The sequence below is a fragment of the Ovis canadensis genome, chromosome 16, assembly GCF_042477335.2.
Source record: "Ovis canadensis isolate MfBH-ARS-UI-01 breed Bighorn chromosome 16, ARS-UI_OviCan_v2, whole genome shotgun sequence".
NCBI lineage: Eukaryota > Metazoa > Chordata > Mammalia > Artiodactyla > Bovidae > Ovis > Ovis canadensis.
The window spans coordinates 1,424,330-1,495,360 of record NC_091260.1 but is presented as its reverse complement, the minus strand read 5'-3'; positions in this window follow the sequence as shown (position 1 = coordinate 1,495,360).

Genomic DNA, 71,031 nt, shown 5'->3' with positions numbered 1-71,031 from the left:
CATGGACCCGCTCTGTTGGCCTCAGGAAAGGTCATTCCCCATGCGAGTTGCTCGGTGGCCTCTCAGGATTCCTCGCCCGTCGATGCCGGCGCCTAAGACCTTGTGTGGAGTCGGACCAGAACCTGAGGATTCCTCTCCCGTGCTCACATGGATCTTGGCGTACTTCTGGAGTCTCCCAAGGGGCGTCAGTCCTCGTCTCGAGTGGGGTCATGCAGGTGTGCTTTCCTCCTGAGCAGTAGCAGCAGTGTCTCGCTTCCCGTCTTGTGGATCAAGGGATCTGTGTCTTTCCCTCGAGGCTTTTCCATGGGCTTTCCCACAGGGCTATTCCACGTGCCACCATGCAGTGCTGGGAAAACAGGAACCTCCTTCCCCACATAGGGGGTACACTGTCCCCTTGGGCGTGTATCTCCGGGGCATTCGCGCTTGGGGGTTGCCACGGATGTTGGCCTCAGGCTCCACATGAGAAAAGCCCCTAATGGCATTAGCTGCCGGTCCAGACGCTGGCCCCTCAGGTCTCTGGCCGGAGCCTTGGGCTCCAGGCAACTCAAAGCCCTCGGGGCTGGTGCTCTGGGACTGCTGTAGGGAAAGGACGCCAGGAGCCCACGGAGGAGTTGGGGAGGCGCAGGTGGCATATGGAGGCGAGGACAGCGTGGGATCTAGGTGGAGGCGCTGGAGAGAGCGTCCGTTGTCCCGGAATGCCTCGGAGGAGCCAGCGGGGGACAGTCCAGGCCCAGGGACCTGTGGTATGTGAAAAGGTGGGAAACCCCAGAACAAGGCAGGCTGGGAAAGGGGGCGTGGGCGGCCAATTCAAAGGGACCTAGGGGGCGTTTCCTGGGCGGTGAGCTCCCTTGGCACTGCTGAGGGCCCCTGATTGATCCACCCGGGGTTGATCCCACCATCCGCTGCGAGGGAGGGCCACAAACCAAAGCCCCCGAACTGCCCACCCACCCCAACGGGGATCTTGGCGGTCCGGGGCACAGCTGTGCCCGGGAAAAGCCCACTCACTCCACGGGACTCCGTCCAGGGTCTCTGCTTGGAAAGAGGCCAGGGGCGGCCCCCTCCATCTACGCACCCAAACCCTATTGACGTCAATGGGGGCGGAGACGCCTCCCGCTCTCCAGAGTCCTGGGCTGCTGGGTCCCCGCCCACTCGGCCAGCAGTCTGCAGCGCTCCTGTGTGCCTCTCCCACCATGGCTTCGTCCAGCTCCTCCAGCACCTCAAGCGGTACGTTTGCCCTCGGTCCCTGGGGTCGGATCACGTCTCAGGGGATTTGCGGGTGGCCCGGGCAAGGGCTCTCGGCCCACGTGTCGACCCCCGCTCCCGCCCGAGAACGGCGGGGACCCATCGGCCGGGCCCGGGGTTCCCAGGCGTCAGGTGTGCCCAAAGTTGGAGGGCGTTGCATCGTTCGTTCATCTTGCTCCTTTGGCACACACATGGCTTCTCCGTTCTCTTTTCTGGGAAGACAGTGTTGTTTTAGGGGGCGTGCTGCGGGAGTCAGGGGCCGGTGGGAGCGGGTGCTGTGCTGGGATGAGGCCCTTTATCCTCACATCTTCCTGTGGGCATTGACTTTGACCTTGAACTTGAACTTGAACTTGAACTTGAACTTGACCTTGACTTTGACCTTGAACTTGAACTTGAACTTGAACTTGAACTTGACCTTGACCTTGAACTTGAACTTGACCTTGACCTTGACCTTGACCTTGAACTTGAACTTGACCTTGACTTTGACCTTGAACTTGAACTTGAACTTGAACTTGACCTTGACTTTGACCTTGAACTTGAACTTGAACTTGAACTTGAACTTGACCTTGACTTTGACCTTGAACTTGAACTTGACCTTGACCTTGAACTTGAACTTGACCTTGACCTTGACCTTGAACTTGAACTTGACCTTGACCTTGAACTTGAACTTGAACTTGAACTTGACCTTGACTTTGACCTTGAACTTGAAATTGAACTTGAACTTGAACTTGACCTTGACTTTGACCTTGAACTTGAACTTGAACTTGAACTTGACCTTGACTTTGACCTTGAACTTGAACTTGAACTTGAACTTGACCTTGACTTTGACCTTGAACTTGAACTTGAACTTGAACTTGACCTTGACTTTGACCTTGAACTTGAACTTGAACTTGATCTTGACTTTGACCTTGAACTTGAACTTGAACTTGACCTTGACTTTGACCTTGAACTTGAACTTGAACTTGATCTTGAACTTGAACTTGATCTTGACTTTGAACTTGAACTTGAACTTGACCTTGACCTTGAACTTGAACTTGAACTTGAACTTGAACTTGAACTTGACCTTGACTTTGACCTTGAACTTGAACTTGAACTTGAACTTGACCTTGACTTTGACCTTGAACTTGAACTTGAACTTGAACTTGACCTTGACTTTGACCTTGAACTTGAACTTGAACTTGACCTTGAACTTGAACTTGAACTTGAACTTGACCTTGACTTTGACCTTGAACTTGAACTTGAACTTGACCTTGACTTTGACCTTGAACTTGAACTTGAACTTGAACTTGAACTTGACCTTGAACTTGAACTTGAACTTGACCTTGACTTTGACCTTGAACTTGAACTTGAACTTGAGCTTGACCTTGACTTTGACCTTGAACTTGAACTTGACCTTGACCTTGAAGTTAAACTTGACCAACAACGGGAGACCAGATTTGCTCAGAGCACCGGAGGTCCAGAGGCAGGGCCGTGTATCTCCCCTTCCCTTTGTGATCATTGCAAAGACATTCCTAGCTGATAGCGGGAGTGCCCATGAAGAAGCAAGCAGTGGGAGTGTGTTTGACACGACTGTGTGCCTCAACTCCACAAGGGGCCTTTCCTCTCGAAGTAGGCCCCATGTCCCCTTGGGGAGGGTGTCATGCCTCTTTTCTCCACACTGCCAAAGGGTGGAGCAAAGCTCGCTCTGTCAGAGGTACAAAAACAGCAATTGAATGGATTTTCAAGCTCTTGCTAGGCTGCACCCTTTCAGGGCCCACTTTCCTGAAACAGGTGCTCTGTGGCCCCCGGTTGGGTATGCAGGTTCACAAACAGGGTGAGATCCTGTCCAAGCCAACAATTTTCCTGAAAGACCTAGGCTCACTAAAGCTCTCCTCCAGAGCAAAGGGGATAGAGGAGATGTATGGAGGAGTCTTTGCCTTTCCCTGTGAGTGTGGGGCTACTCCCTACGGCCCCAAGCTCAGGGATAACTGCCTCTAAGAAAGGAATGGCAAGAAGCGCTAATCTTGGAGGTTGGGACAGGGAGTTCGCAGCATGTGGGGAAAGAAAGACTTCTTCGGGGAAGAAGAGGCAACCACCGGGGGTGTGTTCGCAAGCCTCTATTTGGAAGGAACACGTTTGCTTATACAACTCAAGACCTCCAGATCTGCTCAGAGGACTGAAGTTCCAGAGACAGGGCCATGTATCTCCCCTTCCCTTTGAGATCCTTGCCAAGACATTCCTAGCAGATTGTCGGAGTGCCCATGAAGAAGCAAGCAGCGGGAGTGTGCTTGACATCACTGGCTGCCTACCTGGGCTCAGCTCCTCAAGGGGCCTTTCTCTCCTGGTAGGCCCTATGTCCCCTTTGGGAGAGGGTTGTGCCCTCTTCCCTCCACACTGCCAAAGGGTGGAGGTGGAGCAAACTCGTTCTCTCCGAGGTAAAAGAAAGACAAATTGGATGGATCTTTAAGCTCTTGCTATGCTGCACCCCTCCAGGACCCACTCGAGCAAAACAGGTGCCCTGTGGCCCCTAGGTCGGGTATGCAGGTTCACACACCGGGTGTGATCCCGTCAAAGCCAAGAATTTTCCTGACAGACCTAGGCTCACTAGAGCTCTCCTCCAGAGGAAAGGGGACAGAAAAGATGTGTGTGTGGAGGTGGCTCTGCCTTTCCAGGTCCCAATCTCAGGGATAACTGCCCCTAAGAAAGGAACTGCTGCTGCTGCTGCTGCTGCTGCTGCTGCTGCTGCTGCTGCTGCTGCTGCTAAGTTGGTTCAGTCGTGTTCGACTCTGTGCGACGCCATAGACGGTAGCCCACTAGGCTCCCCCGTCCCTGGGATTCTCCAGGCAAGAACAGTAAGTGGGTTGCCATTGCCTTCTCCAATGCATGAAAGTGAAAATGAAAGTGCAGTCGCTCAGTCGTGTCCGACCCTCAGCGACCCCATGGACTGCAGCCTACCAGGCTTCTCTGTCCATAGGATTTTCTGAAAGGAACTGCAAGAAGCACTTTTCCAGGAGGCTGGGAAAGGGAGTTTGCAGGATGTGGGGAAAGAGAGCCTCCTTCGGGGAAGAATAGGCGGCCACTTGTTTTGTGTTGCAAACCTCTATTTGGAAGGAACAGGTTAGCTTATACAAAGGGAGACCTCCAGATCTGCTCAGAGGACCGAAGTTGCAGAGGCAGGTCGGTGTATCTTCCCTTCACTTTGCGATCCTTGCAAAGACATTCCTTGCTGCTAGATGACTCAGCAAGGGCCTTTGAGACTGTTGTTTTCTTTCCTAGGTTCAAAGATTCCTTCAGTTCCTAATATAGATATCCTAGAAATGATATGACATCCGTGAAAATCTGATATGTCCTGGTCAAATGCTGTCAGTTATCATTCTAGTTATCATATTAAAGCATTTCAAGTCGCAGCAGTGACCAGATGACATTGTCAATTTCTATTTCATCAGGTTTTAACCATGTCCTCTGTGGTTTCACACTGATGCCTTTGCAGAAATACTGCTACTTCAAGATACATGGAAAATACTTTTTTTAAGCTTACTGATAATTTGTTTGTTTGTTTGCTTGTCTTCTGGTAAGCTGCTACCAGATGGAATTTAGTCTCCTCTCTAGGTTAAGAGAACTAAGTTTTCTTAGAATGCAATTTTTGATCACAGACTATGAGTTTCTCTACCTTTCATTGATTTATAATTGTTTTCATCATCTGTTTTTTTACTTCGGTAAAGTAAATAAGCCTTATTTAAGATTTTGGTACATGTAGGATGGACTAAGCTTTCCCCACTCTTGCAAGTTCCCTTAACCCTTCAGATTCTTCTCGTGGGACCAAGATCTCACTTTCCTCCAGAGGGACAATCCAAGCTTTTTATCAGTTGATCTGCCCCTGACATCAGAGTCAAGTTGAGCACGAGTTGGCCTATAATTTAGGCATGAAACTATGACTACATAAAGAAAAGGTGACTTTATGATTCAGGGATGGCCATGATATGCCTTGCACTTCAGAGAAAATGGGTTAAAATGATTTTTTTTTCCTTTAAAACTGCACACCCAGTTCTTTCAGCATATGCAATTGAAAACATCTAGTCATTAGGTCAGTTTTCATTCCAATCCCAAAGAAAGGCAATGACAAACACTATTCAAGCTGCTGCACAATTGCACTCATCTCACACACTAGTAAAGTAATGCTCAAAATTCTCCAAGTTCACATGAACTGTGAACTTCCAGATGTTCAAGAGGGATTTAAAAAATGCAGAGAAACCAGAGATCAAATTGCCAACATCCACTGGATCATTGAAAAAGCAAGAGAGTTCCGGAAAAAAAAAAACCCATCTATTTCTGCTTTATTGACAATGCCAAAGCCTTTGACTGTGTGGATCACAAGAAACTGGGAAAAATTCTGAAAGAGATGGGAATACCAGACCACCTGACCTGTCTCTTGAGAAACCTGTATGCAGGTCAGGAAGAAACAGTTCGAACTGGACATGGAACAACAGACTGGTTCTACATAGGAAAAGGAACATGTCAAGGCTGTATATTGTCACCCTGCTTATTTAACTTATATGCAGAGTACAGCATGAGAAACACTGGGCTGGAGGAAGCACACGCTGGAATCAAGGTTGCTGGGAGAAATATCAATAATCTCAGATATTCAGATGACACCACCCTTATGGCAGAAAGTGAAGAAGAGCTAAAGAGTCTCCTGATGAAAGTGAAAGAGGAGAGTGAAAAAGTTAGCTTAAAGCTCAGCATTCAGAAAACTACAATCATTGCATCCAGTCTCATCACTTCATGGCAAATAGATGGGAAAACATTGGAAACAGCAGCAGACTATTTGGGGGGGCTTGGAAATCACTGCAGGTGATGGCTGCCTCCATGAACTTAAAACATATTTATGACTTGGAAGAAAAGTGATGACCAAACTAGACAGCATATTAAAAAGCCGAGACGTTGCTTTGCCAACAAAGACCCATCCGGTCAAGGCTATGGTTTTTCCATATGTCATGGATGGATATGAAAGATGTACTATAAAGAAAGTGACAGCTGAAAATTTGATGCTTTTGAACAGTGGTGTTGGAGAAGATGCTTGTAGGTCGCTTAGACTACAAGGAGACGCAACCACTCCATCCTAAAGGAAATCAGGTCTGAATATCCATTGGAAGGACTAATACTGAACCTGAAACTCCAATACTTTGGCCACTTGATGTGAAGAGCTGACTCACTTGGAAGTTGCTTTGATTTGCCTATGAGTGTGGGAGCCCTCCCTGGGCAAAGGGCCTCAGGGGTCATTGCCACTGAATCATGACATCCAAGCAAGCGCATTCCAGCTGTGTGACATGCAGGAAGCAGGAGACTGGGAAAACTGTCTTCCTTAGAGGAAGGAAAGTCATCCACAGAGAGTGTGTTTTCAGGCCTCTCTTTGCAGCAAGTGTTTTGCTTCTCAGACATCAGAGCTGCAGGCTTGCTCTGAGGGCCTCAATTCCAGAGTCAGGGCTGTGTGTCTCACTGCACTTTCCAAGCATTGCAGACACATTCCTAGGTTGGAGCAGTGCTTCCCATGAGAAAGAAGCCTCGGGAGTGTGTCTGAGCGGGCTGAGTGCCATGCTAGGGTCACCTAGTCCAGGGCACCTTGCACATCCAATGGGCCCCAGGCGAGTAGCTATGGACCGGCCCCTCGGTTGAGATATCCCAAAGCAGGGAACAAAGCTAGCTCTGTCTGTCAGAAGGAGGAAAACAGCAATGGGATGGATTTTCAAGCAGTTGCTCAGTCACACCACGTGAGGGCTCCGCGGGAAAGAAATGCGAATTTTGGCCTCTAGGCCCAGTATCCAGATGTGTGCACAGGATATTTTCCCCACAGGATCCAAGAATGTTCCAGACAGACCTAAGCTCACTAGCTCTCTCCTGCAGAGGAAATGAAATATTGTTGCTGAACCACGAAAAGATGCTGGGATTCTTGGCTTATGGAGGAGAAGAATTCAATCCAGGGCCCAAGACGAGGCTTGATTGCTCAGAGCTTTTGTGCAATCGAGTCTTATTCAAGTAGAAAGGAGATAGAGAAAGCTTCTGACAGAGACATCACAAGGGGCAGAAAGTGTACCCCCTTGCTAGTGTTAGTAATGGAGTTATATACTCTCCAATAAGTTATTACAACGAACAAAAGAATGTCTGGAGGTTGTAAAGACTCACTAGACCTACTCCCATCATTTACATTTTAAGATAACAGGATTAGCCAGAAGGTTTTTCCAGAGACCGTCCTCAAGAAGGATGCATGATTGTTATGTAATCCGAAGGAATGTAGAGGGAAAAAAGTGTGCCCTTTCTTCCTCCTTGAGAATTCTAGACCCCTCTCTCCTTGGGGACCCTCGAACTTCTTATAAACCTGCCTTGGCAATGACTCTCTCCGAAACATGATTGAACAGCCGTTTGGAGCTTCCTTTGACTTTCCCTGGGAGGGAGGGAGCCCTCCCTGAGCACAGGGCCTCAGGGGCCATGGCCAATGAAAACTAATCTCCCAGTAAGTGCTTTTCAGCCCTGTGTGACTCTCAGCCCACAGGAGGCTGAGAAAACTCTCTTCCTTGGAGGAAGGAAAGGCAGCCCAAGAGTGTGTTTTCAGGCCTGTATCTTGCAGCAAGTGTTTGGCTTGTTAGACATAAGACCTGCAGGCCTGCTCCAACAGACTCCATTCCAGAATCAGGGCCTTGTGTCTCCCTGCAGTTTCCTGGCCTCGCAAACACATTCCTAGGGGAGAGCAGTCCTGCCCATGGGGAAGCAGGCTGCGGGAGTGTGTCTGAGGGGGCCAGGTGCCATGCTGGGGTCACCTGGTCGAGGGCACCTTGCACCTCCAATGGACCCCAGGCAAGGAGTTGCAGGCCACCACCTTGCTTCTGAAATCCCAAAGTGGGGAGCAAAGCTCGCTCTGTCAGAGGGAAGAAAACAGCAACAGGATGGATTTTCAAGCAGTTGCTAGGCTGTACTGCGTTAGGGCTCCAAGGAAGAAAAATGCAGATGTTAGCCCCTACGACTGGTATCCAGGTGGGCTCCCAGGATGATTTCCCCGCAGGATCCAAGAACGTTCCAGACAGACCTGGGCTCACTAGCTCCCTCCTGCAGAGGAAACATGATAGAACAGCTGTTTGGAGGTTGCTTTGACTTCCCCTGGGAGGGTAGGATCCCTCCCTGGGTGCAGGGCCTCAGGGGCCATTGCCGCTGAGAAATGCCCTCTAAGCCAGACCTTTCCAGCCTTGTATGACTCAGCACGGAGGAGACTGGAAAAGCTATCTTCCTTGGAGGAAGGAAAGGCAGCCCCAGAGAGTGTGTTTTCACACCTGTATCTCGCAGCAAGCGTTTGCCGTCTCAGACGTCAGACCTCCAGGCCTGCTCCAACGGCCTCAGTTCCAGAGTCAGGGCCGTGTGTCTCCCTGCATTTTCTGAGCCTTGGGAACACATTCCTAGGTCAGAACAGTCCTGCCCATGGGGAAGGAGGCTGCGGGAGTGTGTCTGAGGGGGTCGGGTGCCATGCTGGGGTCCAGTAGACCTGGTACCTCCAATAGACCCCAGGACAACAGCGGTGGGGCTCCCCCTGGCTTCCGAAATGCCAAAGCGAGAAGCAAAGCTAGCTCTATCAGAAGGAAGAAAAGAGCAATTAGATGGATGTTCAGGCTGTTGCTGGGCCGCACCACTTCAGGTTACCCCCCGAGAGGAGCAGGCGCCCTGTGGCCCCTCGGTCCCATATGCAGGTTAACACACAGGATGTGTCCCCATAGGAGCCAAGAATTTTCCTGACAGACCTAGGCTCACTAGAGCTCTCCTACAGGGCAAAAGGGATAGAACAGACTGTGGATGTGACTCTGCCTTTCCCAGCGAGCATGGGGCCCTCCCTACGGCCCCGGGCTCCAGGGAAAATTGTCCCTGAAAAATGACCTCCAAGAAGCGCTTTTCCAGCAGGCTGGGATGCAGAGTTCACAGGATGTGGGGAAAGTGATCGTCCTTCAGGGAAGAAGAGGCAGCCACCCAGTGTGTGTTTGCAAGCCTGTATTTGGAAGAAACTGGTTTGCTTCTTCAAGGGGAGACCTCCAGGTCTGCTCAGAGGACCGAAATTCCAGAGGCAGCACCATGCATCTCCCCTGTCCTTTCTGAGCCTTGGAAAGACATTCCTAGCTTATAGCGGTATTGCTCATGAAGAAGCAGGATGCAGGAATGTGTCAGACATGACTGGGTGCCTTCCTGGGTTCAGCTCCGTGAGGGGCCTTTCCACTCAAAGTAGGTCCCATGCCTCCTTGGGGAGGAAGTGGGGCCCGCTTGCCTCCAAATTGCCAAAGGCTGGAACAAAGCTAGTTCTATCAGAGGTAAGAAAAGAGCAATTGGATGGATGTGGAAGCTGTTGCTGGGCCGCACTGCTTCAGGCCCCCCACCCCTCCGGCCCCGAGAGAAACAGGCGCCCTGTGGCCCCTCGGTCCTGTATGCAGTTTCACACATAGAATGTGTCCCCATAGGAGCCAAGAATTTTCCTGACAGACCTAGGCTCACTAGAGCTCTCCTACAGAGCAAAGGGGATGGGACAGATGTGTGGCTGTGGCTCTGCCTTTCCCTGGGAGTGTGGAGCCACTCCCTATGGCCCCGGGCTCCAGGGGAAATTGCCCCTGAATAATGACCTCCAAGAAGCGCTTTTCCAACTGGCTGAGACGTGGAGTTCTCAGGATGCAGGGAAAGCGAGTGTCCCTTCGGGGAAGCAAAGGCAGTCACCTGTTATCATTACTTACTAGAATAGTAGGTACCTTCTCTGGTTGGGCAGAGGCCTTCCCTACCTGATCTGAAAAAGAAAATGAAGTAGCTCGCTGATTTGAGAAATAATTCCCAGACTTGGGTTTCCAACCAGTATAGAATCCGACAATGGCCCTGTCTTTGTAGCCGCGTTAATTAACAGGTATGTGAAGCTCTAAATATCAGTGGAAATTACATACAGCATATAGGCCCCAGTGTTCTGGAATGGTGGAAAGAAACAACCAAACTCTTGAAGAGACTCTTTCAAAATGGATCATAGAGACTGACTGTACATGGATGGGCTTACTTCTGGCAGACTTACTCATATTACGGGTAACTGCACGTTCCCATTGTTGTTGTCCTTATGAAATTTTCTATGGGAGAACCCCCCACCCCAAATGAGGCAGGTGTTAGCAGATTTGCCACAAGTAAGGAGGTGGGATTTCACAGCAGCTGGAACAATTAGGTAAGGTAATAAATCAGGTAACTAAGTTTGTGTAAAAAAAAATATCATTCCCCCTTGAGGAACAGATTCATGAATTTGTGCTCAGTGATCAGGTGTGGCTCAATGACTGGAAACACAATTCCTTGGCCTGACATCGGAAAGGTCCTTATACTGTTGTTTTAGCCACAATTCTGAAAGAGAAGGGAATACTAGACCACCTAACCTGCCTCTTGAGAAATCTGTATGAAGGTCAGGAAGCAACAGTTAGAGCAGGACATGGAACAACATACTGGTTCCAAAAAGGAAAAGGAGTATGTCAAGGCTGTATATTGTCACCCTGTTTATTTAGCTTATATGCAGACTACATCATGAAAAATGCTGCGATGGAAGATACCTGAGCTGGAATCAAGATTGCCGGAAGAAATAGCAATAAACTTAGATATGCAGATGTCACCACCATTATGGCAGAATGGGAAGAGGAACGCGTATGTCGGGGAACTTCTTGAGTTGCAGCAAAGGTGTGAAGGACCCTTTCGAAGTTCCAGAGGTTAGGTGTGGTTAGTCTCGAGATGCCTCAGCAGAAATGGGCCTCATGGCGCCTGGAATGGAGAGGCTTCTAGATATTCCCCAGTTTCAGCAGGTGCTCTCAAGTTACCACGGGGACTTCAGGGACCCGCTCTGGCGGCCTCAGGAAAGGCCAGTCATCATGCGTGTTGCTAGGGGGCCTCTCGTGATTCCTCTCCCGTCGGTGCCGGGGCCTAAGACGTTGTGTGGAGTCGGGGCCGGAACCTGAGGATTCCTCACCAATGCCGACATGGATCTTGGGGTAATTATGGAGTCTCCCCAGGGGAGTCAGTCCTCGTCTCGAGAGGGGGCATGCAGGTGCGCTTTCCTCCTGATCTGTAGCAGCAGTGTCACGCTTCCCATCTCGTGAGTCATGGGATCTGTGGCTTTCCCTCCAGGATTTTCCACGAGTCTTTCCCACGAGGCTTTCCCACAGGGCTGTCCCACGAGGCTTTCGCACAGGGCTGTCTCACGTGCCACCTTGGTGGCAGTCGATCCTTGGCGTGAAAGTCGAGGCAGTGCAGGGAAAACAGGTTCCTCTGGAATGGACTGAGACATCTGGGGGACTCTTGGAATGGTGGAACGACGCTGGCGTACCTCTCGCCTTTCCTGTGGAGAGCGCCTCCTCTTGAGATGCGACGGGAACGCCCAGAATTCTTTCCCGGCCACCAGCGAAAGGATCCCTCATCACGAGCTACGAGCGGAAATGGGGCTCTTCTGGATGTGGGCCGGACCCTCGTGCTTCCTCTCGAGTGGAGACGGGTATGTCAGGCAACTTCTTGAGTTGCAGCAAGGGTGTGAAGGGCCTTTTGGAAGTTACAGACTGTAGGTTTGATTAGCTTCGAGAAGCCTCAACGGAAATGGGCCTCATCTCGCCTGGAGGGCAAAAGCTCCTGGATTTTCTCGAGTTGCGGCAGGTGCTCTCGACTTACGACGGGGACCTCAGGGACCCTCTCTGGTGGCCTCAGGAAAGGCCAATCCCCATGCGAGTTGCTCGGGGGCCTCTAGGCATTCCTCTCCTTTCGATGCCGGGGCCTAAGACCTTGTGTGGAGTCGGGGCCAGAACCTGAGGATTCCTCTCCAGGGCTGACATGGATCTTGGGGTACTTCTGGAGTCTCCCCAGGGGAGTAAGTCCTCGTCTCGAATGGGGGCATGCACGTGCGCTTTCCTCCAGAGCAGTAGCAGCAGTGTCACCCTTCCTGTCGCGTGGATCAAGGAATCTGTGGCTTTCCCACGAGGCTTTCCCACAGGGCTGTCCCACGTGCCACCGTGGTGGGAGTCGATCCTCGGCGTGAAACTCGAGGCAGTGCAGGGAAAACAGGTTCCGCTGGAATGGACTGAGACATCTGGGGGACTCTGGGAATGGCGCAAAGACCCTGGAGTTCCTCTCGCCTTTCCTGTGGCGAGCGCCTCCTCTTGACATGCGCCAGGAACGCCCAGAAATCTTTCCCGGGCAAGCAGCGAAAGGATCCCTCATCTCGAGCTACGAGGCGGAAACGGGACTCCTCTGGATGTGTGCAGGACCCGCGTGCTTCCTCTCGAGTGGAGACGGGTATGTCGGGGAGCTTCTTGAGTTGCAGCAAGGGTGTGAAGGACCTTTTGGAAGTTCCAGAGGTTAGGTGTGACTAGCCTTCAAAAGGAACAGCGGAAATGGGCCTCATCTTGCCTGGAGGGCAAAACCTCCTGGATTTTCTCGAGTTGCGGCAGGTGCTCTCTACTTATGACAGGGACCTCAGGGACCCGCTCTGGTGGCCTCAGGAAAGGCCTGTCCCCATGTGAGTTGGTCGCGGGCCTCTCGGGATTCCTCTCCCTTGGATGCTGGAGCCTAAGACCTTGTGTGGAGTCGGGCCCGGAACCTGAGGATTCCTCTCCAGTGCTGACATGGATCTTGGGGTACTTCTGGAGTCTCCCCAGGGAAGTAAGTCCTCATTTCAAATGGGGGCATGCACGTGCCCTTTCCTCCAGAGCTGTAGCAGCAGTGTCACGCTTCCTATCAACTGCATCATGGTATCTGTGGCTTTCCCTCGAGGTTTTCCCACAAGGCTTTCCCATGAGGCTTTCCCACAGGGCTGTCCCATGTGCCACCGTGGTGTGAGTCGATCTGCGGCGTGAAAGTCGAGGCAGTGGAGGGAAAACACCTTCCTCTGGAATGGACTGGGACATCTGGGGGACTCTGAGAATGGTGGCACGACCCTGGAGTTCCTCTCGCCTTTCCTGTGGAGAGCGCCTCCTCTTGAGATGCGACAGGAACGCCCAGAATTCTTTCCCGACCAAGCAGGGAAAGGATCCCTCATCTGGAACTACAATGCGGAAACGGGGCTCCTCTTGATGTGGGCGGGACCATTGTGCTTCCTCTAGAGTGGACAGGGGTAGTCGGGGAACTTCTTGAGTTGCAGCAAGGGTGTGAAGGACCTTTTGGAAGTTCCAGAGGTTAGTTGTGATTAGTGTCGAGAAGCATCGGTGGAAATGGGCCTCATTTCGCCTGGAGGGGAGTACCTCCTGGATTTTCTCGAGTTGCGGCAGGTGCTCTCGTCTTACGACGGTGACTTAAGGCACCCGCTCTGGTGGCCTCAGGACTGGCCAGTCCCCATTCGAGTTGCTCGGGGGCCGCTCGGGATTCCTCTCCCTTCGATGCCGGGGCCTAAGACCTTGTGTGGAGTCGGAGGCGGAACCTGAGGATTCCTCTCCAGTGCTGACATGGATCTTGCGGTACTTCTGGAGTCTGCCCAGGAGAGTCAGTCCTCGTCTCGAGAGGGGGCATGCACGTGCGCTTTCCTCCCGAGCTGTAGTAGCAGTGTCACGCTTCCCATCGTGTCGATCATGGGATCTGTGGCTTTCCCTCGAGGCTTTCCCATGAGGCTTTCCCACGAGGCTTTCCCACAGGGCTGTCTCACGTGCCACCCTGGTGTGAGTCGATCCTCGGCGTGAAAGTCGAGGCAGTGCAGGGAAAGGAGGTTCCTCAGGAATGGACTGGGACATCTGGGGGACTCTGGGAATGGTGGCACGACCCTGGAGTTCCTCTCGCCTTTCCTTTGGAGAGTGCCTGCTCTTGAGATGCGACGGGAACGCCGGGAATTCTTTCCCGACCAAGCAGGGAAAGGATCCCTCATCTCGAGCTACGAGGTGGAAACGGGGCTCCTCTGGATGTGGGCCGAACGCCGTGCTTTCTTTCGACTGGAGACGGGTATGTCGGGGAACTTCTTGAGTTGCAGTAAGGGTGTCAAGGACCCTTTGGAAGTTCCAGAGGTTAGATGTGATTAGCCTCGAGACGCCTCAGCCAAAATGGGCCACATCTCGCCTGGAGGGGGGAACCTCCTGGTTTTCTCGAGTTGCGGCTTGTGCTCTCGACTTACGACGGGGACCTCATGGACCCGCTCTGTTGGCCTCAGGAAAGGTCATTCCCCATGCGAGTTGCTCGGTGGCCTCTCAGGATTCCTCGCCCGTCGATGCCGGCGCCTAAGACCTTGTGTGGAGTCGGACCAGAACCTGAGGATTCCTCTCCCGTGCTCACATGGATCTTGGCGTACTTCTGGAGTCTCCCAAGGGGCGTCAGTCCTCGTCTCGAGTGGGGTCATGCAGGTGTGCTTTCCTCCTGAGCAGTAGCAGCAGTGTCTCGCTTCCCGTCTTGTGGATCAAGGGATCTGTGTCTTTCCCTCGAGGCTTTTCCATGGGCTTTCCCACAGGGCTATTCCACGTGCCACCATGCAGTGCTGGGAAAACAGGAACCTCCTTCCCCACATAGGGGGTACACTGTCCCCTTGGGCGTGTATCTCCGGGGCATTCGCGCTTGGGGGTTGCCACGGATGTTGGCCTCAGGCTCCACATGAGAAAAGCCCCTAATGGCATTAGCTGCCGGTCCAGACGCTGGCCCCTCAGGTCTCTGGCCGGAGCCTTGGGCTCCAGGCAACTCAAAGCCCTCGGGGCTGGTGCTCTGGGACTGCTGTAGGGAAAGGACGCCAGGAGCCCACGGAGGAGTTGGGGAGGCGCAGGTGGCATATGGAGGCGAGGACAGCGTGGGATCTAGGTGGAGGCGCTGGAGAGAGCGTCCGTTGTCCCGGAATGCCTCGGAGGAGCCAGCGGGGGACAGTCCAGGCCCAGGGACCTGTGGTATGTGAAAAGGTGGGAAACCCCAGAACAAGGCAGGCTGGGAAAGGGGGCGTGGGCGGCCAATTCAAAGGGACCTAGGGGGCGTTTCCTGGGCGGTGAGCTCCCTTGGCACTGCTGAGGGCCCCTGATTGATCCACCCGGGGTTGATCCCACCATCCGCTGCGAGGGAGGGCCACAAACCAAAGCCCCCGAACTGCCCACCCACCCCAACGGGGATCTTGGCGGTCCGGGGCACAGCTGTGCCCGGGAAAAGCCCACTCACTCCACGGGACTCCGTCCAGGGTCTCTGCTTGGAAAGAGGCCAGGGGCGGCCCCCTCCATCTACGCACCCAAACCCTATTGACGTCAATGGGGGCGGAGACGCCTCCCGCTCTCCAGAGTCCTGGGCTGCTGGGTCCCCGCCCACTCGGCCAGCAGTCTGCAGCGCTCCTGTGTGCCTCTCCCACCATGGCTTCGTCCAGCTCCTCCAGCACCTCAAGCGGTACGTTTGCCCTCGGTCCCTGGGGTCGGATCACGTCTCAGGGGATTTGCGGGTGGCCCGGGCAAGGGCTCTCGGCCCACGTGTCGACCCCCGCTCCCGCCCGAGAACGGCGGGGACCCATCGGCCGGGCCCGGGGTTCCCAGGCGTCAGGTGTGCCCAAAGTTGGAGGGCGTTGCATCGTTCGTTCATCTTGCTCCTTTGGCACACACATGGCTTCTCCGTTCTCTTTCCTGGGAAGACAGTGTTGTTTTAGGGGGCGTGCTGCGGGAGTCAGGGGCCGGTGGGAGCGGGTGCTGTGCTGGGATGAGGCCCTTTATCCTCACATCTTCCTGTGGGAACGGGAGTCGGGGAGCTCTGTGGCCTTGCCGCCTTCAGTGGCTTCCTCTGCACACGGGCTTAGTGCCTTCTGCCTTCTGTCAGTCGTTACGGGGTTTGGGCTTCGCTTTGGCGGCCTTGGCCTTGGCCCTGGCCTGGGCCTTGGCCTTACCCTTGGCGTTGCCCTTGCCCTTGCCCTTGGCCTTCGGCTTGGCCTTCCCTAGGCCTTGTCCTTGGCCTTACCTTGTCCTTGCCCTTACCTTTTCCTTGCCCTTAAACTTAAACTTGACCTTGACTTTGACCTTGAACTTGAACTTGACCTTGACTTTGACCTTGAACTTGAACTTGAACTTGAACTTGACTTTGACCTTGAACTTGAACTTGAACTTGACCTTGAACTTGAACTTGACCTTGACTTTGACCTTGAACTTGAACTTGACCTTGAACTTGACTTTGACCTTGAACTTGAACTTGACTTTGACCTTGAACTTGACCTTGACTTTGACCTTGAACTTGAACTTGACCTTGACCTTGAACTTGAACTTGACCAACAACGGGAGACCAGATTTGCTCAGAGCACCGGAGGTCCAGAGGCAGGGCCGTGTATCTCCCCTTCCCTTTGTGATCATTGCAAAGACATTCCTAGCTGATAGCGGGAGTGCCCATGAAGAAGCAAGCAGTGGGAGTGTGTTTGACACGACTGTGTGCCTCAACTCCACAAGGGGCCTTTCCTCTCGAAGTAGGCCCCATGTCCCCTTGGGGAGGGTGTCATGCCTCTTTTCTCCACACTGCCAAAGGGTGGAGCAAAGCTCGCTCTGTCAGAGGTACAAAAACAGCAATTGAATGGATTTTCAAGCTCTTGCTAGGCTGCACCCTTTCAGGGCCCACTTTCCTGAAACAGGTGCTCTGTGGCCCCCGGTTGGGTATGCAGGTTCACAAACAGGGTGAGATCCTGTCCAAGCCAACAATTTTCCTGAAAGACCTAGGCTCACTAAAGCTCTCCTCCAGAGCAAAGGGGATAGAGGAGATGTATGGAGGAGTCTTTGCCTTTCCCTGTGAGTGTGGGGCTACTCCCTACGGCCCCAAGCTCAGGGATAACTGCCTCTAAGAAAGGAATGGCAAGAAGCGCTAATCTTGGAGGTTGGGACAGGGAGTTCGCAGCATGTGGGGAAAGAAAGACTTCTTCGGGGAAGAAGAGGCAACCACCGGGGGTGTGTTCGCAAGCCTCTATTTGGAAGGAACACGTTTGCTTATACAACTCAAGACCTCCAGATCTGCTCAGAGGACTGAAGTTCCAGAGACAGGGCCATGTATCTCCCCTTCCCTTTGAGATCCTTGCCAAGACATTCCTAGCAGATTGTCGGAGTGCCCATGAAGAAGCAAGCAGCGGGAGTGTGCTTGACATCACTGGCTGCCTACCTGGGCTCAGCTCCTCAAGGGGCCTTTCTCTCCTGGTAGGCCCTATGTCCCCTTTGGGAGAGGGTTGTGCCCTCTTCCCTCCACACTGCCAAAGGGTGGAGGTGGAGCAAACTCGTTCTCTCCGAGGTAAAAGAAAGACAAATTGGATGGATCTTTAAGCTCTTGCTATGCTGCACCCCTCCAGGACCCACTCGAGCAAAACAGGTGCCCTGTGGCCCCTAGGTCGGGTATGCAGGTTCACACACCGGGTGTGATCCCGTCAAAGCCAAGAATTTTCCTGACAGACCTAGGCTCACTAGAGCTCTCCTCCAGAGGAAAGGGGACAGAAAAGATGTGTGTGTGGAGGTGGCTCTGCCTTTCCAGGTCCCAATCTCAGGGATAACTGCCCCTAAGAAAGGAACTGCTGCTGCTGCTGCTGCTGCTGCTGCTGCTGCTGCTGCTGCTGCTGCTGCTGCTAAGTTGGTTCAGTCGTGTTCGACTCTGTGCGACGCCATAGACGGTAGCCCACTAGGCTCCCCCGTCCCTGGGATTCTCCAGGCAAGAACAGTAAGTGGGTTGCCATTGCCTTCTCCAATGCATGAAAGTGAAAATGAAAGTGCAGTCGCTCAGTCGTGTCCGACCCTCAGCGACCCCATGGACTGCAGCCTACCAGGCTTCTCTAAGAAGCACTTTTCCAGGAGGCTGGGAAAGGGAGTTTGCAGGATGTGGGGAAAGAGAGCCTCCTTCGGGGAAGAATAGGCGGCCACTTGTTTTGTGTTGCAAACCTCTATTTGGAAGGAACAGGTTAGCTTATACAAAGGGAGACCTCCAGATCTGCTCAGAGGACCGAAGTTGCAGAGGCAGGTCGGTGTATCTTCCCTTCACTTTGCGATCCTTGCAAAGACATTCCTTGCTGCTAGATGACTCAGCAAGGGCCTTTGAGACTGTTGTTTTCTTTCCTAGGTTCAAAGATTCCTTCAGTTCCTAATATAGATATCCTAGAAATGATATGACATCCGTGAAAATCTGATATGTCCTGGTCAAATGCTGTCAGTTATCATTCTAGTTATCATATTAAAGCATTTCAAGTCGCAGCAGTGACCAGATGACATTGTCAATTTCTATTTCATCAGGTTTTAACCATGTCCTCTGTGGTTTCACACTGATGCCTTTGCAGAAATACTGCTACTTCAAGATACATGGAAAATACTTTTTTTAAGCTTACTGATAATTTGTTTGTTTGTTTGCTTGTCTTCTGGTAAGCTGCTACCAGATGGAATTTAGTCTCCTCTCTAGGTTAAGAGAACTAAGTTTTCTTAGAATGCAATTTTTGATCACAGACTATGAGTTTCTCTACCTTTCATTGATTTATAATTGTTTTCATCATCTGTTTTTTTACTTCGGTAAAGTAAATAAGCCTTATTTAAGATTTTGGTACATGTAGGATGGACTAAGCTTTCCCCACTCTTGCAAGTTCCCTTAACCCTTCAGATTCTTCTCGTGGGACCAAGATCTCACTTTCCTCCAGAGGGACAATCCAAGCTTTTTATCAGTTGATCTGCCCCTGACATCAGAGTCAAGTTGAGCACGAGTTGGCCTATAATTTAGGCATGAAACTATGACTACATAAAGAAAAGGTGACTTTATGATTCAGGGATGGCCATGATATGCCTTGCACTTCAGAGAAATTGGGTTAAAATGATTTTTTTTTTCCTTCAAAACTGCACACCCAGTTCTTTCAGCATATGCAATTGAAAACATCTAGTCATTAGGTCAGTTTTCATTCCAATCCCAAAGAAAGGCAATGACAAACACTATTCAAGCTGCTGCACAATTGCACTCATCTCACACACTAGTAAAGTAATGCTCAAAATTCTCCAAGTTCACATGAACTGTGAACTTCCAGATGTTCAAGAGGGATTTAAAAAATGCAGAGAAACCAGAGATCAAATTGCCAACATCCACTGGATCATTGAAAAAGCAAGAGAGTTCCGGAAAAAAAAAAACCCATCTATTTCTGCTTTATTGACAATGCCAAAGCCTTTGACTGTGTGGATCACAAGAAACTGGGAAAAATTCTGAAAGAGATGGGAATACCAGACCACCTGACCTGTCTCTTGAGAAACCTGTATGCAGGTCAGGAAGAAACAGTTCGAACTGGACATGGAACAACAGACTGGTTCTACATAGGAAAAGGAACATGTCAAGGCTGTATATTGTCACCCTGCTTATTTAACTTATATGCAGAGTACAGCATGAGAAACACTGGGCTGGAGGAAGCACACGCTGGAATCAAGGTTGCTGGGAGAAATATCAATAATCTCAGATATTCAGATGACACCACCCTTATGGCAGAAAGTGAAGAAGAGCTAAAGAGTCTCCTGATGAAAGTGAAAGAGGAGAGTGAAAAAGTTAGCTTAAAGCTCAGCATTCAGAAAACTACAATCATTGCATCCAGTCTCATCACTTCATGGCAAATAGATGGGAAAACATTGGAAACAGCAGCAGACTATTTGGGGGGGCTTGGAAATCACTGCAGGTGATGGCTGCCTCCATGAACTTAAAACATATTTATGACTTGGAAGAAAAGTGATGACCAAACTAGACAGCATATTAAAAAGCCGAGACGTTGCTTTGCCAACAAAGACCCATCCGGTCAAGGCTATGGTTTTTCCATATGTCATGGATGGATATGAAAGATGTACTATAAAGAAAGTGACAGCTGAAAATTTGATGCTTTTGAACAGTGGTGTTGGAGAAGATGCTTGTAGGTCGCTTAGACTACAAGGAGACGCAACCACTCCATCCTAAAGGAAATCAGGTCTGAATATCCATTGGAAGGACTAATACTGAACCTGAAACTCCAATACTTTGGCCACTTGATGTGAAGAGCTGACTCACTTGGAAGTTGCTTTGATTTGCCTATGAGTGTGGGAGCCCTCCCTGGGCAAAGGGCCTCAGGGGTCATTGCCACTGAATCATGACATCCAAGCAAGCGCATTCCAGCTGTGTGACATGCAGGAAGCAGGAGACTGGGAAAACTGTCTTCCTTAGAGGAAGGAAAGTCATCCACAGAGAGTGTGTTTTCAGGCCTCTCTTTGCAGCAAGTGTTTTGCTTCTCAGACATCAGAGCTGCAGGCTTGCTCTGAGGGCCTCAATTCCAGAGTCAGGGCTGTGTGTCTCACTGCACTTTCCAAGCATTGCAGACACATTCCTAGGTTGGAGCAGTGCTTCCCATGAGAAAGAAGCCTCGGGAGTGTGTCTGAGCGGGCTGAGTGCCATGCTAGGGTCACCTAGTCCAGGGCACCTTGCACATCCAATGGGCCCCAGGCGAGTAGCTATGGACCGGCCCCTCGGTTGAGATATCCCAAAGCAGGGAACAAAGCTAGCTCTGTCTGTCAGAAGGAGGAAAACAGCAATGGGATGGATTTTCAAGCAGTTGCTCAGTCACACCACGTGAGGGCTCCGCGGGAAAGAAATGCGAATTTTGGCCTCTAGGCCCAGTATCCAGATGTGTGCACAGGATATTTTCCCCACAGGATCCAAGAATGTTCCAGACAGACCTAAGCTCACTAGCTCTCTCCTGCAGAGGAAATGAAATATTGTTGCTGAACCACGAAAAGATGCTGGGATTCTTGGCTTATGGAGGAGAAGAATTCAATCCAGGGCCCAAGACGAGGCTTGATTGCTCAGAGCTTTTGTGCAATCGAGTCTTATTCAAGTAGAAAGGAGATAGAGAAAGCTTCTGACAGAGACATCACAAGGGGCAGAAAGTGTACCCCCTTGCTAGTGTTAGTAATGGAGTTATATACTCTCCAATAAGTTATTACAACGAACAAAAGAATGTCTGGAGGTTGTAAAGACTCACTAGACCTACTCCCATCATTTACATTTTAAGATAACAGGATTAGCCAGAAGGTTTTTCCAGAGACCGTCCTCAAGAAGGATGCATGATTGTTATGTAATCCGAAGGAATGTAGAGGGAAAAAAGTGTGCCCTTTCTTCCTCCTTGAGAATTCTAGACCCCTCTCTCCTTGGGGACCCTCGAACTTCTTATAAACCTGCCTTGGCAATGACTCTCTCCGAAACATGATTGAACAGCCGTTTGGAGCTTCCTTTGACTTTCCCTGGGAGGGAGGGAGCCCTCCCTGAGCACAGGGCCTCAGGGGCCATGGCCAATGAAAACTAATCTCCCAGTAAGTGCTTTTCAGCCCTGTGTGACTCTCAGCCCACAGGAGGCTGAGAAAACTCTCTTCCTTGGAGGAAGGAAAGGCAGCCCAAGAGTGTGTTTTCAGGCCTGTATCTTGCAGCAAGTGTTTGGCTTGTTAGACATAAGACCTGCAGGCCTGCTCCAACAGACTCCATTCCAGAATCAGGGCCTTGTGTCTCCCTGCAGTTTCCTGGCCTCGCAAACACATTCCTAGGGGAGAGCAGTCCTGCCCATGGGGAAGCAGGCTGCGGGAGTGTGTCTGAGGGGGCCAGGTGCCATGCTGGGGTCACCTGGTCGAGGGCACCTTGCACCTCCAATGGACCCCAGGCAAGGAGTTGCAGGCCACCACCTTGCTTCTGAAATCCCAAAGTGGGGAGCAAAGCTCGCTCTGTCAGAGGGAAGAAAACAGCAACAGGATGGATTTTCAAGCAGTTGCTAGGCTGTACTGCGTTAGGGCTCCAAGGAAGAAAAATGCAGATGTTAGCCCCTACGACTGGTATCCAGGTGGGCTCCCAGGATGATTTCCCCGCAGGATCCAAGAACGTTCCAGACAGACCTGGGCTCACTAGCTCCCTCCTGCAGAGGAAACATGATAGAACAGCTGTTTGGAGGTTGCTTTGACTTCCCCTGGGAGGGTAGGATCCCTCCCTGGGTGCAGGGCCTCAGGGGCCATTGCCGCTGAGAAATGCCCTCTAAGCCAGACCTTTCCAGCCTTGTATGACTCAGCACGGAGGAGACTGGAAAAGCTATCTTCCTTGGAGGAAGGAAAGGCAGCCCCAGAGAGTGTGTTTTCACACCTGTATCTCGCAGCAAGCGTTTGCCGTCTCAGACGTCAGACCTCCAGGCCTGCTCCAACGGCCTCAGTTCCAGAGTCAGGGCCGTGTGTCTCCCTGCATTTTCTGAGCCTTGGGAACACATTCCTAGGTCAGAACAGTCCTGCCCATGGGGAAGGAGGCTGCGGGAGTGTGTCTGAGGGGGTCGGGTGCCATGCTGGGGTCCAGTAGACCTGGTACCTCCAATAGACCCCAGGACAACAGCGGTGGGGCTCCCCCTGGCTTCCGAAATGCCAAAGCGAGAAGCAAAGCTAGCTCTATCAGAAGGAAGAAAAGAGCAATTAGATGGATGTTCAGGCTGTTGCTGGGCCGCACCACTTCAGGTTACCCCCCGAGAGGAGCAGGCGCCCTGTGGCCCCTCGGTCCCATATGCAGGTTAACACACAGGATGTGTCCCCATAGGAGCCAAGAATTTTCCTGACAGACCTAGGCTCACTAGAGCTCTCCTACAGGGCAAAAGGGATAGAACAGACTGTGGATGTGACTCTGCCTTTCCCAGCGAGCATGGGGCCCTCCCTACGGCCCCGGGCTCCAGGGAAAATTGTCCCTGAAAAATGACCTCCAAGAAGCGCTTTTCCAGCAGGCTGGGATGCAGAGTTCACAGGATGTGGGGAAAGTGATCGTCCTTCAGGGAAGAAGAGGCAGCCACCCAGTGTGTGTTTGCAAGCCTGTATTTGGAAGAAACTGGTTTGCTTCTTCAAGGGGAGACCTCCAGGTCTGCTCAGAGGACCGAAATTCCAGAGGCAGCACCATGCATCTCCCCTGTCCTTTCTGAGCCTTGGAAAGACATTCCTAGCTTATAGCGGTATTGCTCATGAAGAAGCAGGATGCAGGAATGTGTCAGACATGACTGGGTGCCTTCCTGGGTTCAGCTCCGTGAGGGGCCTTTCCACTCAAAGTAGGTCCCATGCCTCCTTGGGGAGGAAGTGGGGCCCGCTTGCCTCCAAATTGCCAAAGGCTGGAACAAAGCTAGTTCTATCAGAGGTAAGAAAAGAGCAATTGGATGGATGTGGAAGCTGTTGCTGGGCCGCACTGCTTCAGGCCCCCCACCCCTCCGGCCCCGAGAGAAACAGGCGCCCTGTGGCCCCTCGGTCCTGTATGCAGTTTCACACATAGAATGTGTCCCCATAGGAGCCAAGAATTTTCCTGACAGACCTAGGCTCACTAGAGCTCTCCTACAGAGCAAAGGGGATGGGACAGATGTGTGGCTGTGGCTCTGCCTTTCCCTGGGAGTGTGGAGCCACTCCCTATGGCCCCGGGCTCCAGGGGAAATTGCCCCTGAATAATGACCTCCAAGAAGCGCTTTTCCAACTGGCTGAGACGTGGAGTTCTCAGGATGCAGGGAAAGCGAGTGTCCCTTCGGGGAAGCAAAGGCAGTCACCTGTTATCATTACTTACTAGAATAGTAGGTACCTTCTCTGGTTGGGCAGAGGCCTTCCCTACCTGATCTGAAAAAGAAAATGAAGTAGCTCGCTGATTTGAGAAATAATTCCCAGACTTGGGTTTCCAACCAGGATAGAATCCGACAATGGCCCTGTCTTTGTAGCCGCGTTAATTAACAGGTATGTGAAGCTCTAAATATCAGTGGAAATTACATACAGCATATAGGCCCCAGTGTTCTGGAATGGTGGAAAGAAACAACCAAACTCTTGAAGAGACTCTTTCAAAATGGATCATAGAGACTGACTGTACATGGATGGGCTTACTTCTGGCAGACTTACTCATATTACGGGTAACTGCACGTTCCCATTGTTGTTGTCCTTATGAAATTTTCTATGGGAGAACCCCCCACCCCAAATGAGGCAGGTGTTAGCAGATTTGCCACAAGTAAGGAGGTGGGATTTCACAGCAGCTGGAACAATTAGGTAAGGTAATAAATCAGGTAACTAAGTTTGTGTAAAAAAAAATATCATTCCCCCTTGAGGAACAGATTCATGAATTTGTGCTCAGTGATCAGGTGTGGCTCAATGACTGGAAACACAATTCCTTGGCCTGACATCGGAAAGGTCCTTATACTGTTGTTTTAGCCACAATTCTGAAAGAGAAGGGAATACTAGACCACCTAACCTGCCTCTTGAGAAATCTGTATGACGGTCAGGAAGCAACAGTTAGAGCAGGACATGGAACAACATACTGGTTCCAAAAAGGAAAAGGAGTATGTCAAGGCTGTATATTGTCACCCTGTTTATTTAGCTTATATGCAGACTACATCATGAAAAATGCTGGGATGGAAGATACCTGAGCTGGAATCAAGATTGCCGGAAGAAATAGCAATAAACTTAGACATGCAGATGTCACCACCATTATGGCAGAATGGGAAGAGGAACGCGTATGTCGGGGAACTTCTTGAGTTGCAGCAAAGGTGTGAAGGACCCTTTCGAAGTTCCAGAGGTTAGGTGTGGTTAGTCTCGAGATGCCTCAGCAGAAATGGGCCTCATGGCGCCTGGAATGGAGAGGCTTCTAGATATTCCCCAGTTTCAGCAGGTGCTCTCAAGTTACCACGGGGACTTCAGGGACCCGCTCTGGCGGCCTCAGGAAAGGCCAGTCATCATGCGTGTTGCTAGGGGGCCTCTCGTGATTCCTCTCCCGTCGGTGCCGGGGCCTAAGACGTTGTGTGGAGTCGGGGCCGGAACCTGAGGATTCCTCACCAATGCCGACATGGATCTTGGGGTAATTATGGAGTCTCCCCAGGGGAGTCAGTCCTCGTCTCGAGAGGGGGCATGCAGGTGCGCTTTCCTCCTGATCTGTAGCAGCAGTGTCACGCTTCCCATCTCGTGAGTCATGGGATCTGTGGCTTTCCCTCCAGGATTTTCCACGAGTCTTTCCCACGAGGCTTTCCCACAGGGCTGTCCCACGAGGCTTTCGCACAGGGCTGTCTCACGTGCCACCTTGGTGGCAGTCGATCCTTGGCGTGAAAGTCGAGGCAGTGCAGGGAAAACAGGTTCCTCTGGAATGGACTGAGATATCTGGGGGACTCTTGGAATGGTGGAACGACGCTGGCGTACCTCTCGCCTTTCCTGTGGAGAGCGCCTCCTCTTGAGATGCGACGGGAACGCCCAGAATTCTTTCCCGGCCACCAGCGAAAGGATCCCTCATCACGAGCTACGAGCGGAAATGGGGCTCTTCTGGATGTGGGCCGGACCCTCGTGCTTCCTCTCGAGTGGAGACGGGTATGTCAGGCAACTTCTTGAGTTGCAGCAAGGGTGTGAAGGGCCTTTTGGAAGTTACAGACTGTAGGTTTGATTAGCTTCGAGAAGCCTCAACGGAAATGGGCCTCATCTCGCCTGGAGGGCAAAAGCTCCTGGATTTTCTCGAGTTGCGGCAGGTGCTCTCGACTTACGACGGGGACCTCAGGGACCCTCTCTGGTGGCCTCAGGAAAGGCCAATCCCCATGCGAGTTGCTCGGGGGCCTCTAGGCATTCCTCTCCTTTCGATGCCGGGGCCTAAGACCTTGTGTGGAGTCGGGGCCAGAACCTGAGGATTCCTCTCCAGGGCTGACATGGATCTTGGGGTACTTCTGGAGTCTCCCCAGGGGAGTAAGTCCTCGTCTCGAATGGGGGCATGCACGTGCGCTTTCCTCCAGAGCAGTAGCAGCAGTGTCACCCTTCCTGTCGCGTGGATCAAGGAATCTGTGGCTTTCCCACGAGGCTTTCCCACAGGGCTGTCCCACGTGCCACCGTGGTGGGAGTCGATCCTCGGCGTGAAACTCGAGGCAGTGCAGGGAAAACAGGTTCCGCTGGAATGGACTGAGACATCTGGGGGACTCTGGGAATGGCGCAAAGACCCTGGAGTTCCTCTCGCCTTTCCTGTGGCGAGCGCCTCCTCTTGACATGCGCCAGGAACGCCCAGAAATCTTTCCCGGGCAAGCAGCGAAAGGATCCCTCATCTCGAGCTACGAGGCGGAAACGGGACTCCTCTGGATGTGTGCAGGACCCGCGTGCTTCCTCTCGAGTGGAGACGGGTATGTCGGGGAGCTTCTTGAGTTGCAGCAAGGGTGTGAAGGACCTTTTGGAAGTTCCAGAGGTTAGGTGTGACTAGCCTTCAAAAGGAACAGCGGAAATGGGCCTCATCTTGCCTGGAGGGCAAAACCTCCTGGATTTTCTCGAGTTGCGGCAGGTGCTCTCTACTTATGACAGGGACCTCAGGGACCCGCTCTGGTGGCCTCAGGAAAGGCCTGTCCCCATGTGAGTTGGTCGCGGGCCTCTCGGGATTCCTCTCCCTTGGATGCTGGAGCCTAAGACCTTGTGTGGAGTCGGGCCCGGAACCTGAGGATTCCTCTCCAGTGCTGACATGGATCTTGGGGTACTTCTGGAGTCTCCCCAGGGAAGTAAGTCCTCATTTCAAATGGGGGCATGCACGTGCCCTTTCCTCCAGAGCTGTAGCAGCAGTGTCACGCTTCCTATCAACTGCATCATGGTATCTGTGGCTTTCCCTCGAGGTTTTCCCACAAGGCTTTCCCATGAGGCTTTCCCACAGGGCTGTCCCATGTGCCACCGTGGTGTGAGTCGATCTGCGGCGTGAAAGTCGAGGCAGTGGAGAGAAAACACCTTCCTCTGGAATGGACTGGGACATCTGGGGGACTCTGAGAATGGTGGCACGACCCTGGAGTTCCTCTCGCCTTTCCTGTGGAGAGCGCCTCCTCTTGAGATGCGACAGGAATGCCCAGAATTCTTTCCCGACCAAGCAGGGAAAGGATCCCTCATCTGGAACTACAATGCGGAAACGGGGCTCCTCTTGATGTGGGCGGGACCATTGTGCTTCCTCTAGAGTGGACAGGGGTAGTCGGGGAACTTCTTGAGTTGCAGCAAGGGTGTGAAGGACCTTTTGGAAGTTCCAGAGGTTAGTTGTGATTAGTGTCGAGAAGCATCGGCGGAAATGGGCCTCATTTCGCCTGGAGGGGAGTACCTCCTGGATTTTCTCGAGTTGCGGCAGGTGCTCTCGTCTTACGACGGTGACTTAAGGCACCCGCTCTGGTGGCCTCAGGACTGGCCAGTCCCCATTCGAGTTGCTCGGGGGCCGCTCGGGATTCCTCTCCCTTCGATGCCGGGGCCTAAGACCTTGTGTGGAGTCGGAGGCGGAACCTGAGGATTCCTCTCCAGTGCTGACATGGATCTTGCGGTACTTCTGGAGTCTGCCCAGGAGAGTCAGTCCTCGTCTCGAGAGGGGGCATGCACGTGCGCTTTCCTCCCGAGCTGTAGTAGCAGTGTCACGCTTCCCGTCGTGTCGATCATGGGATCTGTGGCTTTCCCTCGAGGCTTTCCCATGAGGCTTTCCCACGAGGCTTTCCCACAGGGCTGTCTCACGTGCCACCCTGGTGTGAGTCGATCCTCGGCGTGAAAGTCGAGGCAGTGCAGGGAAAGGAGGTTCCTCAGGAATGGACTGGGACATCTGGGGGACTCTGGGAATGGTGGCACGACCCTGGAGTTCCTCTCGCCTTTCCTTTGGAGAGTGCCTGCTCTTGAGATGCGACGGGAACGCCGGGAATTCTTTCCCGACCAAGCAGGGAAAGGATCCCTCATCTCGAGCTACGAGGTGGAAACGGGGCTCCTCTGGATGTGGGCCGAACGCCGTGCTTTCTTTCGACTGGAGACGGGTATGTCGGGGAACTTCTTGAGTTGCAGTAAGGGTGTCAAGGACCCTTTGGAAGTTCCAGAGGTTAGATGTGATTAGCCTCGAGACGCCTCAGCCAAAATGGGCCACATCTCGCCCGGAGGGGGGAACCTCCTGGTTTTCTCGAGTTGCGGCTTGTGCTCTCGACTTACGACGGGGACCTCATGGACCCGCTCTGTTGGCCTCAGGAAAGGTCATTCCCCATGCGAGTTGCTCGGTGGCCTCTCAGGATTCCTCGCCCGTCGATGCCGGCGCCTAAGACCTTGTGTGGAGTCGGACCAGAACCTGAGGATTCCTCTCCCGTGCTCACATGGATCTTGGCGTACTTCTGGAGTCTCCCAAGGGGCGTCAGTCCTCGTCTCGAGTGGGGTCATGCAGGTGTGCTTTCCTCCTGAGCAGTAGCAGCAGTGTCTCGCTTCCCGTCTTGTGGATCAAGGGATCTGTGTCTTTCCCTCGAGGCTTTTCCATGGGCTTTCCCACAGGGCTATTCCACGTGCCACCATGCAGTGCTGGGAAAACAGGAACCTCCTTCCCCACATAGGGGGTACACTGTCCCCTTGGGCGTGTATCTCCGGGGCATTCGCGCTTGGGGGTTGCCACGGATGTTGGCCTCAGGCTCCACATGAGAAAAGCCCCTAATGGCATTAGCTGCCGGTCCAGACGCTGGCCCCTCAGGTCTCTGGCCGGAGCCTTGGGCTCCAGGCAACTCAAAGCCCTCGGGGCTGGTGCTCTGGGACTGCTGTAGGGAAAGGACGCCAGGAGCCCACGGAGGAGTTGGGGAGGCGCAGGTGGCATATGGAGGCGAGGACAGCGTGGGATCTAGGTGGAGGCGCTGGAGAGAGCGTCCGTTGTCCCGGAATGCCTCGGAGGAGCCAGCGGGGGACAGTCCAGGCCCAGGGACCTGTGGTATGTGAAAAGGTGGGAAACCCCAGAACAAGGCAGGCTGGGAAAGGGGGCGTGGGCGGCCAATTCAAAGGGACCTAGGGGGCGTTTCCTGGGCGGTGAGCTCCCTTGGCACTGCTGAGGGCCCCTGATTGATCCACCCGGGGTTGATCCCACCATCCGCTGCGAGGGAGGGCCACAAACCAAAGCCCCCGAACTGCCCACCCACCCCAACGGGGATCTTGGCGGTCCGGGGCACAGCTGTGCCCGGGAAAAGCCCACTCACTCCACGGGACTCCGTCCAGGGTCTCTGCTTGGAAAGAGGCCAGGGGCGGCCCCCTCCATCTACGCACCCAAACCCTATTGACGTCAATGGGGGCGGAGACGCCTCCCGCTCTCCAGAGTCCTGGGCTGCTGGGTCCCCGCCCACTCGGCCAGCAGTCTGCAGCGCTCCTGTGTGCCTCTCCCACCATGGCTTCGTCCAGCTCCTCCAGCACCTCAAGCGGTACGTTTGCCCTCGGTCCCTGGGGTCGGATCACGTCTCAGGGGATTTGCGGGTGGCCCGGGCAAGGGCTCTCGGCCCACGTGTCGACCCCCGCTCCCGCCCGAGAACGGCGGGGACCCATCGGCCGGGCCCGGGGTTCCCAGGCGTCAGGTGTGCCCAAAGTTGGAGGGCGTTGCATCGTTCGTTCATCTTGCTCCTTTGGCACACACATGGCTTCTCCGTTCTCTTTTCTGGGAAGACAGTGTTGTTTTAGGGGGCGTGCTGCGGGAGTCAGGGGCCGGTGGGAGCGGGTGCTGTGCTGGGATGAGGCCCTTTATCCTCACATCTTCCTGTGGGCATTGACTTTGACCTTGAACTTGAACTTGAACTTGAACTTGAACTTGACCTTGACTTTGACCTTGAACTTGAACTTGAACTTGAACTTGAACTTGACCTTGACCTTGAACTTGAACTTGACCTTGACCTTGACCTTGAACTTGAACTTGACCTTGACTTTGACCTTGAACTTGAACTTGAACTTGAACTTGACCTTGACTTTGACCTTGAACTTGAACTTGAACTTGAACTTGAACTTGACCTTGACTTTGACCTTGAACTTGAACTTGACCTTGACCTTGAACTTGAACTTGACCTTGACCTTGACCTTGAACTTGAACTTGACCTTGACCTTGAACTTGAACTTGAACTTGAACTTGACCTTGACTTTGACCTTGAACTTGAAATTGAACTTGAACTTGAACTTGACCTTGACTTTGACCTTGAACTTGAACTTGAACTTGAACTTGACCTTGACTTTGACCTTGAACTTGAACTTGAACTTGAACTTGACCTTGACTTTGACCTTGAACTTGAACTTGAACTTGAACTTGACCTTGACTTTGACCTTGAACTTGAACTTGAACTTGATCTTGACTTTGACCTTGAACTTGAACTTGAACTTGACCTTGACTTTGACCTTGAACTTGAACTTGAACTTGATCTTGAACTTGAACTTGATCTTGACTTTGAACTTGAACTTGAACTTGACCTTGACCTTGAACTTGAACTTGAACTTGAACTTGAACTTGAACTTGACCTTGACTTTGACCTTGAACTTGAACTTGAACTTGAACTTGACCTTGACTTTGACCTTGAACTTGAACTTGAACTTGAACTTGACCTTGACTTTGACCTTGAACTTGAACTTGAACTTGACCTTGAACTTGAACTTGAACTTGAACTTGACCTTGACTTTGACCTTGAACTTGAACTTGAACTTGACCTTGACTTTGACCTTGAACTTGAACTTGAACTTGAACTTGAACTTGACCTTGAACTTGAACTTGAACTTGACCTTGACTTTGACCTTGAACTTGAACTTGAACTTGAGCTTGACCTTGACTTTGACCTTGAACTTGAACTTGACCTTGACCTTGAAGTTAAACTTGACCAACAACGGGAGACCAGATTTGCTCAGAGCACCGGAGGTCCAGAGGCAGGGCCGTGTATCTCCCCTTCCCTTTGTGATCATTGCAAAGACATTCCTAGCTGATAGCGGGAGTGCCCATGAAGAAGCAAGCAGTGGGAGTGTGTTTGACACGACTGTGTGCCTCAACTCCACAAGGGGCCTTTCCTCTCGAAGTAGGCCCCATGTCCCCTTGGGGAGGGTGTCATGCCTCTTTTCTCCACACTGCCAAAGGGTGGAGCAAAGCTCGCTCTGTCAGAGGTACAAAAACAGCAATTGAATGGATTTTCAAGCTCTTGCTAGGCTGCACCCTTTCAGGGCCCACTTTCCTGAAACAGGTGCTCTGTGGCCCCCGGTTGGGTATGCAGGTTCACAAACAGGGTGAGATCCTGTCCAAGCCAACAATTTTCCTGAAAGACCTAGGCTCACTAAAGCTCTCCTCCAGAGCAAAGGGGATAGAGGAGATGTATGGAGGAGTCTTTGCCTTTCCCTGTGAGTGTGGGGCTACTCCCTACGGCCCCAAGCTCAGGGATAACTGCCTCTAAGAAAGGAATGGCAAGAAGCGCTAATCTTGGAGGTTGGGACAGGGAGTTCGCAGCATGTGGGGAAAGAAAGACTTCTTCGGGGAAGAAGAGGCAACCACCGGGGGTGTGTTCGCAAGCCTCTATTTGGAAGGAACACGTTTGCTTATACAACTCAAGACCTCCAGATCTGCTCAGAGGACTGAAGTTCCAGAGACAGGGCCATGTATCTCCCCTTCCCTTTGAGATCCTTGCCAAGACATTCCTAGCAGATTGTCGGAGTGCCCATGAAGAAGCAAGCAGCGGGAGTGTGCTTGACATCACTGGCTGCCTACCTGGGCTCAGCTCCTCAAGGGGCCTTTCTCTCCTGGTAGGCCCTATGTCCCCTTTGGGAGAGGGTTGTGCCCTCTTCCCTCCACACTGCCAAAGGGTGGAGGTGGAGCAAACTCGTTCTCTCCGAGGTAAAAGAAAGACAAATTGGATGGATCTTTAAGCTCTTGCTATGCTGCACCCCTCCAGGACCCACTCGAGCAAAACAGGTGCCCTGTGGCCCCTAGGTCGGGTATGCAGGTTCACACACCGGGTGTGATCCCGTCAAAGCCAAGAATTTTCCTGACAGACCTAGGCTCACTAGAGCTCTCCTCCAGAGGAAAGGGGACAGAAAAGATGTGTGTGTGGAGGTGGCTCTGCCTTTCCAGGTCCCAATCTCAGGGATAACTGCCCCTAAGAAAGGAACTGCTGCTGCTGCTGCTGCTGCTGCTGCTGCTGCTGCTGCTGCTGCTGCTGCTAAGTTGGTTCAGTCGTGTTCGACTCTGTGCGACGCCATAGACGGTAGCCCACTAGGCTCCCCCGTCCCTGGGATTCTCCAGGCAAGAACAGTAAGTGGGTTGCCATTGCCTTCTCCAATGCATGAAAGTGAAAATGAAAGTGCAGTCGCTCAGTCGTGTCCGACCCTCAGCGACCCCATGGACTGCAGCCTACCAGGCTTCTCTGTCCATAGGATTTTCTGAAAGGAACTGCAAGAAGCACTTTTCCAGGAGGCTGGGAAAGGGAGTTTGCAGGATGTGGGGAAAGAGAGCCTCCTTCGGGGAAGAATAGGCGGCCACTTGTTTTGTGTTGCAAACCTCTATTTGGAAGGAACAGGTTAGCTTATACAAAGGGAGACCTCCAGATCTGCTCAGAGGACCGAAGTTGCAGAGGCAGGTCGGTGTATCTTCCCTTCACTTTGCGATCCTTGCAAAGACATTCCTTGCTGCTAGATGACTCAGCAAGGGCCTTTGAGACTGTTGTTTTCTTTCCTAGGTTCAAAGATTCCTTCAGTTCCTAATATAGATATCCTAGAAATGATATGACATCCGTGAAAATCTGATATGTCCTGGTCAAATGCTGTCAGTTATCATTCTAGTTATCATATTAAAGCATTTCAAGTCGCAGCAGTGACCAGATGACATTGTCAATTTCTATTTCATCAGGTTTTAACCATGTCCTCTGTGGTTTCACACTGATGCCTTTGCAGAAATACTGCTACTTCAAGATACATGGAAAATACTTTTTTTAAGCTTACTGATAATTTGTTTGTTTGTTTGCTTGTCTTCTGGTAAGCTGCTACCAGATGGAATTTAGTCTCCTCTCTAGGTTAAGAGAACTAAGTTTTCTTAGAATGCAATTTTTGATCACAGACTATGAGTTTCTCTACCTTTCATTGATTTATAATTGTTTTCATCATCTGTTTTTTTACTTCGGTAAAGTAAATAAGCCTTATTTAAGATTTTGGTACATGTAGGATGGACTAAGCTTTCCCCACTCTTGCAAGTTCCCTTAACCCTTCAGATTCTTCTCGTGGGACCAAGATCTCACTTTCCTCCAGAGGGACAATCCAAGCTTTTTATCAGTTGATCTGCCCCTGACATCAGAGTCAAGTTGAGCACGAGTTGGCCTATAATTTAGGCATGAAACTATGACTACATAAAGAAAAGGTGACTTTATGATTCAGGGATGGCCATGATATGCCTTGCACTTCAGAGAAAATGGGTTAAAATGATTTTTTTTTCCTTTAAAACTGCACACCCAGTTCTTTCAGCATATGCAATTGAAAACATCTAGTCATTAGGTCAGTTTTCATTCCAATCCCAAAGAAAGGCAATGACAAACACTATTCAAGCTGCTGCACAATTGCACTCATCTCACACACTAGTAAAGTAATGCTCAAAATTCTCCAAGTTCACATGAACTGTGAACTTCCAGATGTTCAAGAGGGATTTAAAAAATGCAGAGAAACCAGAGATCAAATTGCCAACATCCACTGGATCATTGAAAAAGCAAGAGAGTTCCGGAAAAAAAAAAACCCATCTATTTCTGCTTTATTGACAATGCCAAAGCCTTTGACTGTGTGGATCACAAGAAACTGGGAAAAATTCTGAAAGAGATGGGAATACCAGACCACCTGACCTGTCTCTTGAGAAACCTGTATGCAGGTCAGGAAGAAACAGTTCGAACTGGACATGGAACAACAGACTGGTTCTACATAGGAAAAGGAACATGTCAAGGCTGTATATTGTCACCCTGCTTATTTAACTTATATGCAGAGTACAGCATGAGAAACACTGGGCTGGAGGAAGCACACGCTGGAATCAAGGTTGCTGGGAGAAATATCAATAATCTCAGATATTCAGATGACACCACCCTTATGGCAGAAAGTGAAGAAGAGCTAAAGAGTCTCCTGATGAAAGTGAAAGAGGAGAGTGAAAAAGTTAGCTTAAAGCTCAGCATTCAGAAAACTACAATCATTGCATCCAGTCTCATCACTTCATGGCAAATAGATGGGAAAACATTGGAAACAGCAGCAGACTATTTGGGGGGGCTTGGAAATCACTGCAGGTGATGGCTGCCTCCATGAACTTAAAACATATTTATGACTTGGAAGAAAAGTGATGACCAAACTAGACAGCATATTAAAAAGCCGAGACGTTGCTTTGCCAACAAAGACCCATCCGGTCAAGGCTATGGTTTTTCCATATGTCATGGATGGATATGAAAGATGTACTATAAAGAAAGTGACAGCTGAAAATTTGATGCTTTTGAACAGTGGTGTTGGAGAAGATGCTTGTAGGTCGCTTAGACTACAAGGAGACGCAACCACTCCATCCTAAAGGAAATCAGGTCTGAATATCCATTGGAAGGACTAATACTGAACCTGAAACTCCAATACTTTGGCCACTTGATGTGAAGAGCTGACTCACTTGGAAGTTGCTTTGATTTGCCTATGAGTGTGGGAGCCCTCCCTGGGCAAAGGGCCTCAGGGGTCATTGCCACTGAATCATGACATCCAAGCAAGCGCATTCCAGCTGTGTGACATGCAGGAAGCAGGAGACTGGGAAAACTGTCTTCCTTAGAGGAAGGAAAGTCATCCACAGAGAGTGTGTTTTCAGGCCTCTCTTTGCAGCAAGTGTTTTGCTTCTCAGACATCAGAGCTGCAGGCTTGCTCTGAGGGCCTCAATTCCAGAGTCAGGGCTGTGTGTCTCACTGCACTTTCCAAGCATTGCAGACACATTCCTAGGTTGGAGCAGTGCTTCCCATGAGAAAGAAGCCTCGGGAGTGTGTCTGAGCGGGCTGAGTGCCATGCTAGGGTCACCTAGTCCAGGGCACCTTGCACATCCAATGGGCCCCAGGCGAGTAGCTATGGACCGGCCCCTCGGTTGAGATATCCCAAAGCAGGGAACAAAGCTAGCTCTGTCTGTCAGAAGGAGGAAAACAGCAATGGGATGGATTTTCAAGCAGTTGCTCAGTCACACCACGTGAGGGCTCCGCGGGAAAGAAATGCGAATTTTGGCCTCTAGGCCCAGTATCCAGATGTGTGCACAGGATATTTTCCCCACAGGATCCAAGAATGTTCCAGACAGACCTAAGCTCACTAGCTCTCTCCTGCAGAGGAAATGAAATATTGTTGCTGAACCACGAAAAGATGCTGGGATTCTTGGCTTATGGAGGAGAAGAATTCAATCCAGGGCCCAAGACGAGGCTTGATTGCTCAGAGCTTTTGTGCAATCGAGTCTTATTCAAGTAGAAAGGAGATAGAGAAAGCTTCTGACAGAGACATCACAAGGGGCAGAAAGTGTACCCCCTTGCTAGTGTTAGTAATGGAGTTATATACTCTCCAATAAGTTATTACAACGAACAAAAGAATGTCTGGAGGTTGTAAAGACTCACTAGACCTACTCCCATCATTTACATTTTAAGATAACAGGATTAGCCAGAAGGTTTTTCCAGAGACCGTCCTCAAGAAGGATGCATGATTGTTATGTAATCCGAAGGAATGTAGAGGGAAAAAAGTGTGCCCTTTCTTCCTCCTTGAGAATTCTAGACCCCTCTCTCCTTGGGGACCCTCGAACTTCTTATAAACCTGCCTTGGCAATGACTCTCTCCGAAACATGATTGAACAGCCGTTTGGAGCTTCCTTTGACTTTCCCTGGGAGGGAGGGAGCCCTCCCTGAGCACAGGGCCTCAGGGGCCATGGCCAATGAAAACTAATCTCCCAGTAAGTGCTTTTCAGCCCTGTGTGACTCTCAGCCCACAGGAGGCTGAGAAAACTCTCTTCCTTGGAGGAAGGAAAGGCAGCCCAAGAGTGTGTTTTCAGGCCTGTATCTTGCAGCAAGTGTTTGGCTTGTTAGACATAAGACCTGCAGGCCTGCTCCAACAGACTCCATTCCAGAATCAGGGCCTTGTGTCTCCCTGCAGTTTCCTGGCCTCGCAAACACATTCCTAGGGGAGAGCAGTCCTGCCCATGGGGAAGCAGGCTGCGGGAGTGTGTCTGAGGGGGCCAGGTGCCATGCTGGGGTCACCTGGTCGAGGGCACCTTGCACCTCCAATGGACCCCAGGCAAGGAGTTGCAGGCCACCACCTTGCTTCTGAAATCCCAAAGTGGGGAGCAAAGCTCGCTCTGTCAGAGGGAAGAAAACAGCAACAGGATGGATTTTCAAGCAGTTGCTAGGCTGTACTGCGTTAGGGCTCCAAGGAAGAAAAATGCAGATGTTAGCCCCTACGACTGGTATCCAGGTGGGCTCCCAGGATGATTTCCCCGCAGGATCCAAGAACGTTCCAGACAGACCTGGGCTCACTAGCTCCCTCCTGCAGAGGAAACATGATAGAACAGCTGTTTGGAGGTTGCTTTGACTTCCCCTGGGAGGGTAGGATCCCTCCCTGGGTGCAGGGCCTCAGGGGCCATTGCCGCTGAGAAATGCCCTCTAAGCCAGACCTTTCCAGCCTTGTATGACTCAGCACGGAGGAGACTGGAAAAGCTATCTTCCTTGGAGGAAGGAAAGGCAGCCCCAGAGAGTGTGTTTTCACACCTGTATCTCGCAGCAAGCGTTTGCCGTCTCAGACGTCAGACCTCCAGGCCTGCTCCAACGGCCTCAGTTCCAGAGTCAGGGCCGTGTGTCTCCCTGCATTTTCTGAGCCTTGGGAACACATTCCTAGGTCAGAACAGTCCTGCCCATGGGGAAGGAGGCTGCGGGAGTGTGTCTGAGGGGGTCGGGTGCCATGCTGGGGTCCAGTAGACCTGGTACCTCCAATAGACCCCAGGACAACAGCGGTGGGGCTCCCCCTGGCTTCCGAAATGCCAAAGCGAGAAGCAAAGCTAGCTCTATCAGAAGGAAGAAAAGAGCAATTAGATGGATGTTCAGGCTGTTGCTGGGCCGCACCACTTCAGGTTACCCCCCGAGAGGAGCAGGCGCCCTGTGGCCCCTCGGTCCCATATGCAGGTTAACACACAGGATGTGTCCCCATAGGAGCCAAGAATTTTCCTGACAGACCTAGGCTCACTAGAGCTCTCCTACAGGGCAAAAGGGATAGAACAGACTGTGGATGTGACTCTGCCTTTCCCAGCGAGCATGGGGCCCTCCCTACGGCCCCGGGCTCCAGGGAAAATTGTCCCTGAAAAATGACCTCCAAGAAGCGCTTTTCCAGCAGGCTGGGATGCAGAGTTCACAGGATGTGGGGAAAGTGATCGTCCTTCAGGGAAGAAGAGGCAGCCACCCAGTGTGTGTTTGCAAGCCTGTATTTGGAAGAAACTGGTTTGCTTCTTCAAGGGGAGACCTCCAGGTCTGCTCAGAGGACCGAAATTCCAGAGGCAGCACCATGCATCTCCCCTGTCCTTTCTGAGCCTTGGAAAGACATTCCTAGCTTATAGCGGTATTGCTCATGAAGAAGCAGGATGCAGGAATGTGTCAGACATGACTGGGTGCCTTCCTGGGTTCAGCTCCGTGAGGGGCCTTTCCACTCAAAGTAGGTCCCATGCCTCCTTGGGGAGGAAGTGGGGCCCGCTTGCCTCCAAATTGCCAAAGGCTGGAACAAAGCTAGTTCTATCAGAGGTAAGAAAAGAGCAATTGGATGGATGTGGAAGCTGTTGCTGGGCCGCACTGCTTCAGGCCCCCCACCCCTCCGGCCCCGAGAGAAACAGGCGCCCTGTGGCCCCTCGGTCCTGTATGCAGTTTCACACATAGAATGTGTCCCCATAGGAGCCAAGAATTTTCCTGACAGACCTAGGCTCACTAGAGCTCTCCTACAGAGCAAAGGGGATGGGACAGATGTGTGGCTGTGGCTCTGCCTTTCCCTGGGAGTGTGGAGCCACTCCCTATGGCCCCGGGCTCCAGGGGAAATTGCCCCTGAATAATGACCTCCAAGAAGCGCTTTTCCAACTGGCTGAGACGTGGAGTTCTCAGGATGCAGGGAAAGCGAGTGTCCCTTCGGGGAAGCAAAGGCAGTCACCTGTTATCATTACTTACTAGAATAGTAGGTACCTTCTCTGGTTGGGCAGAGGCCTTCCCTACCTGATCTGAAAAAGAAAATGAAGTAGCTCGCTGATTTGAGAAATAATTCCCAGACTTGGGTTTCCAACCAGTATAGAATCCGACAATGGCCCTGTCTTTGTAGCCGCGTTAATTAACAGGTATGTGAAGCTCTAAATATCAGTGGAAATTACATACAGCATATAGGCCCCAGTGTTCTGGAATGGTGGAAAGAAACAACCAAACTCTTGAAGAGACTCTTTCAAAATGGATCATAGAGACTGACTGTACATGGATGGGCTTACTTCTGGCAGACTTACTCATATTACGGGTAACTGCACGTTCCCATTGTTGTTGTCCTTATGAAATTTTCTATGGGAGAACCCCCCACCCCAAATGAGGCAGGTGTTAGCAGATTTGCCACAAGTAAGGAGGTGGGATTTCACAGCAGCTGGAACAATTAGGTAAGGTAATAAATCAGGTAACTAAGTTTGTGTAAAAAAAAATATCATTCCCCCTTGAGGAACAGATTCATGAATTTGTGCTCAGTGATCAGGTGTGGCTCAATGACTGGAAACACAATTCCTTGGCCTGACATCGGAAAGGTCCTTATACTGTTGTTTTAGCCACAATTCTGAAAGAGAAGGGAATACTAGACCACCTAACCTGCCTCTTGAGAAATCTGTATGAAGGTCAGGAAGCAACAGTTAGAGCAGGACATGGAACAACATACTGGTTCCAAAAAGGAAAAGGAGTATGTCAAGGCTGTATATTGTCACCCTGTTTATTTAGCTTATATGCAGACTACATCATGAAAAATGCTGCGATGGAAGATACCTGAGCTGGAATCAAGATTGCCGGAAGAAATAGCAATAAACTTAGATATGCAGATGTCACCACCATTATGGCAGAATGGGAAGAGGAACGCGTATGTCGGGGAACTTCTTGAGTTGCAGCAAAGGTGTGAAGGACCCTTTCGAAGTTCCAGAGGTTAGGTGTGGTTAGTCTCGAGATGCCTCAGCAGAAATGGGCCTCATGGCGCCTGGAATGGAGAGGCTTCTAGATATTCCCCAGTTTCAGCAGGTGCTCTCAAGTTACCACGGGGACTTCAGGGACCCGCTCTGGCGGCCTCAGGAAAGGCCAGTCATCATGCGTGTTGCTAGGGGGCCTCTCGTGATTCCTCTCCCGTCGGTGCCGGGGCCTAAGACGTTGTGTGGAGTCGGGGCCGGAACCTGAGGATTCCTCACCAATGCCGACATGGATCTTGGGGTAATTATGGAGTCTCCCCAGGGGAGTCAGTCCTCGTCTCGAGAGGGGGCATGCAGGTGCGCTTTCCTCCTGATCTGTAGCAGCAGTGTCACGCTTCCCATCTCGTGAGTCATGGGATCTGTGGCTTTCCCTCCAGGATTTTCCACGAGTCTTTCCCACGAGGCTTTCCCACAGGGCTGTCCCACGAGGCTTTCGCACAGGGCTGTCTCACGTGCCACCTTGGTGGCAGTCGATCCTTGGCGTGAAAGTCGAGGCAGTGCAGGGAAAACAGGTTCCTCTGGAATGGACTGAGACATCTGGGGGACTCTTGGAATGGTGGAACGACGCTGGCGTACCTCTCGCCTTTCCTGTGGAGAGCGCCTCCTCTTGAGATGCGACGGGAACGCCCAGAATTCTTTCCCGGCCACCAGCGAAAGGATCCCTCATCACGAGCTACGAGCGGAAATGGGGCTCTTCTGGATGTGGGCCGGACCCTCGTGCTTCCTCTCGAGTGGAGACGGGTATGTCAGGCAACTTCTTGAGTTGCAGCAAGGGTGTGAAGGGCCTTTTGGAAGTTACAGACTGTAGGTTTGATTAGCTTCGAGAAGCCTCAACGGAAATGGGCCTCATCTCGCCTGGAGGGCAAAAGCTCCTGGATTTTCTCGAGTTGCGGCAGGTGCTCTCGACTTACGACGGGGACCTCAGGGACCCTCTCTGGTGGCCTCAGGAAAGGCCAATCCCCATGCGAGTTGCTCGGGGGCCTCTAGGCATTCCTCTCCTTTCGATGCCGGGGCCTAAGACCTTGTGTGGAGTCGGGGCCAGAACCTGAGGATTCCTCTCCAGGGCTGACATGGATCTTGGGGTACTTCTGGAGTCTCCCCAGGGGAGTAAGTCCTCGTCTCGAATGGGGGCATGCACGTGCGCTTTCCTCCAGAGCAGTAGCAGCAGTGTCACCCTTCCTGTCGCGTGGATCAAGGAATCTGTGGCTTTCCCACGAGGCTTTCCCACAGGGCTGTCCCACGTGCCACCGTGGTGGGAGTCGATCCTCGGCGTGAAACTCGAGGCAGTGCAGGGAAAACAGGTTCCGCTGGAATGGACTGAGACATCTGGGGGACTCTGGGAATGGCGCAAAGACCCTGGAGTTCCTCTCGCCTTTCCTGTGGCGAGCGCCTCCTCTTGACATGCGCCAGGAACGCCCAGAAATCTTTCCCGGGCAAGCAGCGAAAGGATCCCTCATCTCGAGCTACGAGGCGGAAACGGGACTCCTCTGGATGTGTGCAGGACCCGCGTGCTTCCTCTCGAGTGGAGACGGGTATGTCGGGGAGCTTCTTGAGTTGCAGCAAGGGTGTGAAGGACCTTTTGGAAGTTCCAGAGGTTAGGTGTGACTAGCCTTCAAAAGGAACAGCGGAAATGGGCCTCATCTTGCCTGGAGGGCAAAACCTCCTGGATTTTCTCGAGTTGCGGCAGGTGCTCTCTACTTATGACAGGGACCTCAGGGACCCGCTCTGGTGGCCTCAGGAAAGGCCTGTCCCCATGTGAGTTGGTCGCGGGCCTCTCGGGATTCCTCTCCCTTGGATGCTGGAGCCTAAGACCTTGTGTGGAGTCGGGCCCGGAACCTGAGGATTCCTCTCCAGTGCTGACATGGATCTTGGGGTACTTCTGGAGTCTCCCCAGGGAAGTAAGTCCTCATTTCAAATGGGGGCATGCACGTGCCCTTTCCTCCAGAGCTGTAGCAGCAGTGTCACGCTTCCTATCAACTGCATCATGGTATCTGTGGCTTTCCCTCGAGGTTTTCCCACAAGGCTTTCCCATGAGGCTTTCCCACAGGGCTGTCCCATGTGCCACCGTGGTGTGAGTCGATCTGCGGCGTGAAAGTCGAGGCAGTGGAGGGAAAACACCTTCCTCTGGAATGGACTGGGACATCTGGGGGACTCTGAGAATGGTGGCACGACCCTGGAGTTCCTCTCGCCTTTCCTGTGGAGAGCGCCTCCTCTTGAGATGCGACAGGAACGCCCAGAATTCTTTCCCGACCAAGCAGGGAAAGGATCCCTCATCTGGAACTACAATGCGGAAACGGGGCTCCTCTTGATGTGGGCGGGACCATTGTGCTTCCTCTAGAGTGGACAGGGGTAGTCGGGGAACTTCTTGAGTTGCAGCAAGGGTGTGAAGGACCTTTTGGAAGTTCCAGAGGTTAGTTGTGATTAGTGTCGAGAAGCATCGGCGGAAATGGGCCTCATTTCGCCTGGAGGGGAGTACCTCCTGGATTTTCTCGAGTTGCGGCAGGTGCTCTCGTCTTACGACGGTGACTTAAGGCACCCGCTCTGGTGGCCTCAGGACTGGCCAGTCCCCATTCGAGTTGCTCGGGGGCCGCTCGGGATTCCTCTCCCTTCGATGCCGGGGCCTAAGACCTTGTGTGGAGTCGGAGGCGGAACCTGAGGATTCCTCTCCAGTGCTGACATGGATCTTGCGGTACTTCTGGAGTCTGCCCAGGAGAGTCAGTCCTCGTCTCGAGAGGGGGCATGCACGTGCGCTTTCCTCCCGAGCTGTAGTAGCAGTGTCACGCTTCCCATCGTGTCGATCATGGGATCTGTGGCTTTCCCTCGAGGCTTTCCCATGAGGCTTTCCCACGAGGCTTTCCCACAGGGCTGTCTCACGTGCCACCCTGGTGTGAGTCGATCCTCGGCGTGAAAGTCGAGGCAGTGCAGGGAAAGGAGGTTCCTCAGGAATGGACTGGGACATCTGGGGGACTCTGGGAATGGTGGCACGACCCTGGAGTTCCTCTCGCCTTTCCTTTGGAGAGTGCCTGCTCTTGAGATGCGACGGGAACGCCGGGAATTCTTTCCCGACCAAGCAGGGAAAGGATCCCTCATCTCGAGCTACGAGGTGGAAACGGGGCTCCTCTGGATGTGGGCCGAACGCCGTGCTTTCTTTCGACTGGAGACGGGTATGTCGGGGAACTTCTTGAGTTGCAGTAAGGGTGTCAAGGACCCTTTGGAAGTTCCAGAGGTTAGATGTGATTAGCCTCGAGACGCCTCAGCCAAAATGGGCCACATCTCGCCTGGAGGGGGGAACCTCCTGGTTTTCTCGAGTTGCGGCTTGTGCTCTCGACTTACGACGGGGACCTCATGGACCCGCTCTGTTGGCCTCAGGAAAGGTCATTCCCCATGCGAGTTGCTCGGTGGCCTCTCAGGATTCCTCGCCCGTCGATGCCGGCGCCTAAGACCTTGTGTGGAGTCGGACCAGAACCTGAGGATTCCTCTCCCGTGCTCACATGGATCTTGGCGTACTTCTGGAGTCTCCCAAGGGGCGTCAGTCCTCGTCTCGAGTGGGGTCATGCAGGTGTGCTTTCCTCCTGAGCAGTAGCAGCAGTGTCTCGCTTCCCGTCTTGTGGATCAAGGGATCTGTGTCTTTCCCTCGAGGCTTTTCCATGGGCTTTCCCACAGGGCTATTCCACGTGCCACCATGCAGTGCTGGGAAAACAGGAACCTCCTTCCCCACATAGGGGGTACACTGTCCCCTTGGGCGTGTATCTCCGGGGCATTCGCGCTTGGGGGTTGCCACGGATGTTGGCCTCAGGCTCCACATGAGAAAAGCCCCTAATGGCATTAGCTGCCGGTCCAGACGCTGGCCCCTCAGGTCTCTGGCCGGAGCCTTGGGCTCCAGGCAACTCAAAGCCCTCGGGGCTGGTGCTCTGGGACTGCTGTAGGGAAAGGACGCCAGGAGCCCACGGAGGAGTTGGGGAGGCGCAGGTGGCATATGGAGGCGAGGACAGCGTGGGATCTAGGTGGAGGCGCTGGAGAGAGCGTCCGTTGTCCCGGAATGCCTCGGAGGAGCCAGCGGGGGACAGTCCAGGCCCAGGGACCTGTGGTATGTGAAAAGGTGGGAAACCCCAGAACAAGGCAGGCTGGGAAAGGGGGCGTGGGCGGCCAATTCAAAGGGACCTAGGGGGCGTTTCCTGGGCGGTGAGCTCCCTTGGCACTGCTGAGGGCCCCTGATTGATCCACCCGGGGTTGATCCCACCATCCGCTGCGAGGGAGGGCCACAAACCAAAGCCCCCGAACTGCCCACCCACCCCAACGGGGATCTTGGCGGTCCGGGGCACAGCTGTGCCCGGGAAAAGCCCACTCACTCCACGGGACTCCGTCCAGGGTCTCTGCTTGGAAAGAGGCCAGGGGCGGCCCCCTCCATCTACGCACCCAAACCCTATTGACGTCAATGGGGGCGGAGACGCCTCCCGCTCTCCAGAGTCCTGGGCTGCTGGGTCCCCGCCCACTCGGCCAGCAGTCTGCAGCGCTCCTGTGTGCCTCTCCCACCATGGCTTCGTCCAGCTCCTCCAGCACCTCAAGCGGTACGTTTGCCCTCGGTCCCTGGGGTCGGATCACGTCTCAGGGGATTTGCGGGTGGCCCGGGCAAGGGCTCTCGGCCCACGTGTCGACCCCCGCTCCCGCCCGAGAACGGCGGGGACCCATCGGCCGGGCCCGGGGTTCCCAGGCGTCAGGTGTGCCCAAAGTTGGAGGGCGTTGCATCGTTCGTTCATCTTGCTCCTTTGGCACACACATGGCTTCTCCGTTCTCTTTTCTGGGAAGACAGTGTTGTTTTAGGGGGCGTGCTGCGGGAGTCAGGGGCCGGTGGGAGCGGGTGCTGTGCTGGGATGAGGCCCTTTATCCTCACATCTTCCTGTGGGAACGGGAGTCGGGGAGCTCTGTGGCCTTGCCGCCTTCAGTGGCTTCCTCTGCACACGGGCTTAGTGCCTTCTGCCTTCTGTCAGTCGTTACGGGGTTTGGGCTTCGCTTTGGCGGCCTTGGCCTTGGCCCTGGCCTGGGCCTTGGCCTTACCCTTGGCGTTGCCCTTGCCCTTGCCCTTGGCCTTCGGCTTGGCCTTCCCTAGGCCTTGTCCTTGGCCTTACCTTGTCCTTGCCCTTACCTTTTCCTTGCCCTTAAACTTAAACTTGACCTTGACTTTGACCTTGAACTTGAACTTGACCTTGACTTTGACCTTGAACTTGAACTTGAACTTGAACTTGACTTTGACCTTGAACTTGAACTTGAACTTGACCTTGAACTTGAACTTGACCTTGACTTTGACCTTGAACTTGAACTTGACCTTGAACTTGACTTTGACCTTGAACTTGAACTTGACTTTGACCTTGAACTTGACCTTGACTTTGACCTTGAACTTGAACTTGACCTTGACCTTGAACTTGAACTTGACCAACAACGGGAGACCAGATTTGCTCAGAGCACCGGAGGTCCAGAGGCAGGGCCGTGTATCTCCCCTTCCCTTTGTGATCATTGCAAAGACATTCCTAGCTGATAGCGGGAGTGCCCATGAAGAAGCAAGCAGTGGGAGTGTGTTTGACACGACTGTGTGCCTCAACTCCACAAGGGGCCTTTCCTCTCGAAGTAGGCCCCATGTCCCCTTGGGGAGGGTGTCATGCCTCTTTTCTCCACACTGCCAAAGGGTGGAGCAAAGCTCGCTCTGTCAGAGGTACAAAAACAGCAATTGAATGGATTTTCAAGCTCTTGCTAGGCTGCACCCTTTCAGGGCCCACTTTCCTGAAACAGGTGCTCTGTGGCCCCCGGTTGGGTATGCAGGTTCACAAACAGGGTGAGATCCTGTCCAAGCCAACAATTTTCCTGAAAGACCTAGGCTCACTAAAGCTCTCCTCCAGAGCAAAGGGGATAGAGGAGATGTATGGAGGAGTCTTTGCCTTTCCCTGTGAGTGTGGGGCTACTCCCTACGGCCCCAAGCTCAGGGATAACTGCCTCTAAGAAAGGAATGGCAAGAAGCGCTAATCTTGGAGGTTGGGACAGGGAGTTCGCAGCATGTGGGGAAAGAAAGACTTCTTCGGGGAAGAAGAGGCAACCACCGGGGGTGTGTTCGCAAGCCTCTATTTGGAAGGAACACGTTTGCTTATACAACTCAAGACCTCCAGATCTGCTCAGAGGACTGAAGTTCCAGAGACAGGGCCATGTATCTCCCCTTCCCTTTGAGATCCTTGCCAAGACATTCCTAGCAGATTGTCGGAGTGCCCATGAAGAAGCAAGCAGCGGGAGTGTGCTTGACATCACTGGCTGCCTACCTGGGCTCAGCTCCTCAAGGGGCCTTTCTCTCCTGGTAGGCCCTATGTCCCCTTTGGGAGAGGGTTGTGCCCTCTTCCCTCCACACTGCCAAAGGGTGGAGGTGGAGCAAACTCGTTCTCTCCGAGGTAAAAGAAAGACAAATTGGATGGATCTTTAAGCTCTTGCTATGCTGCACCCCTCCAGGACCCACTCGAGCAAAACAGGTGCCCTGTGGCCCCTAGGTCGGGTATGCAGGTTCACACACCGGGTGTGATCCCGTCAAAGCCAAGAATTTTCCTGACAGACCTAGGCTCACTAGAGCTCTCCTCCAGAGGAAAGGGGACAGAAAAGATGTGTGTGTGGAGGTGGCTCTGCCTTTCCAGGTCCCAATCTCAGGGATAACTGCCCCTAAGAAAGGAACTGCTGCTGCTGCTGCTGCTGCTGCTGCTGCTGCTGCTGCTGCTGCTGCTGCTGCTAAGTTGGTTCAGTCGTGTTCGACTCTGTGCGACGCCATAGACGGTAGCCCACTAGGCTCCCCCGTCCCTGGGATTCTCCAGGCAAGAACAGTAAGTGGGTTGCCATTGCCTTCTCCAATGCATGAAAGTGAAAATGAAAGTGCAGTCGCTCAGTCGTGTCCGACCCTCAGCGACCCCATGGACTGCAGCCTACCAGGCTTCTCTAAGAAGCACTTTTCCAGGAGGCTGGGAAAGGGAGTTTGCAGGATGTGGGGAAAGAGAGCCTCCTTCGGGGAAGAATAGGCGGCCACTTGTTTTGTGTTGCAAACCTCTATTTGGAAGGAACAGGTTAGCTTATACAAAGGGAGACCTCCAGATCTGCTCAGAGGACCGAAGTTGCAGAGGCAGGTCGGTGTATCTTCCCTTCACTTTGCGATCCTTGCAAAGACATTCCTTGCTGCTAGATGACTCAGCAAGGGCCTTTGAGACTGTTGTTTTCTTTCCTAGGTTCAAAGATTCCTTCAGTTCCTAATATAGATATCCTAGAAATGATATGACATCCGTGAAAATCTGATATGTCCTGGTCAAATGCTGTCAGTTATCATTCTAGTTATCATATTAAAGCATTTCAAGTCGCAGCAGTGACCAGATGACATTGTCAATTTCTATTTCATCAGGTTTTAACCATGTCCTCTGTGGTTTCACACTGATGCCTTTGCAGAAATACTGCTACTTCAAGATACATGGAAAATACTTTTTTTAAGCTTACTGATAATTTGTTTGTTTGTTTGCTTGTCTTCTGGTAAGCTGCTACCAGATGGAATTTAGTCTCCTCTCTAGGTTAAGAGAACTAAGTTTTCTTAGAATGCAATTTTTGATCACAGACTATGAGTTTCTCTACCTTTCATTGATTTATAATTGTTTTCATCATCTGTTTTTTTACTTCGGTAAAGTAAATAAGCCTTATTTAAGATTTTGGTACATGTAGGATGGACTAAGCTTTCCCCACTCTTGCAAGTTCCCTTAACCCTTCAGATTCTTCTCGTGGGACCAAGATCTCACTTTCCTCCAGAGGGACAATCCAAGCTTTTTATCAGTTGATCTGCCCCTGACATCAGAGTCAAGTTGAGCACGAGTTGGCCTATAATTTAGGCATGAAACTATGACTACATAAAGAAAAGGTGACTTTATGATTCAGGGATGGCCATGATATGCCTTGCACTTCAGAGAAATTGGGTTAAAATGATTTTTTTTTTCCTTCAAAACTGCACACCCAGTTCTTTCAGCATATGCAATTGAAAACATCTAGTCATTAGGTCAGTTTTCATTCCAATCCCAAAGAAAGGCAATGACAAACACTATTCAAGCTGCTGCACAATTGCACTCATCTCACACACTAGTAAAGTAATGCTCAAAATTCTCCAAGTTCACATGAACTGTGAACTTCCAGATGTTCAAGAGGGATTTAAAAAATGCAGAGAAACCAGAGATCAAATTGCCAACATCCACTGGATCATTGAAAAAGCAAGAGAGTTCCGGAAAAAAAAAAAACCCATCTATTTCTGCTTTATTGACAATGCCAAAGCCTTTGACTGTGTGGATCACAAGAAACTGGGAAAAATTCTGAAAGAGATGGGAATACCAGACCACCTGACCTGTCTCTTGAGAAACCTGTATGCAGGTCAGGAAGAAACAGTTCGAACTGGACATGGAACAACAGACTGGTTCTACATAGGAAAAGGAACATGTCAAGGCTGTATATTGTCACCCTGCTTATTTAACTTATATGCAGAGTACAGCATGAGAAACACTGGGCTGGAGGAAGCACACGCTGGAATCAAGGTTGCTGGGAGAAATATCAATAATCTCAGATATTCAGATGACACCACCCTTATGGCAGAAAGTGAAGAAGAGCTAAAGAGTCTCCTGATGAAAGTGAAAGAGGAGAGTGAAAAAGTTAGCTTAAAGCTCAGCATTCAGAAAACTACAATCATTGCATCCAGTCTCATCACTTCATGGCAAATAGATGGGAAAACATTGGAAACAGCAGCAGACTATTTGGGGGGGCTTGGAAATCACTGCAGGTGATGGCTGCCTCCATGAACTTAAAACATATTTATGACTTGGAAGAAAAGTGATGACCAAACTAGACAGCATATTAAAAAGCCGAGACGTTGCTTTGCCAACAAAGACCCATCCGGTCAAGGCTATGGTTTTTCCATATGTCATGGATGGATATGAAAGATGTACTATAAAGAAAGTGACAGCTGAAAATTTGATGCTTTTGAACAGTGGTGTTGGAGAAGATGCTTGTAGGTCGCTTAGACTACAAGGAGACGCAACCACTCCATCCTAAAGGAAATCAGGTCTGAATATCCATTGGAAGGACTAATACTGAACCTGAAACTCCAATACTTTGGCCACTTGATGTGAAGAGCTGACTCACTTGGAAGTTGCTTTGATTTGCCTATGAGTGTGGGAGCCCTCCCTGGGCAAAGGGCCTCAGGGGTCATTGCCACTGAATCATGACATCCAAGCAAGCGCATTCCAGCTGTGTGACATGCAGGAAGCAGGAGACTGGGAAAACTGTCTTCCTTAGAGGAAGGAAAGTCATCCACAGAGAGTGTGTTTTCAGGCCTCTCTTTGCAGCAAGTGTTTTGCTTCTCAGACATCAGAGCTGCAGGCTTGCTCTGAGGGCCTCAATTCCAGAGTCAGGGCTGTGTGTCTCACTGCACTTTCCAAGCATTGCAGACACATTCCTAGGTTGGAGCAGTGCTTCCCATGAGAAAGAAGCCTCGGGAGTGTGTCTGAGCGGGCTGAGTGCCATGCTAGGGTCACCTAGTCCAGGGCACCTTGCACATCCAATGGGCCCCAGGCGAGTAGCTATGGACCGGCCCCTCGGTTGAGATATCCCAAAGCAGGGAACAAAGCTAGCTCTGTCTGTCAGAAGGAGGAAAACAGCAATGGGATGGATTTTCAAGCAGTTGCTCAGTCACACCACGTGAGGGCTCCGCGGGAAAGAAATGCGAATTTTGGCCTCTAGGCCCAGTATCCAGATGTGTGCACAGGATATTTTCCCCACAGGATCCAAGAATGTTCCAGACAGACCTAAGCTCACTAGCTCTCTCCTGCAGAGGAAATGAAATATTGTTGCTGAACCACGAAAAGATGCTGGGATTCTTGGCTTATGGAGGAGAAGAATTCAATCCAGGGCCCAAGACGAGGCTTGATTGCTCAGAGCTTTTGTGCAATCGAGTCTTATTCAAGTAGAAAGGAGATAGAGAAAGCTTCTGACAGAGACATCACAAGGGGCAGAAAGTGTACCCCCTTGCTAGTGTTAGTAATGGAGTTATATACTCTCCAATAAGTTATTACAACGAACAAAAGAATGTCTGGAGGTTGTAAAGACTCACTAGACCTACTCCCATCATTTACATTTTAAGATAACAGGATTAGCCAGAAGGTTTTTCCAGAGACCGTCCTCAAGAAGGATGCATGATTGTTATGTAATCCGAAGGAATGTAGAGGGAAAAAAGTGTGCCCTTTCTTCCTCCTTGAGAATTCTAGACCCCTCTCTCCTTGGGGACCCTCGAACTTCTTATAAACCTGCCTTGGCAATGACTCTCTCCGAAACATGATTGAACAGCCGTTTGGAGCTTCCTTTGACTTTCCCTGGGAGGGAGGGAGCCCTCCCTGAGCACAGGGCCTCAGGGGCCATGGCCAATGAAAACTAATCTCCCAGTAAGTGCTTTTCAGCCCTGTGTGACTCTCAGCCCACAGGAGGCTGAGAAAACTCTCTTCCTTGGAGGAAGGAAAGGCAGCCCAAGAGTGTGTTTTCAGGCCTGTATCTTGCAGCAAGTGTTTGGCTTGTTAGACATAAGACCTGCAGGCCTGCTCCAACAGACTCCATTCCAGAATCAGGGCCTTGTGTCTCCCTGCAGTTTCCTGGCCTCGCAAACACATTCCTAGGGGAGAGCAGTCCTGCCCATGGGGAAGCAGGCTGCGGGAGTGTGTCTGAGGGGGCCAGGTGCCATGCTGGGGTCACCTGGTCGAGGGCACCTTGCACCTCCAATGGACCCCAGGCAAGGAGTTGCAGGCCACCACCTTGCTTCTGAAATCCCAAAGTGGGGAGCAAAGCTCGCTCTGTCAGAGGGAAGAAAACAGCAACAGGATGGATTTTCAAGCAGTTGCTAGGCTGTACTGCGTTAGGGCTCCAAGGAAGAAAAATGCAGATGTTAGCCCCTACGACTGGTATCCAGGTGGGCTCCCAGGATGATTTCCCCGCAGGATCCAAGAACGTTCCAGACAGACCTGGGCTCACTAGCTCCCTCCTGCAGAGGAAACATGATAGAACAGCTGTTTGGAGGTTGCTTTGACTTCCCCTGGGAGGGTAGGATCCCTCCCTGGGTGCAGGGCCTCAGGGGCCATTGCCGCTGAGAAATGCCCTCTAAGCCAGACCTTTCCAGCCTTGTATGACTCAGCACGGAGGAGACTGGAAAAGCTATCTTCCTTGGAGGAAGGAAAGGCAGCCCCAGAGAGTGTGTTTTCACACCTGTATCTCGCAGCAAGCGTTTGCCGTCTCAGACGTCAGACCTCCAGGCCTGCTCCAACGGCCTCAGTTCCAGAGTCAGGGCCGTGTGTCTCCCTGCATTTTCTGAGCCTTGGGAACACATTCCTAGGTCAGAACAGTCCTGCCCATGGGGAAGGAGGCTGCGGGAGTGTGTCTGAGGGGGTCGGGTGCCATGCTGGGGTCCAGTAGACCTGGTACCTCCAATAGACCCCAGGACAACAGCGGTGGGGCTCCCCCTGGCTTCCGAAATGCCAAAGCGAGAAGCAAAGCTAGCTCTATCAGAAGGAAGAAAAGAGCAATTAGATGGATGTTCAGGCTGTTGCTGGGCCGCACCACTTCAGGTTACCCCCCGAGAGGAGCAGGCGCCCTGTGGCCCCTCGGTCCCATATGCAGGTTAACACACAGGATGTGTCCCCATAGGAGCCAAGAATTTTCCTGACAGACCTAGGCTCACTAGAGCTCTCCTACAGGGCAAAAGGGATAGAACAGACTGTGGATGTGACTCTGCCTTTCCCAGCGAGCATGGGGCCCTCCCTACGGCCCCGGGCTCCAGGGAAAATTGTCCCTGAAAAATGACCTCCAAGAAGCGCTTTTCCAGCAGGCTGGGATGCAGAGTTCACAGGATGTGGGGAAAGTGATCGTCCTTCAGGGAAGAAGAGGCAGCCACCCAGTGTGTGTTTGCAAGCCTGTATTTGGAAGAAACTGGTTTGCTTCTTCAAGGGGAGACCTCCAGGTCTGCTCAGAGGACCGAAATTCCAGAGGCAGCACCATGCATCTCCCCTGTCCTTTCTGAGCCTTGGAAAGACATTCCTAGCTTATAGCGGTATTGCTCATGAAGAAGCAGGATGCAGGAATGTGTCAGACATGACTGGGTGCCTTCCTGGGTTCAGCTCCGTGAGGGGCCTTTCCACTCAAAGTAGGTCCCATGCCTCCTTGGGGAGGAAGTGGGGCCCGCTTGCCTCCAAATTGCCAAAGGCTGGAACAAAGCTAGTTCTATCAGAGGTAAGAAAAGAGCAATTGGATGGATGTGGAAGCTGTTGCTGGGCCGCACTGCTTCAGGCCCCCCACCCCTCCGGCCCCGAGAGAAACAGGCGCCCTGTGGCCCCTCGGTCCTGTATGCAGTTTCACACATAGAATGTGTCCCCATAGGAGCCAAGAATTTTCCTGACAGACCTAGGCTCACTAGAGCTCTCCTACAGAGCAAAGGGGATGGGACAGATGTGTGGCTGTGGCTCTGCCTTTCCCTGGGAGTGTGGAGCCACTCCCTATGGCCCCGGGCTCCAGGGGAAATTGCCCCTGAATAATGACCTCCAAGAAGCGCTTTTCCAACTGGCTGAGACGTGGAGTTCTCAGGATGCAGGGAAAGCGAGTGTCCCTTCGGGGAAGCAAAGGCAGTCACCTGTTATCATTACTTACTAGAATAGTAGGTACCTTCTCTGGTTGGGCAGAGGCCTTCCCTACCTGATCTGAAAAAGAAAATGAAGTAGCTCGCTGATTTGAGAAATAATTCCCAGACTTGGGTTTCCAACCAGGATAGAATCCGACAATGGCCCTGTCTTTGTAGCCGCGTTAATTAACAGGTATGTGAAGCTCTAAATATCAGTGGAAATTACATACAGCATATAGGCCCCAGTGTTCTGGAATGGTGGAAAGAAACAACCAAACTCTTGAAGAGACTCTTTCAAAATGGATCATAGAGACTGACTGTACATGGATGGGCTTACTTCTGGCAGACTTACTCATATTACGGGTAACTGCACGTTCCCATTGTTGTTGTCCTTATGAAATTTTCTATGGGAGAACCCCCCACCCCAAATGAGGCAGGTGTTAGCAGATTTGCCACAAGTAAGGAGGTGGGATTTCACAGCAGCTGGAACAATTAGGTAAGGTAATAAATCAGGTAACTAAGTTTGTGTAAAAAAAAATATCATTCCCCCTTGAGGAACAGATTCATGAATTTGTGCTCAGTGATCAGGTGTGGCTCAATGACTGGAAACACAATTCCTTGGCCTGACATCGGAAAGGTCCTTATACTGTTGTTTTAGCCACAATTCTGAAAGAGAAGGGAATACTAGACCACCTAACCTGCCTCTTGAGAAATCTGTATGACGGTCAGGAAGCAACAGTTAGAGCAGGACATGGAACAACATACTGGTTCCAAAAAGGAAAAGGAGTATGTCAAGGCTGTATATTGTCACCCTGTTTATTTAGCTTATATGCAGACTACATCATGAAAAATGCTGGGATGGAAGATACCTGAGCTGGAATCAAGATTGCCGGAAGAAATAGCAATAAACTTAGACATGCAGATGTCACCACCATTATGGCAGAATGGGAAGAGGAACGCGTATGTCGGGGAACTTCTTGAGTTGCAGCAAAGGTGTGAAGGACCCTTTCGAAGTTCCAGAGGTTAGGTGTGGTTAGTCTCGAGATGCCTCAGCAGAAATGGGCCTCATGGCGCCTGGAATGGAGAGGCTTCTAGATATTCCCCAGTTTCAGCAGGTGCTCTCAAGTTACCACGGGGACTTCAGGGACCCGCTCTGGCGGCCTCAGGAAAGGCCAGTCATCATGCGTGTTGCTAGGGGGCCTCTCGTGATTCCTCTCCCGTCGGTGCCGGGGCCTAAGACGTTGTGTGGAGTCGGGGCCGGAACCTGAGGATTCCTCACCAATGCCGACATGGATCTTGGGGTAATTATGGAGTCTCCCCAGGGGAGTCAGTCCTCGTCTCGAGAGGGGGCATGCAGGTGCGCTTTCCTCCTGATCTGTAGCAGCAGTGTCACGCTTCCCATCTCGTGAGTCATGGGATCTGTGGCTTTCCCTCCAGGATTTTCCACGAGTCTTTCCCACGAGGCTTTCCCACAGGGCTGTCCCACGAGGCTTTCGCACAGGGCTGTCTCACGTGCCACCTTGGTGGCAGTCGATCCTTGGCGTGAAAGTCGAGGCAGTGCAGGGAAAACAGGTTCCTCTGGAATGGACTGAGATATCTGGGGGACTCTTGGAATGGTGGAACGACGCTGGCGTACCTCTCGCCTTTCCTGTGGAGAGCGCCTCCTCTTGAGATGCGACGGGAACGCCCAGAATTCTTTCCCGGCCACCAGCGAAAGGATCCCTCATCACGAGCTACGAGCGGAAATGGGGCTCTTCTGGATGTGGGCCGGACCCTCGTGCTTCCTCTCGAGTGGAGACGGGTATGTCAGGCAACTTCTTGAGTTGCAGCAAGGGTGTGAAGGGCCTTTTGGAAGTTACAGACTGTAGGTTTGATTAGCTTCGAGAAGCCTCAACGGAAATGGGCCTCATCTCGCCTGGAGGGCAAAAGCTCCTGGATTTTCTCGAGTTGCGGCAGGTGCTCTCGACTTACGACGGGGACCTCAGGGACCCTCTCTGGTGGCCTCAGGAAAGGCCAATCCCCATGCGAGTTGCTCGGGGGCCTCTAGGCATTCCTCTCCTTTCGATGCCGGGGCCTAAGACCTTGTGTGGAGTCGGGGCCAGAACCTGAGGATTCCTCTCCAGGGCTGACATGGATCTTGGGGTACTTCTGGAGTCTCCCCAGGGGAGTAAGTCCTCGTCTCGAATGGGGGCATGCACGTGCGCTTTCCTCCAGAGCAGTAGCAGCAGTGTCACCCTTCCTGTCGCGTGGATCAAGGAATCTGTGGCTTTCCCACGAGGCTTTCCCACAGGGCTGTCCCACGTGCCACCGTGGTGGGAGTCGATCCTCGGCGTGAAACTCGAGGCAGTGCAGGGAAAACAGGTTCCGCTGGAATGGACTGAGACATCTGGGGGACTCTGGGAATGGCGCAAAGACCCTGGAGTTCCTCTCGCCTTTCCTGTGGCGAGCGCCTCCTCTTGACATGCGCCAGGAACGCCCAGAAATCTTTCCCGGGCAAGCAGCGAAAGGATCCCTCATCTCGAGCTACGAGGCGGAAACGGGACTCCTCTGGATGTGTGCAGGACCCGCGTGCTTCCTCTCGAGTGGAGACGGGTATGTCGGGGAGCTTCTTGAGTTGCAGCAAGGGTGTGAAGGACCTTTTGGAAGTTCCAGAGGTTAGGTGTGACTAGCCTTCAAAAGGAACAGCGGAAATGGGCCTCATCTTGCCTGGAGGGCAAAACCTCCTGGATTTTCTCGAGTTGCGGCAGGTGCTCTCTACTTATGACAGGGACCTCAGGGACCCGCTCTGGTGGCCTCAGGAAAGGCCTGTCCCCATGTGAGTTGGTCGCGGGCCTCTCGGGATTCCTCTCCCTTGGATGCTGGAGCCTAAGACCTTGTGTGGAGTCGGGCCCGGAACCTGAGGATTCCTCTCCAGTGCTGACATGGATCTTGGGGTACTTCTGGAGTCTCCCCAGGGAAGTAAGTCCTCATTTCAAATGGGGGCATGCACGTGCCCTTTCCTCCAGAGCTGTAGCAGCAGTGTCACGCTTCCTATCAACTGCATCATGGTATCTGTGGCTTTCCCTCGAGGTTTTCCCACAAGGCTTTCCCATGAGGCTTTCCCACAGGGCTGTCCCATGTGCCACCGTGGTGTGAGTCGATCTGCGGCGTGAAAGTCGAGGCAGTGGAGAGAAAACACCTTCCTCTGGAATGGACTGGGACATCTGGGGGACTCTGAGAATGGTGGCACGACCCTGGAGTTCCTCTCGCCTTTCCTGTGGAGAGCGCCTCCTCTTGAGATGCGACAGGAATGCCCAGAATTCTTTCCCGACCAAGCAGGGAAAGGATCCCTCATCTGGAACTACAATGCGGAAACGGGGCTCCTCTTGATGTGGGCGGGACCATTGTGCTTCCTCTAGAGTGGACAGGGGTAGTCGGGGAACTTCTTGAGTTGCAGCAAGGGTGTGAAGGACCTTTTGGAAGTTCCAGAGGTTAGTTGTGATTAGTGTCGAGAAGCATCGGCGGAAATGGGCCTCATTTCGCCTGGAGGGGAGTACCTCCTGGATTTTCTCGAGTTGCGGCAGGTGCTCTCGTCTTACGACGGTGACTTAAGGCACCCGCTCTGGTGGCCTCAGGACTGGCCAGTCCCCATTCGAGTTGCTCGGGGGCCGCTCGGGATTCCTCTCCCTTCGATGCCGGGGCCTAAGACCTTGTGTGGAGTCGGAGGCGGAACCTGAGGATTCCTCTCCAGTGCTGACATGGATCTTGCGGTACTTCTGGAGTCTGCCCAGGAGAGTCAGTCCTCGTCTCGAGAGGGGGCATGCACGTGCGCTTTCCTCCCGAGCTGTAGTAGCAGTGTCACGCTTCCCGTCGTGTCGATCATGGGATCTGTGGCTTTCCCTCGAGGCTTTCCCATGAGGCTTTCCCACGAGGCTTTCCCACAGGGCTGTCTCACGTGCCACCCTGGTGTGAGTCGATCCTCGGCGTGAAAGTCGAGGCAGTGCAGGGAAAGGAGGTTCCTCAGGAATGGACTGGGACATCTGGGGGACTCTGGGAATGGTGGCACGACCCTGGAGTTCCTCTCGCCTTTCCTTTGGAGAGTGCCTGCTCTTGAGATGCGACGGGAACGCCGGGAATTCTTTCCCGACCAAGCAGGGAAAGGATCCCTCATCTCGAGCTACGAGGTGGAAACGGGGCTCCTCTGGATGTGGGCCGAACGCCGTGCTTTCTTTCGACTGGAGACGGGTATGTCGGGGAACTTCTTGAGTTGCAGTAAGGGTGTCAAGGACCCTTTGGAAGTTCCAGAGGTTAGATGTGATTAGCCTCGAGACGCCTCAGCCAAAATGGGCCACATCTCGCCCGGAGGGGGGAACCTCCTGGTTTTCTCGAGTTGCGGCTTGTGCTCTCGACTTACGACGGGGACCTCATGGACCCGCTCTGTTGGCCTCAGGAAAGGTCATTCCCCATGCGAGTTGCTCGGTGGCCTCTCAGGATTCCTCGCCCGTCGATGCCGGCGCCTAAGACCTTGTGTGGAGTCGGACCAGAACCTGAGGATTCCTCTCCCGTGCTCACATGGATCTTGGCGTACTTCTGGAGTCTCCCAAGGGGCGTCAGTCCTCGTCTCGAGTGGGGTCATGCAGGTGTGCTTTCCTCCTGAGCAGTAGCAGCAGTGTCTCGCTTCCCGTCTTGTGGATCAAGGGATCTGTGTCTTTCCCTCGAGGCTTTTCCATGGGCTTTCCCACAGGGCTATTCCACGTGCCACCATGCAGTGCTGGGAAAACAGGAACCTCCTTCCCCACATAGGGGGTACACTGTCCCCTTGGGCGTGTATCTCCGGGGCATTCGCGCTTGGGGGTTGCCACGGATGTTGGCCTCAGGCTCCACATGAGAAAAGCCCCTAATGGCATTAGCTGCCGGTCCAGACGCTGGCCCCTCAGGTCTCTGGCCGGAGCCTTGGGCTCCAGGCAACTCAAAGCCCTCGGGGCTGGTGCTCTGGGACTGCTGTAGGGAAAGGACGCCAGGAGCCCACGGAGGAGTTGGGGAGGCGCAGGTGGCATATGGAGGCGAGGACAGCGTGGGATCTAGGTGGAGGCGCTGGAGAGAGCGTCCGTTGTCCCGGAATGCCTCGGAGGAGCCAGCGGGGGACAGTCCAGGCCCAGGGACCTGTGGTATGTGAAAAGGTGGGAAACCCCAGAACAAGGCAGGCTGGGAAAGGGGGCGTGGGCGGCCAATTCAAAGGGACCTAGGGGGCGTTTCCTGGGCGGTGAGCTCCCTTGGCACTGCTGAGGGCCCCTGATTGATCCACCCGGGGTTGATCCCACCATCCGCTGCGAGGGAGGGCCACAAACCAAAGCCCCCGAACTGCCCACCCACCCCAACGGGGATCTTGGCGGTCCGGGGCACAGCTGTGCCCGGGAAAAGCCCACTCACTCCACGGGACTCCGTCCAGGGTCTCTGCTTGGAAAGAGGCCAGGGGCGGCCCCCTCCATCTACGCACCCAAACCCTATTGACGTCAATGGGGGTGGAGACGCCTCCCGCTCTCCAGAGTCCTGGGCTGCTGGGTCCCCGCCCACTCGGCCAGCAGTCTGCAGCGCTCCTGTGTGCCTCTCCCACCATGGCTTCGTCCAGCTCCTCCAGCACCTCAAGCGGTACGTTTGCCCTCGGTCCCTGGGGTCGGATCACGTCTCAGGGGATTTGCGGGTGGCCCGGGCAAGGGCTCTCGGCCCACGTGTCGACCCCCGCTCCCGCCCGAGAACGGCGGGGACCCATCGGCCGGGCCCGGGGTTCCCAGGCGTCAGGTGTGCCCAAAGTTGGAGGGCGTTGCATCGTTCGTTCATCTTGCTCCTTTGGCACACACATGGCTTCTCCGTTCTCTTTTCTGGGAAGACAGTGTTGTTTTAGGGGGCGTGCTGCGGGAGTCAGGGGCCGGTGGGAGCGGGTGCTGTGCTGGGATGAGGCCCTTTATCCTCACATCTTCCTGTGGGCATTGACTTTGACCTTGAACTTGAACTTGAACTTGAACTTGAACTTGACCTTGACTTTGACCTTGAACTTGAACTTGAACTTGAACTTGAACTTGACCTTGACCTTGAACTTGAACTTGACCTTGACCTTGACCTTGACCTTGAACTTGAACTTGACCTTGACTTTGACCTTGAACTTGAACTTGAACTTGAACTTGACCTTGACTTTGACCTTGAACTTGAACTTGAACTTGAACTTGACCTTGAACTTGAACTTGAACTTGAACTTGACCTTGACTTTGACCTTGAACTTGAACTTGAACTTGAACTTGACCTTGAACTTGAACTTGAACTTGAACTTGAACTTGACCTTGACTTTGACCTTGAACTTGAACTTGAACTTGAACTTGACCTTGACTTTGACCTTGAACTTGAACTTGAACTTGAACTTGACCTTGACTTTGACCTTGAACTTGAACTTGAACTTGAACTTGACCTTGACTTTGACCTTGAACTTGAACTTGAACTTGAACTTGACCTTGACCTTGACTTTGACCTTGAACTTGAACTTGAACTTGAACTTGACCTTGACTTTGACCTTGAACTTGAACTTGAACTTGACCTTGACTTTGACCTTGAACTTGAACTTGAACTTGACCTTGACTTTGACCTTGAACTTGAACTTGACCTTGACTTTGACCTTGAACTTGACATTGAACTTGACCTTGAACTTGAACTTGAACTTGAACTTGACCTTGACTTTGACCTTGAACTTGAACTTGAACTTGACCTTGACTTTGACCTTGAACTTGAACTTGACCTTGACTTTGACCTTGAACTTGAACTTGAACTTGAACTTGAACTTGACTTTGACCTTGAACTTGAACTTGAACTTGAACTTGACTTTGACCTTGAACTTGAACTTGACCTTGAACTTGAACTTCACCTTGACCTTGACCTTGAACTTGAACTTGACCTTGACCTTGACCTTGACCTTGAATTTGAACTTGAACTTGACCTTGACTTTGACCTTGAACTTGAACTTGACCTTGACTTTGACCTTGAACTTGAACTTGACCTTGACCTTGAACTTGAACTTGACCAACAACGGGAGACCAGATTTGCTCAGAGCACCGGAGGTCCAGAGGCAGGGCCGTGTATCTCCCCTTCCCTTTGTGATCATTGCAAAGACATTCCTAGCTGATAGCGGGAGTGCCCATGAAGAAGCAAGCAGTGGGAGTGTGTTTGACACGACTGTGTGCCTCAACTCCACAAGGGGCCTTTCCTCTCGAAGTAGGCCCCATGTCCCCTTGGGGAGGGTGTCATGCCTCTTTTCTCCACACTGCCAAAGGGTGGAGCAAAGCTCGCTCTGTCAGAGGTACAAAAACAGCAATTGAATGGATTTTCAAGCTCTTGCTAGGCTGCACCCTTTCAGGGCCCACTTTCCTGAAACAGGTGCTCTGTGGCCCCCGGTTGGGTATGCAGGTTCACAAACAGGGTGAGATCCTGTCCAAGCCAACAATTTTCCTGAAAGACCTAGGCTCACTAAAGCTCTCCTCCAGAGCAAAGGGGATAGAGGAGATGTATGGAGGAGTCTTTGCCTTTCCCTGTGAGTGTGGGGCTACTCCCTACGGCCCCAAGCTCAGGGATAACTGCCTCTAAGAAAGGAATGGCAAGAAGCGCTAATCTTGGAGGTTGGGACAGGGAGTTCGCAGCATGTGGGGAAAGAAAGACTTCTTCGGGGAAGAAGAGGCAACCACCGGGGGTGTGTTCGCAAGCCTCTATTTGGAAGGAACACGTTTGCTTATACAACTCAAGACCTCCAGATCTGCTCAGAGGACTGAAGTTCCAGAGACAGGGCCATGTATCTCCCCTTCCCTTTGAGATCCTTGCCAAGACATTCCTAGCAGATTGTCGGAGTGCCCATGAAGAAGCAAGCAGCGGGAGTGTGCTTGACATCACTGGCTGCCTACCTGGGCTCAGCTCCTCAAGGGGCCTTTCTCTCCTGGTAGGCCCTATGTCCCCTTTGGGAGAGGGTTGTGCCCTCTTCCCTCCACACTGCCAAAGGGTGGAGGTGGAGCAAACTCGTTCTCTCCGAGGTAAAAGAAAGACAAATTGGATGGATCTTTAAGCTCTTGCTATGCTGCACCCCTCCAGGACCCACTCGAGCAAAACAGGTGCCCTGTGGCCCCTAGGTCGGGTATGCAGGTTCACACACCGGGTGTGATCCCGTCAAAGCCAAGAATTTTCCTGACAGACCTAGGCTCACTAGAGCTCTCCTCCAGAGGAAAGGGGACAGAAAAGATGTGTGTGTGGAGGTGGCTCTGCCTTTCCAGGTCCCAATCTCAGGGATAACTGCCCCTAAGAAAGGAACTGCTGCTGCTGCTGCTGCTGCTGCTGCTGCTGCTGCTGCTGCTGCTGCTGCTGCTAAGTTGGTTCAGTCGTGTTCGACTCTGTGCGACGCCATAGACGGTAGCCCACTAGGCTCCCCCGTCCCTGGGATTCTCCAGGCAAGAACAGTAAGTGGGTTGCCATTGCCTTCTCCAATGCATGAAAGTGAAAATGAAAGTGCAGTCGCTCAGTCGTGTCCGACCCTCAGCGACCCCATGGACTGCAGCCTACCAGGCTTCTCTGTCCATAGGATTTTCTGAAAGGAACTGCAAGAAGCACTTTTCCAGGAGGCTGGGAAAGGGAGTTTGCAGGATGTGGGGAAAGAGAGCCTCCTTCGGGGAAGAATAGGCGGCCACTTGTTTTGTGTTGCAAACCTCTATTTGGAAGGAACAGGTTAGCTTATACAAAGGGAGACCTCCAGATCTGCTCAGAGGACCGAAGTTGCAGAGGCAGGTCGGTGTATCTTCCCTTCACTTTGCGATCCTTGCAAAGACATTCCTTGCTGCTAGATGACTCAGCAAGGGCCTTTGAGACTGTTGTTTTCTTTCCTAGGTTCAAAGATTCCTTCAGTTCCTAATATAGATATCCTAGAAATGATATGACATCCGTGAAAATCTGATATGTCCTGGTCAAATGCTGTCAGTTATCATTCTAGTTATCATATTAAAGCATTTCAAGTCGCAGCAGTGACCAGATGACATTGTCAATTTCTATTTCATCAGGTTTTAACCATGTCCTCTGTGGTTTCACACTGATGCCTTTGCAGAAATACTGCTACTTCAAGATACATGGAAAATACTTTTTTTAAGCTTACTGATAATTTGTTTGTTTGTTTGCTTGTCTTCTGGTAAGCTGCTACCAGATGGAATTTAGTCTCCTCTCTAGGTTAAGAGAACTAAGTTTTCTTAGAATGCAATTTTTGATCACAGACTATGAGTTTCTCTACCTTTCATTGATTTATAATTGTTTTCATCATCTGTTTTTTTACTTCGGTAAAGTAAATAAGCCTTATTTAAGATTTTGGTACATGTAGGATGGACTAAGCTTTCCCCACTCTTGCAAGTTCCCTTAACCCTTCAGATTCTTCTCGTGGGACCAAGATCTCACTTTCCTCCAGAGGGACAATCCAAGCTTTTTATCAGTTGATCTGCCCCTGACATCAGAGTCAAGTTGAGCACGAGTTGGCCTATAATTTAGGCATGAAACTATGACTACATAAAGAAAAGGTGACTTTATGATTCAGGGATGGCCATGATATGCCTTGCACTTCAGAGAAAATGGGTTAAAATGATTTTTTTTTCCTTCAAAACTGCACACCCAGTTCTTTCAGCATATGCAATTGAAAACATCTAGTCATTAGGTCAGTTTTCATTCCAATCCCAAAGAAAGGCAATGACAAACACTATTCAAGCTGCTGCACAATTGCACTCATCTCACACACTAGTAAAGTAATGCTCAAAATTCTCCAAGTTCACATGAACTGTGAACTTCCAGATGTTCAAGAGGGATTTAAAAAATGCAGAGAAACCAGAGATCAAATTGCCAACATCCACTGGATCATTGAAAAAGCAAGAGAGTTCCGGAAAAAAAAACCCATCTATTTCTGCTTTATTGACAATGCCAAAGCCTTTGACTGTGTGGATCACAAGAAACTGGGAAAAATTCTGAAAGAGATGGGAATACCAGACCACCTGACCTGTCTCTTGAGAAACCTGTATGCAGGTCAGGAAGAAACAGTTCGAACTGGACATGGAACAACAGACTGGTTCTACATAGGAAAAGGAACATGTCAAGGCTGTATATTGTCACCCTGCTTATTTAACTTATATGCAGAGTACAGCATGAGAAACACTGGGCTGGAGGAAGCACACGCTGGAATCAAGGTTGCTGGGAGAAATATCAATAATCTCAGATATTCAGATGACACCACCCTTATGGCAGAAAGTGAAGAAGAGCTAAAGAGTCTCCTGATGAAAGTGAAAGAGGAGAGTGAAAAAGTTAGCTTAAAGCTCAGCATTCAGAAAACTACAATCATTGCATCCAGTCTCATCACTTCATGGCAAATAGATGGGAAAACATTGGAAACAGCAGCAGACTATTTTGGGGGGCTTGGAAATCACTGCAGGTGATGGCTGCCTCCATGAACTTAAAACATATTTATGACTTGGAAGAAAAGTGATGACCAAACTAGACAGCATATTAAAAAGCCGAGACGTTGCTTTGCCAACAAAGACCCATCCGGTCAAGGCTATGGTTTTTCCATATGTCATGGATGGATATGAAAGATGTACTATAAAGAAAGTGACAGCTGAAAATTTGATGCTTTTGAACAGTGGTGTTGGAGAAGATGCTTGTAGGTCGCTTAGACTACAAGGAGACGCAACCACTCCATCCTAAAGGAAATCAGGTCTGAATATCCATTGGAAGGACTAATACTGAACCTGAAACTCCAATACTTTGGCCACTTGATGTGAAGAGCTGACTCACTTGGAAGTTGCTTTGATTTGCCTATGAGTGTGGGAGCCCTCCCTGGGCAAAGGGCCTCAGGGGTCATTGCCACTGAATCATGACATCCAAGCAAGCGCATTCCAGCTGTGTGACATGCAGGAAGCAGGAGACTGGGAAAACTGTCTTCCTTAGAGGAAGGAAAGTCATCCACAGAGAGTGTGTTTTCAGGCCTCTCTTTGCAGCAAGTGTTTTGCTTCTCAGACATCAGAGCTGCAGGCTTGCTCTGAGGGCCTCAATTCCAGAGTCAGGGCTGTGTGTCTCACTGCACTTTCCAAGCATTGCAGACACATTCCTAGGTTGGAGCAGTGCTTCCCATGAGAAAGAAGCCTCGGGAGTGTGTCTGAGCGGGCTGAGTGCCATGCTAGGGTCACCTAGTCCAGGGCACCTTGCACATCCAATGGGCCCCAGGCGAGTAGCTATGGACCGGCCCCTCGGTTGAGATATCCCAAAGCAGGGAACAAAGCTAGCTCTGTCTGTCAGAAGGAGGAAAACAGCAATGGGATGGATTTTCAAGCAGTTGCTCAGTCACACCACGTGAGGGCTCCGCGGGAAAGAAATGCGAATTTTGGCCTCTAGGCCCAGTATCCAGATGTGTGCACAGGATATTTTCCCCACAGGATCCAAGAATGTTCCAGACAGACCTAAGCTCACTAGCTCTCTCCTGCAGAGGAAATGAAATATTGTTGCTGAAGCACGAAAAGATGCTGGGATTCTTGGCTTATGGAGGAGAAGAATTCAATCCAGGGCCCAAGACGAGGCTTGATTGCTCAGAGCTTTTGTGCAATCGAGTCTTATTCAAGTAGAAAGGAGATAGAGAAAGCTTCTGACAGAGACATCACAAGGGGCAGAAAGTGTACCCCCTTGCTAGTGTTAGTAATGGAGTTATATACTCTCCAATAAGTTATTACAACGAACAAAAGAATGTCTGGAGGTTGTAAAGACTCACTAGACCTACTCCCATCATTTACATTTTAAGATAACAGGATTAGCCAGAAGGTTTTTCCAGAGACCGTCCTCAAGAAGGATGCATGATTGTTATGTAATCCGAAGGAATGTAGAGGGAAAAAAGTGTGCCCTTTCTTCCTCCTTGAGAATTCTAGACCCCTCTCTCCTTGGGGACCCTCGAACTTCTTATAAACCTGCCTTGGCAATGACTCTCTCCGAAACATGATTGAACAGCCGTTTGGAGCTTCCTTTGACTTTCCCTGGGAGGGAGGGAGCCCTCCCTGAGCACAGGGCCTCAGGGGCCATGGCCAATGAAAACTAATCTCCCAGTAAGTGCTTTTCAGCCCTGTGTGACTCTCAGCCCACAGGAGGCTGAGAAAACTCTCTTCCTTGGAGGAAGGAAAGGCAGCCCAAGAGTGTGTTTTCAGGCCTGTATCTTGCAGCAAGTGTTTGGCTTGTTAGACATAAGACCTGCAGGCCTGCTCCAACAGACTCCATTCCAGAATCAGGGCCTTGTGTCTCCCTGCAGTTTCCTGGCCTCGCAAACACATTCCTAGGGGAGAGCAGTCCTGCCCATGGGGAAGCAGGCTGCGGGAGTGTGTCTGAGGGGGCCAGGTGCCATGCTGGGGTCACCTGGTCGAGGGCACCTTGCACCTCCAATGGACCCCAGGCAAGGAGTTGCAGGCCACCACCTTGCTTCTGAAATCCCAAAGTGGGGAGCAAAGCTCGCTCTGTCAGAGGGAAGAAAACAGCAACAGGATGGATTTTCAAGCAGTTGCTAGGCTGTACTGCGTTAGGGCTCCAAGGAAGAAAAATGCAGATGTTAGCCCCTACGACTGGTATCCAGGTGGGCTCCCAGGATGATTTCCCCGCAGGATCCAAGAACGTTCCAGACAGACCTGGGCTCACTAGCTCCCTCCTGCAGAGGAAACATGATAGAACAGCTGTTTGGAGGTTGCTTTGACTTCCCCTGGGAGGGTAGGATCCCTCCCTGGGTGCAGGGCCTCAGGGGCCATTGCCGCTGAGAAATGCCCTCTAAGCCAGACCTTTCCAGCCTTGTATGACTCAGCACGGAGGAGACTGGAAAAGCTATCTTCCTTGGAGGAAGGAAAGGCAGCCCCAGAGAGTGTGTTTTCACACCTGTATCTCGCAGCAAGCGTTTGCCGTCTCAGACGTCAGACCTCCAGGCCTGCTCCAACGGCCTCAGTTCCAGAGTCAGGGCCGTGTGTCTCCCTGCATTTTCTGAGCCTTGGGAACACATTCCTAGGTCAGAACAGTCCTGCCCATGGGGAAGGAGGCTGCGGGAGTGTGTCTGAGGGGGTCGGGTGCCATGCTGGGGTCCAGTAGACCTGGTACCTCCAATAGACCCCAGGACAACAGCGGTGGGGCTCCCCCTGGCTTCCGAAATGCCAAAGCGAGAAGCAAAGCTAGCTCTATCAGAAGGAAGAAAAGAGCAATTAGATGGATGTTCAGGCTGTTGCTGGGCCGCACCACTTCAGGTTACCCCCCGAGAGGAGCAGGCGCCCTGTGGCCCCTCGGTCCCATATGCAGGTTAACACACAGGATGTGTCCCCATAGGAGCCAAGAATTTTCCTGACAGACCTAGGCTCACTAGAGCTCTCCTACAGGGCAAAAGGGATAGAACAGACTGTGGATGTGACTCTGCCTTTCCCAGCGAGCATGGGGCCCTCCCTACGGCCCTGGGCTCCAGGGAAAATTGTCCCTGAAAAATGACCTCCAAGAAGCGCTTTTCCAGCAGGCTGGGATGCAGAGTTCACAGGATGTGGGGAAAGTGATCGTCCTTCAGGGAAGAAGAGGCAGCCACCCAGTGTGTGTTTGCAAGCCTGTATTTGGAAGAAACTGGTTTGCTTCTTCAAGGGGAGACCTCCAGGTCTGCTCAGAGGACCGAAATTCCAGAGGCAGCACCATGCATCTCCCCTGTCCTTTCTGAGCCTTGGAAAGACATTCCTAGCTTATAGCGGTATTGCTCATGAAGAAGCAGGATGCAGGAATGTGTCAGACATGACTGGGTGCCTTCCTGGGTTCAGCTCCGTGAGGGGCCTTTCCACTCAAAGTAGGTCCCATGCCTCCTTGGGGAGGAAGTGGGGCCCGCTTGCCTCCAAATTGCCAAAGGCTGGAACAAAGCTAGTTCTATCAGAGGTAAGAAAAGAGCAATTGGATGGATGTGGAAGCTGTTGCTGGGCCGCACTGCTTCAGGCCCCCCACCCCTCCGGCCCCGAGAGAAACAGGCGCCCTGTGGCCCCTCGGTCCTGTATGCAGTTTCACACATAGAATGTGTCCCCATAGGAGCCAAGAATTTTCCTGACAGACCTAGGCTCACTAGAGCTCTCCTACAGAGCAAAGGGGATGGGACAGATGTGTGGCTGTGGCTCTGCCTTTCCCTGGGAGTGTGGAGCCACTCCCTATGGCCCCGGGCTCCAGGGGAAATTGCCCCTGAATAATGACCTCCAAGAAGCGCTTTTCCAACTGGCTGAGACGTGGAGTTCTCAGGATGCAGGGAAAGCGAGTGTCCCTTCGGGGAAGCAAAGGCAGTCACCTGTTATCATTACTTACTAGAATAGTAGGTACCTTCTCTGGTTGGGCAGAGGCCTTCCCTACCTGATCTGAAAAAGAAAATGAAGTAGCTCGCTGATTTGAGAAATAATTCCCAGACTTGGGTTTCCAACCAGTATAGAATCCGACAATGGCCCTGTCTTTGTAGCCGCGTTAATTAACAGGTATGTGAAGCTCTAAATATCAGTGGAAATTACATACAGCATATAGGCCCCAGTGTTCTGGAATGGTGGAAAGAAACAACCAAACTCTTGAAGAGACTCTTTCAAAATGGATCATAGAGACTGACTGTACATGGATGGGCTTACTTCTGGCAGACTTACTCATATTACGGGTAACTGCACGTTCCCATTGTTGTTGTCCTTATGAAATTTTCTATGGGAGAACCCCCCACCCCAAATGAGGCAGGTGTTAGCAGATTTGCCACAAGTAAGGAGGTGGGATTTCACAGCAGCTGGAACAATTAGGTAAGGTAATAAATCAGGTAACTAAGTTTGTGTAAAAAAAAATATCATTCCCCCTTGAGGAACAGATTCATGAATTTGTGCTCAGTGATCAGGTGTGGCTCAATGACTGGAAACACAATTCCTTGGCCTGACATCGGAAAGGTCCTTATACTGTTGTTTTAGCCACAATTCTGAAAGAGAAGGGAATACTAGACCACCTAACCTGCCTCTTGAGAAATCTGTATGACGGTCAGGAAGCAACAGTTAGAGCAGGACATGGAACAACATACTGGTTCCAAAAAGGAAAAGGAGTATGTCAAGGCTGTATATTGTCACCCTGTTTATTTAGCTTATATGCAGACTACATCATGAAAAATGCTGGGATGGAAGATACCTGAGCTGGAATCAAGATTGCCGGAAGAAATAGCAATAAACTTAGATATGCAGATGTCACCACCATTATGGCAGAATGGGAAGAGGAACGCGTATGTCGGGGAACTTCTTGAGTTGCAGCAAAGGTGTGAAGGACCCTTTCGAAGTTCCAGAGGTTAGGTGTGGTTAGTCTCGAGATGCCTCAGCAGAAATGGGCCTCATGGCGCCTGGAATGGAGAGGCTTCTAGATATTCCCCAGTTTCAGCAGGTGCTCTCAAGTTACCACGGGGACTTCAGGGACCCGCTCTGGCGGCCTCAGGAAAGGCCAGTCATCATGCGTGTTGCTAGGGGGCCTCTCGTGATTCCTCTCCCGTCGGTGCCGGGGCCTAAGACGTTGTGTGGAGTCGGGGCCGGAACCTGAGGATTCCTCACCAATGCCGACATGGATCTTGGGGTAATTATGGAGTCTCCCCAGGGGAGTCAGTCCTCGTCTCGAGAGGGGGCATGCAGGTGCGCTTTCCTCCTGATCTGTAGCAGCAGTGTCACGCTTCCCATCTCGTGAGTCATGGGATCTGTGGCTTTCCCTCCAGGATTTTCCACGAGTCTTTCCCACGAGGCTTTCCCACAGGGCTGTCCCACGAGGCTTTCGCACAGGGCTGTCTCACGTGCCACCTTGGTGGCAGTCGATCCTTGGCGTGAAAGTCGAGGCAGTGCAGGGAAAACAGGTTCCTCTGGAATGGACTGAGACATCTGGGGGACTCTTGGAATGGTGGAACGACGCTGGCGTACCTCTCGCCTTTCCTGTGGAGAGCGCCTCCTCTTGAGATGCGACGGGAACGCCCAGAATTCTTTCCCGGCCACCAGCGAAAGGATCCCTCATCACGAGCTACGAGCGGAAATGGGGCTCTTCTGGATGTGGGCCGGACCCTCGTGCTTCCTCTCGAGTGGAGACGGGTATGTCGGGGAACTTCTTGAGTTGCAGCAAGGGTGTGAAGGACCCTTTGGAAGTTCCAGTGGTTATACGTGATTAGCCTCGAGAAGCCTCAGCGGAAATGGGCCTCATCTCGCCTGGAGGGCAAAAGCTCCTGGATTTTCTCGAGTTGCGGCAGGTGCTCTCGACTTACGACGGGGACCTCAGGGACCCGCTCTGGTGGCCTCAGGAAAGGCCAGTCCCCATGCGAGTTCCTCGGGGGCCTCTCGGGATTCCTCTCCCGTCGATGCCGGGGCCTAAGACCTTGTGTGGAGTCGGGGCCGGAACCTGAGGATTCCTCTCCAGTGCTGACATGGATCTTGGGGTACTTCTGGAGTCTCCCCAGGGGAGTCAGTCCTCGTCTCGAATGCGGGCATGCACTTGCGCTTTCCTCCAGAGCGGTAGCAGCAGTGTCAAGCAGTCCGCCGCGTGGACCAAAGGATCTATGGTTTTCCCTCGAGTCTTTCCCACGAGGCTTTCCCACGAGGCTTTCCCACAGGGCTGTCCCACGTGCACACGTGGTGGGAGTCGATCCTCGGCTTGAACGTCAAGGCAGTGCAGGGAAAACTGTTTCCTCTGGAATGGACTGACACATCTGGGGACTCATGGAATGGTGGCATGACCCTGGAGTTCCTCTCGCCTTTCCTGTGGAGAGCGCCTCCTCTTGAGATGCGACGGGAACGCCGGGAATTCTTTCCCTACGAAACAGGGAAAGGATCCCTCATCTCGAGCTAGGAGGCGGAAACGGGTCTCCCCTGGATGTGTGCGGGACACCACGTGCTTCCTCTCGACTGGAGACGGGTATGTCGGGGAACTTCTTGAGTTGCAGCAAGGGTGTGAAGGACCCTTTGGAAGTTCCAGTGGTTAGATGTGATTGGCCTCGAGAAGCCTCAGCGGAAATGGGCCTCATCTCGCCTGGAGGGCAAAACCTCCTGGATTTTCTCGAGTTGCGGCAGGTGCTCTCGACTTACGACGGGGAACTCAGGGACCCGCTCTGGTGGCCTCAGGAAAGGCCAGTCCCCATGCGTGTTCCTCGGGGGCCTCTCCGGATTCCTCTCCCGGCGATGCCGGGGCCTAAGACCTTGTGTGGAGTCGGGGCCGGAACCTGAGGATTCCTCTCCAGTGCTGACATGGATCTTGGGGTACTTCTGGAGTCTCCCCAGGGGAGTCAGTCCTCGTCTCGGATGCGGGCATGCACTTGCGCTTTCCTCCAGAGCGGTAGCAGCAGTGTCACTCAGTCCGCCGTGTGGACCAAAGGATCTATGGTTTTCCCTCGAGTCTTTCCCACGAGGCTTTCCCACGAGGCTTTCCCACAGGGCTGTCCCACGTGCACACGTGTTGGGAGTCGATCCTCGGCTTGAACGTCAAGGCAGTGCAGGGAAAACAGGTTCCTCTGGAATGGACTGACACATCTGGGGGACTCTTGGAATGGTGGCACGACCCTGGAGTTCCTCTCGCCTTTCCTGTGGAGAGCGCCTCCTCTTGAGATGCGACGGGAACGCCGGGAATTCTTTCCCTACGAAACAGGGAAAGGATCCCTCATCTCGAGCTAGGAGGCGGAAACGGGGCTCCCCTGGATGTGTGCGGGACCCACGTGCTTCCTCTCGTGTGGAGACGGGTATGTCGGGGAACTTCTTGAGTTGCAGCAAGGGTGTGAAGGACCCTTTGGAAGTTCAAGTGGTTAGACGTGATTAGCCTCGAGAAGCCTCAGCGGAAATGGGCCTCATCGCGCCTGGAGGGCAAAACCTCCTGGATTTTCTCGAGTTGCGGCAGGTGCTCTCGACTTACGACGGGGACCTCAGGGACCCGCTCTGGTGGCCTCAGGAAAGGCCAGTCCCCATGCGAGTTCCTCGGGGGCGTCTCGGGATTCCTCTCCCGTCGATGCCGGGGCCTAAGACCTTGTGTGGAGTCGGGGCCGGAACCTGTGGATTCCTCTGCAGTGCTGACACGGATCTTGGGGTACTTCTGGAGTCTCCCCAGGGGAGTCAGTCCTCGTCTCAGATGCGGGCATGCACTTGCGCTTTCCTCCAGAGCGGTAGCAGCAGTGTCACGCAGTCCGCCGCGTGGACCAAAGGATCTATGGTTTTCCCTCGAGTCTTTCCCACGAGGCTTTCCCTCGAGGCTTTCCCACAGGGCTGTCCCACGTGCACACGTGTTGGGAGTCGATCCTCGGCTTGAACGTCAAGGCAGTGCAGGGAAAACAGGTTCCTCTTGAATTTACTGACACATCTGGGGGACTCTTGGAATGGTGGCACGACCCTGGAGTTCCTCTCGCCTTTCCTGTGGAGAGCACCTCGTCTTGAGATGTGACGGGAACGCCGGGAATTCTTTCCCTACGAAACAGGGAAAGGATCCCTCATCTCGAGCTAGGAGGCGGAAACGGGGCTCCCCTGGATGTGTGCGGGACACCACGTGCTTCCTCTCGAGTGGAGACGGGTATGTCGGGGAACTTCTTGAGTTGCAGCAAGGGTGTGAAGGACCCTTTGGAAGTTCCAGTGGTTAGACGTGACTAGGCTTGAGAAGCCTCAGCGGAAATGGGCCTCATCGCGCCTGGAGGGCAAAACTTCCTGGATTTTCTCGAGTTGCGGCAGGTGCTCTTGACTTACGACGGAGACTTCAGGGACCCGCTCTGGTGGCCTCAGGAAAGGCCAGTCCACATGCGAGTTCCTCGGGGGCCTCTCGGGATTCCTCTCCCGTCGATGCCGGGGCCTAAGACCTTGTGTGGAGTCGGGGCCGGAACCTGAGGATTCCTCTCCAGTGCTGACATGGATCTTGGGGTACTTCTGGAGTCTCCCCAGGGGAGTCAGTCCTCGTCTCGAATGCGGGCATGCACTTGCGCTTTCCTCCAGAGCGGTAGCAGCAGTGTCACGCAGTCCGCCGCGTGGATCAAAGGATCTATGGTTTTGCCTCCAGTCTTTCCCACGAGGATTTCCCACAGGGCTGTCCCACGTGCACACGTGGTGGGAGTCGATCCTCGGCTTGAACGTCAAGGCAGTGCAGGGAAAACAGGTTCCTCTGGAATGGACTGACACATCTGGGTGACTCTTGGAATGGTGGCATGACCCTGGAGTTCCTCTCGCCTTTCCT